The 72,089-nt window shown below is 27.6% G+C and overlaps 1 protein-coding gene across 1 annotated transcript; it reads right to left on the reverse strand.

Annotated features, from left to right (window-relative positions):
• Positions 1-6,315: 6,315 nt before the first annotated feature.
• Positions 6,316-52,503, reverse strand: LOC107453392 (RYamide receptor). The gene is made up of 3 exons (XM_016070212.4): positions 52,335-52,503; positions 14,859-16,568; positions 6,316-7,009 (listed from the first exon to the last, which is right to left on the reverse strand). The coding sequence occupies exons 2-3, from the start codon at positions 15,588-15,590 to the stop codon at positions 6,518-6,520; spliced, it is 1,224 nt and encodes a 407-aa protein (XP_015925698.1). The 5' UTR covers positions 15,591-16,568; positions 52,335-52,503; the 3' UTR covers positions 6,316-6,517.
• Positions 52,504-72,089: the final 19,586 nt, after the last annotated feature.

Below are 72,089 nucleotides of genomic sequence, written 5' to 3' on the forward strand. Positions count from 1 at the left end.
AACTTTTAGGAATAATTCCAACTAACAGTGTAAAAGCATGTTTAATCTAAAAGAGAAAAACACAACTTAAACCCATTTATAGAGAGGACCATAGTCTTATTATGTAGGAACAAAAGAACAGGTCTAGCACGAAAATCGAGGAAAAAAAACAGTCTGAAACAAGTGAATTATAACATCAATGAGATAAACAAAGATGTTTAATTTTCAAACGTCAAGTGACAAGTCATTGATCCTTTTCGTGGAATTAACAAGGAATGAAAAACCCATTTATAATATATTTGTGGGTGCTACCTGAATTTATATGTTACTTAGAAACATTAATAAAAAATTCTAGCACAAAATTTTTTTTTTTTTGGTTTAGCAATACTTTTGTATGATCAGTGAATTCTTTCTTTTCTCCTAACATTTAGGGTTAATTCTTAACTAACAGTGAAAAATTGGGTATCATCTAAAAATGAAAGATGCATTTACTCGATCACAAGTACATTTATAAAGAGGTCCATTCTCAGATTTTGGAAGAACAGTATGCGAAATAAAAAAAAAATCTGAAATAAGTGACTTATAAATTTAACTAGATTAGCGAAAATATATTATGTCTAAGCAAAAGAGTCAAGTCATTGATCTAATTTGTGGAATTCATTTTTATTTTATAATAAGTGTTTTGATGCCGATTCACAGCATGCTTTTTGGATACCAAAATTTAACAGTATTAGTTTTAAACCAAATTTAGAAGGCATTGTGGTATATACCACATTTGTAATATAATATAACCTATGGGCTATATACCTCAAAATTAATATTTGAGTTATTTCTATTCTTAACCTTTTGACAGATTCAACTTTATGTTTTAATTAATTACCAAAGATTTTCATTGATTTGATCTTGTTACTTTAATATGGTAGTTTTTAAAACTAATTAATAATTTTTCATTATTTGAGTAAATTTAGACTGATTTGAAATACTACCTCTTTAAACAATTCATGTGATTAATTATGAATAACTAAATTCAGGTGTTTTAATTAAACTTTTTTTTTAATATCTTATTTTCACAATACAATGGTACCGAATATTTTCAAAGCATTGTTATTATTTTTTATTAAAGCACTTGGTTTTATTTTGAATCATTGATATTAATTTGAATTTATTGTTAATTTAATTTTGTTATTTATTGTTAACAATATTCTTATTTTATTTAGCGATTTTATTCCTTTTATTTCCATTTGTAAACAGCTACCTTTTGATGCTACCTTCTAATGAATTTCACTCTCACCAAAAAATTTTTACAGTAGGAATGTATGTGTTGCTTCACTGATTTTTACATTTAGAATTTCTTTTCATCAACCCCTTAAGCTCACTATCATTAGGATGTCAGCACCCCTGCAAGCAATTTATCACCTGCAGATTCAGCTGTGTCTTTCAGGTAACTCATTCCTTTTGAAAATTCGAAATTTCGATATTCAATCCGAAGCTTCGAGAACAATTTTTTTTTTTTTATATTCATGTCACGTACTCAGTGAACCCTTTTTCGCATTTTTTAAAATCATTTTTCTCGACAAGTTTGGCTAGTTTAACCTTTTACTGAAACATAGATAGGCTGCACAGACGATGCCAACCGTTGCTCTATTCTCGCCAATGTTATCTTAAGTTTTAAAAGGTGATGTTCCGCCTCCAACTTCATCGCTTTTGAGTTTTTTCCATATTTGTTTGCTATAGTTTCTGGCAATTTTGTTGCCGGTACGTAGTGCTGTATTTTTAGCTGCAAATAATGAATAAAATAATTGAATATTCTACTACAACCGAATGTCAATTTTTATTAAACCATCTTTTCTGTAAAATTGGATGAGTATTGATGTTTTCGAATTTTTTTTCATTGTTTAGAGAGAGGAACAGCTGCCGGATGAGTATTGATGTTTTGATGAGTGGGTGAGTATTGATGTTTTTAATTTTTTTTATTGTTCAGAGAGAGGAACAGCTGCCGGATGAGTATAGATGTTTTGATGAGAGGGTGAGTATTGATGTTTTTGAATTTTTTTATTGCTTAGAGAGCGGAACAGCTGCCAGATGAGTATTGATGTTTTGATGAATGGGTGAGTATTGATGTTTTTGAATTTTTTTTCTATTGCTTAGAGAGAGAAACAGCTGCCGGATTTTGCGGGACTGTCGCAAAATCTTTCAGCAGCACCTCTCTCTAAACAATAACATATTTATTTACTTACTGTCCACCATGTTTACATCCAAATTCTTACGTATATTTATGAAAAACTATTATTTTAATATTTTTGGTCTATTAAAATCCATCCGTCTGAGTGAGTTTTTGAATAATTATTATTAACAATTAATATTAGCAAATCAATATTAGCAAATTAATATTAATAAATAAAACGGAATTAATATTAGCAAATGTGTTATTATGGGATATTAATAAAGTATGAAACCACAATCCAACAGTAAGACATTTATTTCTTCAGAATTAATTTTCAAACAAAAGAACATTGTTTTTTAAATACTTAATTTTTAATATTACAAATGTTAAGTATAAAAAATTCATTTAAAATATTCACAAAGCTCATATTCATATGTTACCAAAAATCTTTTGTAACATTATGATTCATTGAAAACACATGTTTCTAACTCAATCACACAGAGTTATTTTTGTCTAACCTCAATGTTCTTTCTTAAAAAATATTTTTTTGACTAAAAAGTATTAGGTTGTTCGGAAAGTATCTTTTTTTAAATGAAAATGAAAGATTTTTTTTCCTTCAGTGGAGAAAAAAAATTATTGATTCATATAACGTCCATTCTGGTCAAATATCTTCCGCAATCTTTCTGATATAAGCATTTTTCTATGTAGTATAAAATTTTTGTTCTTTGATCGAAGGGACTTCTGACCTTTTTGTTTGAAGTAACGCTTTAACCGTCTAAAAAATTGTAGAGACTGTAAAATTACTATAGACAACCCATTTCTGGTGTCCAGTGAAGATGCGCTTCAAAAATAGATAATTTTCTTGACGTTTAAAAAGCAATTCACAAACGTCAATATGAATTTTTTTCTGTTTGAGAATGAGAAACACATGAGTCGAGATTTGAGATTACACCATTAGATTTTATCAACTGACCATGAATGGTCAAATTTGATATATTTAATGTTTCAGAGATCTCTCAAATTTTTTTACAGGTTTGCATCATTAAATAGTACCTTCATTGTGTCTTCATGAGCCAACTTCATACTTATGCCACATAGTATATATATATATATATATATAAAAAAAAGAAGAGAGTGGAATGATAACTCATAGCCAATCACAGAAGACTCCTGGTTAGTTACGCACAAAACAGCCAATTAAAATTGAGAACGCATGCGTGTGTAAAGGTAATAATTTTTAATAATGCTGTCTGCAGAAATGTTACAACTAAACTTACCAGCTAAATCTTGTTGCGATTTTTATTTTGTGTTGAATGCGTGAAATATATTGAATAGAGTTTACTTTAAAATACTTATCTTTTATAAAAAATGGATCACCGTGAATATCTTAGGAGATATCAACAGCGACATAATTTAGCAGTACAAAATTACCGGGAAAATAATCGCAGTACTATCAATACGCGACAGCGAAATGCGCGGCGAAGAAACGTTGAAGAGTCAAGACGTTTAAATGAAAACGAATAATATGGAAAAGAAATTGATAAAAAATGTTGTATACAGGGTGTCTCAGTTAAGCGTTTCAGAACTTCTAAGAGGGGTAGGGGGCATCTTGACGACTTGAAATCATATAGCAATGTGGGGTCGGAAATGCTTTCCTGAAGCGGTGACGTACACAGAAGCACCATAAAGAAAAGAGACCGTAAGTGAAAAATCGCTATAATAATACATTGAAAAAATTATATGGTACATGGGCCAAAGTAAGTGCTCGAAGTTTATGCTACCGGCTACAATGTACACCTCACATCTCCGGCGCAGGGACATTCGAACATTCTGCAATACTCCAGGCATATACCTCCCAGGCAGCTACTGCGATTCTTGCAACCAGCATTATCAACAGGGGTGTCATAAACCAGTGTTTTCATATGACTCCAGAAATCAAGACAGGATAGGTCGGGTGACCGAGGAGGCCATATAATTTTTTCAATGTATTATTATAGCGATTTTTCACTTACGGTCTCTTTTCTTTATGGTGCTTTTGTGTACGTCACCGCTTCAGGAAAGCATTTCCGACCCCACATTGCTATATGATTTCGAGTCGTCAGGATGCCCCCTACCCCTCTTAGAAGTATTGAAACGCTTAACTGAGACACCCTGTATAAGGAGGTTTTGTAAATAATTTTTACTTTTATCATTGTTTTTTCTTACTTTTAATTGTTTTTTACTTACTTCCAAAAAATCGCTCAGCCAGAAATATTAATTAACAGTTCATATTTGTTTGAGATATTTCCTAAATAATGCATAAAAGTGCAAATCATTGGTACGCAAAATTATGTGGAAAAAAAATCAATGAAAAATGTACATAGCTAGGTTTTGTGAATATTCAGAGATCTATAGTAAATAATTTTTAATTTCATTGTTTTCACCTTATTTTTTTATAACAATTCAGACAAAAATGTTTATTGATCAGTGATAACATAATTATTTCATTTTACATTTGTTTTTTTATTAGTATTCAATATGACAAAAAAATTAAATTGCTTAACTTAATTTGTCGAATTTCAGTTAAAAAAGTTTTTATTATATAATTTGCTTTTAGTCTGATTGAAACTAAAATATTTTGTCAGTTGACAGTATTGCAGTTAATTGGGCAATTACTTGCAATGGGTTTTGCTTTTGAAGTATTACGCAGCATCAACTTATTAATATTACATGTTTTAATTTGTTTGCCATATTTTAAAGTTCTTTTTCATTAGGTTTTAATTGTTTTCAGTTTAAATTTTAAATTACTCGGAGGGGGGGGAGAGATGAAGCACCATATAGGGAGCGTCCGGCATCCTATAAGATCAACAATGATTTGAGTTAGTAGGGGTAAAAATATACTTGAAGTTGCCCCTTGGCGAAATTGGCGACTTACGTTTGGCGCCATTCCTGTTTGCGCGGAACACCGTGGTAACAGGAATGGCTATCAAAATATAATTATATTTCAATAAAACATTGGAAAATTTCAACAAAACATCGGCCAAAACTTTATAAAATTCAATGAACCCGATATGAGCCAAATTAATAAACCCAAGAAAATGCATTTTGAATCGAAATAAAAATTAATGGAGTAGGCACAGACAGAAAAGGAAAAAAACAACTCACTTCTTCTTTAAGCTTGAATATCCTCAGATTTAGGTGCACCGAATTCTCTAATAGCAGTTAGATACTGTCTAAATTTATCATGAATAGAATCTGTGTACCTCCATCGCCACATAAATTCGGCGAAATACGAATCGAAAATGGCGTTTGTGGTACCGGACTGGCGATGACATTTTTTTCTAAAGTCCCTTTTTATGACTGCCCACATACCTTCGATCTGATTGACCGAAAGAAAAAGTAACGTTACCAGCCGGTATCCAACTTTGAACTAGCGGACCTCTGAAATCACATTACCGTTGAACATTTAAAAATAACGCTAAAATCTAAACCAATCAGAATCATGATTCGGTTTCAACATCGCCCAGCTTGGTGATCAACCGCGAATCAAGGGGCACCCTCAAATATAGTCTTCCCGATTTAGGCTCTACCACGTCTGCTTCGAATACGGAGATTAATCTCCGGCTAATGCCCTATAGTAATGTGTTAAATAATATTGCTTTCTCGCTTTACATAAGTTTATATTATTGTTTGTATTAAAATTGCATTATATAAGTTTATAATGCTGATAACAAGGACCTCTGACATATTGCAATCCTATCATATTCTCTCTATGTGATGTTATTGCAGAAAAATTGTCAGCTAATCTCCAAGAAAACGACTTTAATTTTGTTGTAACTGCGAAGCAGTTATCGGGGGTTGGCGAGCGGTAGCGAGCAGGGGGAGGAGCCCTCTAGTATATATATATATATATATATATATATATATATATATATATATATATATATATATATATATATATATATATATATATATATATATATATATATATATATATATATATATATATATATAACGGCATAAGTATGAAGTTGGCGACGGTGAATAAAATATAATTATGCCATCTGATAAGAATTAATTAAATTGCTTTCCGAACAACTAAATAAGTAAACCAATAAATAATAACTTAAAAAAATAATGACTATTAATAATCATAATAATCTGTGAGAATAAATATTGAACTTCAAAGTCTCTGAAAATTGCTGCTTTTTAAAACAGCTGAATATACCTTGCACCATTTATTCGGTTATCGGTACAGGGCCACGTTTATCACAAATATCATAGGCCTTTACATTTCAAAACACATTGCACAAAACAGTCATGTTAAACATAAAAACACTTAGACACATAAACACAAACATATTCGAATGACTTTATGATGCATAATCATGATCTTTACACTTCAGTATCTTTGAATATTTCCTCTTCGGAAACACAAGTGTCATACCTACACACGTGTTGCACCATTAATCTTGTAGAAGGCGTAGGACTACGATCAAATTTGCACTTTCCATTACCATGACCATTTTCATGATGTAATTTTGGAGACGTTCCCCGTACACTCAAATTCCTCACACTCGTATACGTAGAGTATGTATTGCAACGGTGCAAGTTCCTCTCTTCACAGCATCGATTTCGCAAGCGCTTGCAAGCGAAATAGCGAATAATTTGCAGAAAACCTTCCCTAAACTTCGAATTCATCCAGCAATATATTATGGGGTTATAAGAAGCATGACTCATCGCTAACCAATGGCAAACAAACCAAACGTATACGATGTTCTTGTATTGCCATATTCTCTCATCTTGGTCTCCAACCACTATTAGCATGTTCAGAGGCAGCCAACATAAAGTGAATACTGTGACGACTGTAATCATCATTTTCACCATCTGAAATATAATCAAGATGTTACAAATTTATATCTAAGATATTATGGATTCTTAAAAAGAAATGATATTTTTTTTTTGTAAATTTCATCGTCGGTTGATAAGGTATGTAAACGATTGATAGCGGTATGATAAGGTATGTTAATGGTTGATAATGGCATGATAAGTTTGAACGGTTGATAACGGTATGATAAGGTATTTTTATGCATATGATAAGGTATTGCATATGATAGGTATATGTAGCTACTGTAATCATCATTTTCACCATCTGAAATATAATAGAGATGTTACAAATTTAGATCTAAGATATTATGGATTTTTAAAAAAGAAATGATAATTTTTTTTCATCGCCTGTTGATAACGATATGATAAGGTATTTTTATGCATATGATAAGGTATTGCACATGATAAGTATATGATATTTTTTTAAACATATAATTTTCGAGTATTGTACTTTTTTCTTGCAAGCAATGCTATATATTCACGGAAGAATTTTCGGAAGTGTCTAAATATCTTTAGAAATTTATTTAAATAAGCAGTTAAATAAATTATTTTTAACGCAAATTTAAACGTAAATTTCAATTATCTAGATAGTGACAATACATTTTGACATTCATTCTTTAAGATTTTGCCATTCAATCATTAAGATTTTGATATAAAGACGTTATTATTCTTCGTATATTTAATTTTTCTAATTTTACGGAGGCATTATTATCTGAGTGAGAATTATTATTTATATAAACATTTATATGCTTTAATATTTTGCTTATGTATGTAAGAAAGCGTACACTTAAAAAAATTTATTGTAAAGACTCTCATGATATGGAAAAAGAAATACTATGTTTCTGGCTCCATGGGAAGAACAAAAACCTCGGTATTTTTCACCGAAGCGCTTTGATTAAAATTTTGGTAAAATTACAATTTGGTTTTATAATATGTAATAAAATTTGGTTAATGTGGTAAAATGTAGAAATTTTACCACGATAACATAACATAAAAACCATTTATTCGGTTAGACTAATTTTTTAGTATTATATTTTTTACTAAATATGTGCTTATAAAAACTATAATTTCAAAAACCCAGAGTTTTTATGAAGGGAAAATTCCCCAATGTATCGTTTAAATACCGTATATTTTGATTTTATCTGCAAAGTTATGTTTCTTTCTTTTTTTTATTAAAAATGTCATTATAATACATTACGGTAATTTTATCGGAATTCTTTTTCTGAATACGATTGACAAAAAGAGTAAATATTACATAAAATTTAGAAAAAGACAATATAGATGTGAAATTATGAAAACAATCAAATCTCAGTTAGAAATACAGAATTTAATGAAAAATATTAAATTCAAAATACAATATTTCAGTAAACGTCACATGCAAAGGAAAAATATATAATGAATCAATATTTCATTAAATCAGTTTTATTCGAAGGTGAAAGCAATTATAAAGTATGAATCAGAAACTAGGATATCAACGAAGCACATGTTTTCGACAGTTTAAATTGCTTTTATGCGAAAACATATTCTTTGTTGACATTTGCAAAAAGAATTTTAAGTTTGATCTTTCTGACAACCAGTTTTTCTTACAATTTTATGTAACATGTAATTGCAACTTTAATTTTTTATCTTATCTTTTCCGAAAATAGAATTCCGGGATATATTTTGATATATGAATCAGTTTAAATGCCTTAATGGAACCAGAAAAATAATATTTAATAAAATACAGTACTTGTTTTCGAAGATTTGAGGACAGTCTCGATTTTTGATGATTTTATAAGCAATATATAGATGTAACTATGTATTATGAGTTAGAATGATTTACGCATGACCAACAAAATGTTTGTAAAATTATCCTACTGTAAGGACATTTCCGGTAAAAAAATCCTAATTCCTGTTTAAAAAAAATTTAAAAAAATAAATATATGATATTTAAACCATTTACATGATTACGGTTTCCATTGATAGATTAATGGTGTATCGGAAATTCATGATATCAAAAATAGTATTTTCATTACCACATATTTAGTAAAAAATACTAAGTTGAACAATAAATTTAACCGAATAAATGATTTTCATGCCATGTTTTAAGGTCTCACGATTAAAATTACCAAATTTCATCACTTATAATAAAATCATATTTTCTTGTTAACTTTACAAAAATGATTACAAGCGGTTTGGTAAGAACTACCGAACCTTTTAGTGTTTCCATGGGGCAAAAAACAAGATACATTTCGTCATATTCTGGTAGTTTTGGTCATGCTTGTTTTCTCAGTACACATTATCATATGCATGAAGTACCATATCGTTTACATATTGCTGTAAATATCTATTATATGCACCCGCATAAATACGAATATAACTGGTGTAAAAAGTTTATCAAACATTATTAATTCACTACAATACTATTGAGATAATGAAATTTGAATTAAATTATTGATAAGTTCTTGTTCATTTAATTGATAAATAAGACTTTTTGTTCATGAAATGTTAATATTTATTAAAGTAAAAATATTTGCATGCTTAAAAGTAAATTATTTGAATAATGAATTTCGAAAGTATGCTAGTACAGGATTTTATCATATTAGGTCATATATAACTAGATATACATTTATATAAGAGATAGATAGAACACTGTTTTTGCCAACTGAAATATTTGTTTATAGTATTTAATTGACACAATATTGTCAGGGTTACAATATTGTATTATACGTCAGGGGCATAAAAAACATGAAATATAAATAATTTTAAGTTTTATATATCTGTATCTTTTAATAAATTAGATAAGATGCTCATATTTAAGAAAAAATCCCAAGTAAAACAGGAATGATACAGTTTGTAAATCAATAAATTATATTTGTATTTATTTTTCTTATAAAAAATGAATATCGTGTGCTCCATCAAAAGAGCATACAACGGTAAAGAAGAAAAGATGTAAAAAAATTTTAATAAGAAAGTTAAGCGTTAAGCATATTTCACTAGTATTTTTCAACGCACACATTTGAGCAACTGATTTATGACATAAAAAAATATGTGCCTGTGCAGGAATGCATACAAAAATATGTTTAATACTAACCCTTAATTACCATTTTCTCTTTTAAGAGAATTTAAGGCGAAGATAATTTATTGAGTTACAAATTTTCAAACTTTCAAATTTTACTAGGGAATTAGCTTTCCAATACGATCCAATTAACTTAATTTACTAAAATTTACAAATACGTAGAATTTAAAATCATTCATATTTGATATTTTTAGGTCGCTGACGTTCGTCATTGTATTAATTAATTGCTTACCAGCTAATGTTCCAAAAATGGAACATGAACTTGGGATTTGAATTTAATTCGCAATTAAATTCGGAATATTGTTAATTTACCCATAATTAAAATTTGCATTATGAAGAACTTTTTGTGTTTAGTTTGATTCCGTTTCAATACTTACTTCAATAATTACTTTTTTCTGATGAATTTTAGAAATTTGACATAATTTGAAAAGTTTTCTCTCTCTTATAATAAAATTTGCCAAAAATCCAATTTTTCTAATATTACTGCAATACTTATAAGCTTTTAAAGGGATAAGATTAAAACCAAGTGTTCCATTTGTGAAACGAAGATATTTCAAGAATTCTATTCTTAAATTTCAAGGGATTCTAGGAGTTCTTAGTCTATTTCCATCAATTTACATAATAACATTTATTCAAAATTCTAAGATATTTAATGTTGTTCGAAGAATGTGTTTAAGTTTAACATCGTCAGGTCATAAATTTGCAGACGGACGATAAGAGAGTGGTAATGACAGATGTTATTGCAATACATAACGGTTGTAATGTAATTCAAGATATGCGCTTGTTCTTACTCGGTGTTATTTCTCTTCTAACAATGAAAAGGAATACTTTTCTGATAAAGTGATGGCTTTCTAGGAGAAGTCTATCTTTTTTTTTGTTATTTGGCAGGGAAAGAGTTGAACTTCAACATCAAAGGTTTTTTTTCCCACCGTGTTCTTAAAAATAGTATAGAATTGATTCTTACTGTTGAAAATAGTTCATTTCTGATTCTTGTGGTTTTCATTATTTCTGAGATAATTCTGTTTTTACTAAATGAGTTATATATCTTCATAAATTAAGTACATATCTCCGGTTAAGAAGAAGTGTAAAGTGTACAACTTTTTAACTTGCCTCATTTGCAAATTTGTTAAGTATATATATATATATATATATATATATATATATATATATATATATATATATATATATATATATATATATATATATATATATATATATATATATATATATATATATATATATATATATTGATACAATTAACCTGTATTTGCGTTACATGGAGAGGAAAACCACATAAACCTCAAAAGCTTAGTCCGACGGTTAGAGAATTCGAACTACCTCTATTTCATCTACCACTGAAGATATTTTACATCAGCACTATGGTCAGTTAGAGCTGGGAATAGAATTTGTTTCAGCCAGCTAACGTTTGTATTCGAACCTGTGCCACCTTATTGAGATACAAATGCTCAATTTCTCTGGGTCACCGCATCTCCCCCATTTCTTAGAAATGTATAACGCTAGAATAAACAGTGCCCTTGTTAGAAGCAGTTTCTCATTCAGATTTGAAAGATTGTCTTTCAGAGCCTGATTGTGTATTAATTTATATTAAAAACATTAATGACAATATTGTAGAACCTGTTATTCCATTCTATGTCAGTAAAATATTATTTCTTATAAGTAATATTAGAGCAGATGAAGTAGAAAATGAAATCTCAGATTCAAGTGCAAATATGAAACTATAAAACGAAAATGGGAAAACACGAATCAAAAATGTGAATATGAAACTGAACACGAAAGGCAAATTTGTTGGGCCAAAATTTGAAAAAGCCAGAAACAATTTCACAAACAAGTCGTAAACACATGAATTGTGCTAATGATACAGTACATAAACTATTTCTCGAGATTATCAAGAATATCTTGTCCGTATAAAACGATTTTATACTAAAATTTTTACACTATTAATATGTTTCGAAAAGTTATATTTTACATTTTCAGGGACTTCTAAGCGAATAAGAATTTGTTCCGACTAAAGATATGTACTGCAACACAACTGAAAGGATCGTGACGAGTGTCTGTAAAAAAAGGCCCCTGTCAAACTTCAATGTTCTATGGACGACACATCATTAGCAACGTACTTAACTTTTTTTTTACTCCTTTTTTTCATTTTATAGTTTTTGTATACTCTTTAGTAGTGTAGTTTTTAAATTTAAAATTATTTGGTTTTTACTTTTCGAATTTCTAGTTTAAACTGTTAAATTCTAGAAACCAATCTCTTCGTAACTAATTCACTTTAATAATTTTGTCTTTATCACAATACATTGAAAAAAATTACATGATGCAATTATTAATCTATTTCTTACCCTTTTCGCACTATTTTACCAAAAGCATTTTAAGAAACAAAACTTCTAACAATTTTCAATTTTCGGTGAAACTTATAAAACTTTACTTAAAAATAATCTAATGAACTTCCGCAAAGTTTTATTCCCAAGAAAAATACAAGGTTTGTAGAGTCAATTTTGACTTGAGTTTCCTATGTGGTGTAAAAAGGATTATCAGGTAATAGAAGATGGCTTAAAATCGCGAGAGTATTTCAGCTTTCGAGTGAATGAGGCGTGAAAGACTAATTGAAAACGATTAACTTCCTTATAATTTAGAAACTTTCCGTCTTGGTCACACCTTCAGCCTGTAATTACTTGGTTGACACGTGAGAATTATCTGCTTTAAAGCTTTAATAAATTTGAAGTACACCGGAATAAAAGTATAGATACAAATTAATGCACTAAACTTAAGTCGCAGACTTATATAGTCTAAATATAATATTAAACTGGAGTATTTATTTATCCTGTGATGTTTTCTGTAGTAAAAATGAAAAAATAATTTAAATATAATAATTGATTGTATTAATATTATTATTTTTTAGAAAAATGCACTTTTTTATTTTGTTTTTCTTACATTTTTTTCATAAACTAATATACATTTCAGCTATTCGATGGAAATTAAAGCTATGATTAATTTAAAAGAATTATTTAGATTAATTTAGATTAATTATAATTAATGCAGAATGTGGCTTGCAAAAGGTTTAATCAAATTGTGATCTATGAGTACAGAAATTTCGCGATAACAACAGATGTGTTAACAAAACTAAAATAAAAGTGTAGTTACAAATTAATTGAGTGAAGGATAACCATAGACGTACCGTCTGGATATAATATTGGAATCAAGAATTTTTTGCCTTTTGCTAGTTTTCCTATAGTATAAATAATAAAAAAATCTAGAAAAATGCAATTTTTTTTTTCATGTTTGTTTTGCTATCCTTTCTCTTTCAGAGGTGCACAGACAATTTTGGTATTTTATGGAAATGAAAAGAGCAGCTAATTTGGATAATTATATAACATGTCTTGTAAAAAAATTCATCAAATAATTATGTATAATTACAGAAGCCTTATTACGGCCACAAAAATGTTAGCAAAATTGAAAAAAAAGTAGTTAGCATTTGTAGAGTTCTCATTCATAAACACTATTTTTTTTTAAAGAAAACAACTTATTTTTTTCTTTAAAAAATGTGAATTTAGTTTATGCAAAATTTAAATACTAAATTAAAGAAGAATATTTAAGTATTAATAATATTTACCTAACAAATAGCAGAATCAAATCAAATCAGAGCTGTGAAAGAGTGTTAATAATTCAACGATTTTAAAATTCTTTTCAATCTAAGAGCTTCATTACATTAAAATTAAAGCGTATACTCTGAGGAATTATGGATGAGTAGTAAATATTTGTTATATTTGTCTCTTATATAAATTCATTTAAATAAAAACGACTCAAAGGACTCTAATTTATTAAAAAGAAATGATTTACGCAAAAACTAAAAAATATCAACAAAAAAAAAATTTCTAATTTTAATTTTGAGTAATAGTCAAAACCTATTGAAATATTTAGGTAAGAAAGTCCCATAAGGCACAATTTATTCTTTTTTCTGTTTAATGGAAAATCTGATGACAAAAAGGGCGTATAATCTTTCAATCCACATATAAAATGCAAGTTTTGTTCTAATAGGGATAATTAATTAACGTTGAAATGTTTAACCTTCTTATGGAATGATCTTGCAGCCTTTTTTTAAAAAAATTAATTGTTTGCAATTACTTTTTTAAAAAAAATAATTTTTTGTACTGTGTACCAGAAATTATTAATGTTTCACTTAATATACTCTTTAAATGAGTAGTATTACTAACAACTAGCTAACGTTCAGAAAAACTAATTAAACCCTTCATTTAGTCATAAGAATATTTTAATTTTGCCGCATCTAAAATTGTATTGTAAAAAAATTCTTTAGCTTTAGTTGTGTTAAAAGTCCTTGTTTTAAATGTTATTCGCTATTTTCAGATTTAAATAACATTACAATTTTGATTAACGAAGCTATAAATTACTCGTATATATCGAACATACTACTAATATGCAGATATCGCTCATCGGCTGCAATAGTGGCACAACTCAAAAAATAAAGTTTTGAGATAAGTGGGTTTAAAGTTTTCATTGCTAAGCAAAATGCATAGGAAATGCTTTAGTTTGCTTAAACGAAGATTATCTTTAAGTTGAATTATGAGTTGTACTAGTATTGCTGCAGAAAGAATGTGTATTTTTATATTTACACCAGTTCTCAGTCCAAAACGCGTGTTTTTTTTAGTTGTGCCACTATTGAAGCCCATGAGCGATATATTCTTCTGAAAACTAAACGAGCTTGTGTTTTAATAATAAGCGTAAATAACTCCAACAAAATATGCAATAGCTTACTTTTCTTTTTGACGCAGCCAATCTCTGATCCCTCATGTCTTCTGCTTCTCCTGGTGGCTTGTTACCCCAAACAACTATAGCTATTCTTGTATATGTATAAAGTAGCACTGAAAGAGGGAAAAAGTACTGCAGTACCATGAGAGTCATACTATAATAGTATCTTTGCTCTTTAGACTTCCAAGACTCCATGCAGACATACCGAATCGTACCATTTTCTTCACCACTCCATGCTGGATGTACTTCTAGTCTGGACAGAACAGCTGTTGGTAATGGAGTAAGTAGAGCAACCAACCATACAATCACTATGATGACTTTGGCCTGCAATTTTGTAAGTCTTGGTCTTAAAGGATACAAAATCGCTATGTACCTGTCTATACTGATTGCAATCATGGTATAAGCACTAATGAAGACTGACACCACTTGTGCGTATGACACCAGCACACACATAACAGCACCAAAAGGCCAATACTGTAAAAGTAAGTTGGACACAAATCCAAATGGAATACACAGACAAGCCATCATGATGTCGCCTACAGCTAAGTTGAGAATGAAAAAGTTGGTGACTGTTCTCATTCTTTGGTATGCCAATACTATGTAGCATATCATTCCATTCCCACCGATTGCGGCCACAGATACAGTTATATACATGATATACATGATGGCCTCCAGCACACTTGGTATTCTCATATCGCCTTCTAATATGAATACATCTGATATGTTTGTATCATTCATGGTTAAAATAAATTTTGTGGATGGGATAAGTGTTAAAAGTTTAAGTTTTTTAGTTACTGTTACAGTTAAAAGTTATAGTTTTTAAGATTATCTAAGGTTGTGTTATATATTAACAGGTATCAAATTTAAGACATATCTAATATTTTGATCAATATTATGGGTTAATAGACATTGTTCTCGAAGAAATTACAAGATACGTTAGTTTTGCGCATTATCTAAGTTTGACTAAGTACTATTGAAAGAGAAAATAGTTTAACCATTTTCAAAGAATGTGGTAGCAATTTGAAATAATTTCGTTAAAAAAATTATTGATTAGCTTGATACATAATAAAATAGTTATATTTCAAATGATTCTAACAGAAAATAATATATGGATTTTGAGAGAACTTATAAAGACTAAGTTTAAAAGTGAAAAACATTTTTTCTCTTAACATGGAAGTATCATTGAAGTATTATTTTGAATTTGTGTTGACAAAAAATAGCATTCAGATATCAATATTAAAAGTTTTATTAATAAAAAATGTTTATCTCTATTTTCAGAACTTTTGAAAACTGAAACAAAATTTCATTAAAAATTTAATACTCTTTATATTTCAAAGTATTACCAGACTACACAGATTTTTTTTCAATGATTTTTGCTTAAAATATATTTTAAGCAATATATTTATTATTTAAACTCTATTTCTTATTCAGAACATGTTGACGTTTTTTAATGCATTTCTTGGGAGAATCCTTTACCAAAGTTACATGCATTATCATTTAAAATTTAAATAAGGACATATTCATGAAATTCTTCCATACATTCTTCATAAACGCGTTCAATGTCTTGCTGAGTTTTTTTCTTCTTTTTAATGCATTTGTTTAAACTTTGTAAAACTTAAGAAGTCGATTGCAATCTGTTGGAAAAAAATCCTTGAAAGACTTGAATAGAGAGTTTTTTGAAGAACGAAGAGTTCTCTTCATTATTTCCTTAGAATCCTGAAAAAAAGAAGAAATTAAATAAAGACATTAACTTGACCTCATAAATTTTTCATTTATTGATTTTCAACCATAATGCTGACTTTATTTTTATAATTCACTGTCAATATATATTATATTATTTAATAAATAAATATGTTATTTTCTTGAAAATCTATATAAATTAATACATAATATTATTGAAAAAAAGTTTATTTAAAGTATAAAAATTTTGTAAAGATATTGATTTATTTTTTCTTACGTTTAATACGTTACGCTAATAATTTATTTCAATAAAACTTATTGAATATAATAAAAAAATATTACATTTTATTGCATATATTTATTGTTCAAGCTTAAAAAAAGTTGAACAATAAATATATGCAATAAAATGTAATATTTTTTTATTATATTTAAGTTTTATTGAATTAATTACTTCTTAGCACCGTACTGAGATAATCTCACGAAGAATTTGCTACGTAATTCTTATTATTCTTAATTGAGTTTTATCTAACTCTTATTCTACTGATATTATTTCTGAATCTTATATAAATCTCACAACCTAGATTCGAATTCAGTTTTACATTTTAATAACTAACTCAAATATACATTTCTCGTTGTTTGATAATTTTCATAAGTTATTAATTTGAACGTAAATATTTTTATAATTAATCAATAACAAATTTTATTTCTTTTACTTATAAAAAATTAGAAAATATCTGTAATTATTGTAATTTGTTAAATATTTGTAATTATTGAAATGTAAGTAAACAAATTGTCGTAATTTTACTTAGCAATCACCATTAGATATCATGCTCACAAATTGCTACCGATATGATCGCTGGTAATAAAAGCAGCGGATTGTATTGACATTCTATCTAGAAGCACTTAAATTTGTTTCACAGAGAGTTGCAATTCAAATATTTGCTGCATAAATATGTTTCTGTTACTTTAATAATTTGGATATGTTCACTCTTTCACAACGCAAGAAAATGGAGATAATGGAAATTTCCTTATCTAAAATAAAATTCCTTTCTACAAGTAATTGAGTTTGTTTTCTTTGTTTTTATATTCCTTGTATTTTTTGTGTTTCCGTCTTCATAGCTCCAAAATCGAAATGAAAAAAAAATACATTAAAACTGTTCAAATAGTTTCATTTTTAAACAATTTAGATTGCTTTTTTGTTACATTAGTGAAATGCATAATGAAATGCTCGTTATTGTTTCACATGGGAATTTATATACTTAAAACTACATGCAACTGAGGTTATTGATGAATATATTTATCCATCATCATTGATACAAAGTTACATAAAATTGACAGTCCGTAGCGAGAAATGATTTTAGCCGTTAGATACAAAACTTTTATTAAACATATTTTCAATATTTTTTTCTTCATTATTTTGTATTTAAAGTAAAAATAAGTACATAATTTTATATTTATCATTTTAATAATTGTTGGCTATGAAATTCAGCATAAACCTACGGCCATTTTTTCGATGACAAAGTTAAAATCTTCTAATCATGGCTCACTTTCCAACAATAATATCTCAAATGCGTAGTTATTTAGATTTTAGACAAACGGTTAGTCATCATTGAAATTCTTTTACTTTTCCAAATCTATTATTGATAAACTTTTTGAACGTGAATAAAAAGAAAATGGAACTACTTTGCTTGAATTTCTTATTTTAACGCAAATATAATTCAGAAAACCTAACATTTTTTTAGTGACTATAAAATGGATTTTTGAACCTAAAAAATACCAAAATATATTTTTGCTTGTAGTTAGAGATATATAAAATGATATTTATAAAATAGATATCGAAGTCTCATCTGCGTCAAAGGGTTAAAATTGAATTTTCACAGCAAGATGGCGAGGAGATGATGCAAATTCCTACTTCAGCTTAGCACCGAACTATTAAAAATCAGAAAACAAGAAACAACATGTTTTAAGAGTAGTATCTATACAGGGTGTCCAAGGATTATTGGGACAAATTTTAAAGTAGATAAGATTTAGAATTGCGTTGAACCCAAGGTCGAAAATGTCATGCGAAAGTGATATGGCAGGTAGAAGAACCAAACAGACACAAGACTATGATCAGCTGAATATATATTTGTTAATTTCATTACATGTGTTGCGGAAGATGATATGTGAAAATGGCACAAAACATGTTCAAAGTTTCCGCCTTTGTTTGCCATGCATGCGTTGCACCGTCGGGAAGTAGAATATTTAAAAATATTTTACTTTTAAAATTATTTTACTTTTTATTTAAAATTATTATATTTTGAATCCATGTTTTTGGATTTCATTTCTTAAGTTCTGTACTGTTATTTAGCTTATTGTGTTGTAAAATGTTCTTAAAATATATTTTGCTTGCATCGAAAATCAAATTTTTCTTACATTAGTGGAAGTGATTCATTTTACACTGGTATGTTTTTCCTTGTGCCCAAGATACAATGATTTTACAATTGCTACGATGATCTTAGAATTTATTAAATCAATGTACAGTTGATACAATTGTTATACGGTTGATACGAAGATTGCAAGGGATGCAATGAAATTCGGAGTTCATAATACAGTGTTCTCCATATTTGGAGTTAACAATCATTGCTTTATTGTACTCCGGTTGTAGGGTAACCGGTGCGGTGTTCATGGTAAAAAATGTTTTTGAATGTGGCACTCAAGGCAACAGAAAAATAGGATGTCCTAAAGCAACTTGGGGAGGAAAAGTTAGAATTGAATTCAAAGCAATTGGGAAGGCGTGGAAGAAGACAGGATATCTGACAACATGCAGATTTTGAAATGAATTAAAAATATTTAAAGGAGGAAAACAATGAATAAAAAATATTTAGAAGAAGGAAAAAACAGAATTAAAATTGCACTTTTCTGTATTCACAATTACGGTAAAGGAAAAAAAATCAGTGTACTTTCTCCCAAAGTCTCCTACTTTCTTCTTATTTAAAAATTAAATTCTTTTGAAAAACACATTTTAAAATCTCTCCTAAAAATATAAAATTCAATTCAAAGAACACACTTTGCAATTTACAATCGTATTATGTAACGAGTTAGTACTCTTATATTACTAAAACGTAAAATTATGCATTATTATGCAAAGTAGTAAATGAGACGAAAGCCAGTCAGATAGATTCCTCTTATGCTAATCCCAAATCTACACGTGACGGAGATTAGGGGACGCAATTAATTTCCGGGCTAAAGTTTCACAGTTTGTAGTAATTTCAAATTAATTGTTTGGAATGTTAATTGATTTCCAATTGCTTTGAAAGATACAGAAAGAGTAAATTTATCTATTATCTATTTTCATGTAGTAAATAAAGTTAAATAAAATGTATAACTTACATGTAGTTATATGATTAGTATAAACAGGATATGAAAGATGGAAGTTAAATAAAGAAATTTAATTATGATTTATTTTCCACGTTATGTGTAATGCAGACATTGTATAGAGTAGAAGTTATATACAGACTAATATATAGAATAATAGTTACGTACAATTGACTACATGGCATATTGTGTTAGTTGTAAACAGCTTATATGTAAAGAAAGTTAATATAATAATGTATTAATTATAATAAATATCATTATTTTAACAGCATTATTTCCGTATTTCATACTTTTATTGTACTTTCGAAATTAAATTGTGAATGTTTAAAAAACTATTCAATTTTCGAAATTCCATTCTGTATGCAAAAAGTGAAGTGTTTATTTAGAATTTATGATCTTATACTTGAATAAAAAGTTTTTTATTTATCTTCAAGCTTAGCTTTTCCTACAAAAGTATAGAGTGGATTATACACAGATTATATAGAGTGGAGTTTTATTTTAAAACTCTGTATATAACTTTAGAAAACTTTCTGAATCTTTTAAATAATGAAGAATATTTTTAGATAGAAATTATTTTGCTCAAAATTTACTCTAATAAAGTAGGAGGCAAATAAGAATATTCAATTTCATTTTAGGAAATAAAATAATTTTTTTCTTTAAACATGCATCATATTTATCTCATTCAGTGATATTGAAAACCTTTTTTAAGTAATTTGATGATTCGATTCTTTTTTAAGTATTTCCTTCATTTTTATTTGTATTTCATTCAAGTAAAAGTGTCATTTTCAAAGAATCTAGAGAAAAGTTCTTAAAAATATAAATACTCTATAAAAACAATAATTCTTTAAAAAGATATGTAATAAAACTTTTAGCTGAAATTAGAATGTTTCTTCTCGATAAAACTTAAAACAGAGGAGCATTTTGGCTAAAAATATAAAAAGAAGCAACAACAATAAGTTGAATATGCAATTATTTTTGTCCCTATGATACCAATATTCGAAAGTGTTTAGATAAAAAAATAAGTTATCAGAACCAGTAAACAGTTTACATTTGAGTGAAATTTACTTACAATATATATATATATATATATATATATATATATATATATATATATATATATATATATATATATATATATATATATATATATATATATATATATATATATATATATATATATATATATATATATATATATATATATATATATATATATATATATATATATATATATATATATATATATATATATATGTATATATACATCTCTGTTATTCTTTTCAGCTCCAACCGAATGACAGTGTTATAAATTAGCAATAGAATGAATAAAAAAAACTGAGAAACAAGGATGAGGTTAAATTATTATCATTATATCAAGAAAATGTAAATTTAAACAATAAAGCTTCCATATATTTTAGTGAGAGTAAAATCTTCTTTTTTTCAAAAAAAAATGCCTGTTTTTCTTCTTTATTAAATTAAAAAAAGAAGCATGAATGGAATACACAAATGGTATTATTCACGATAAAAATATTTAATTGAGGAAACGAAATTAAATGCTAATCAGGAAATTAAAAAGTATTTTTTCTTAAATATTCGATTCCATTTTATTTGCAGCTATTTTAAATTGCTAGAAGAAAACTATTGATGTCGTAAAAATGTGATACACATATTCGAATATATTTTTATGTTCCTAAGAAATTATCTTAAATTATTTTTACACAACTTAGAGAAAAAATATAGGTAAAGATACTAAGACCTGAAGATACTAAGACCTATGCTCAAAGAAATATGTTCAAGTTTTAAGTTTCGTAGCTCATAACGATGTATTATTAATTATTACCATGCTACCTCATTAATATGCACATTATTATACAATTATTGTACTTTTATTGTACCATTAATTATTACAATAATTATTACTAAAAAACTAAATATAGATCAGTTTGTGTTTCTCATACTAAACATTCAAATAAATGCACCCCTTTTCATCGAAGATAGGGATAATTGCCCTTTCTCATACAAGTAAATATAGATTAATTTGTAGATTTTCTTGAGTAATTGTAGATCGATAGATTAATAGAATACAATAGAAAGGACTTAAATCATTGTATCATTGATTATTATCATTTTGTCATTAAAGTAAATATTTTTCAATTTGTGCTTAGGATACCAAAGAAAAAAATAAGTGCATCATTAATTAGTGCCCTTTTTTATTGAACTAAAAATAGATCTACTTCTCTTTCCCACAAAAAAAATTAAAATACAGAAAGAACAAAAGATAAAGATCATTAATTATTGTCACTTGAAGTAAATATAAATTAATTTATGTTTCTCATATAAATCTTTATAACATATATGTCTTATAAGACAAGCTTATCTTATAAAATCTGAAAATAGTTGTAACCATTAAATACTATTGTTAATAACCATTTAAAATTACTTAGAATAATATATTTATTCAAATAGTAATGCTGGTAATATTGTAATGTAAAATAGAGAAAGGGATAACTTTCACGAAATAACGAAAAAAAAAAGTTTTTTTTCAATCATTTAAGTTCAATTAAACTTCTAGAAAAGTCAAGTGTCATTTGTTTTCTGTAGTCTTTTGTTTTTAACTCACAACATGTAAGCATGATATAAGTGGCTTTCACAAAAAGCAATTTTAAGTAATCGAATTATTATCTAGACTAAAGCCCTTAAATTGAATTTTATGCTTCTTAGGTTACTTTATAAATGCACAAACTTAAATGCAATTATGAACTTTAGATTTAGTTTTTAATGTTCTTTCGTTGGGATAAATCATTGAGATTTCAAAGTAATGTTTGACAATAAATATAGGCTATTTAAATCATTATTAATTTGAATTTGAGTACAATAAAATAAATATTACTGAAAAAAAATCGAAAAATAAGTTTAACAACTCAAATTGTAAAATGAGGAGATTTTTTTTACCCAATATACTTTACGTTCGTATTTTATGGCTTCGTAACTGTAAATTGACTTTGGTCTCAAAATTTAAGATTTTAGAAAGTTCCAAGTAGTACATAAAATAAAAATCTTTTTTATTCTAATATTTATAGTAATATATATTTATTTGCATCAAGCTTTTTTGTCTTATTATTATCAATATTCATTAGGAATTTTAAAAAAAGCGTAAAATTGCTCTACATAATTTGCTTAATCATGTTTTACACCAGTCAATGTGCTATCACAATGTTATTATACACTGGTTAATGTAAGACAATCGTAATTTTAGCAACGGAATTATCTTACAATTATAAAGATGCAATCATGAAATAGTAATTTTTTAGAAGAAAAAGCTCAACCAATTTTGACTGAGCAATTATGTCTGAAATGAGAAAAAATATACTAGTTGTCAAAGAGTTACTTCCTGAAAATTAATAATTTCAAAAAAACTCAACATAGTTAGCCTCATATTTATTAAATATTATATTATCCATGAAAATGTTTGAAATGAGCAAAAATATTTTAGCTATCAATGCGATATCTTCTAAAATTTAATTTTTCTTAAAAAATTCAATAAAGACTTATTCAAATAATAAAATGAACAAAAGGTTATCAGTTATCAGTGAGATATTTTCTGCATTTTCATACTTTCTAAAGTCCTCGGCAGAGTCGGATGCAGTTAATGGGTGATATAGTATAAATAATAAAAATATCCGAACAAAACAAAAATATCCCAGTTAATGAGGAAATGGCTTTGGCCAGAAAGTTTCTGAAAGGACAGCCAAATACCTGAAATTTTTAGTTTTAAGTAAAATGATTCAGTTTACTAAAGTTTAACTGTTTCAATAAAAAAGCTCTTCTGACACTGATGGGTAAAAAAACCATGAAAAGGAAAGCTTGAAAGGGTTGTTTTGCAATCGATAACATCTCGATGATTTTTGGCAACATCATAACTTTTCGAGCGTATCCCATTTAATGCTTCGGAAAAATATGTGACCTCTCCTTGGGATATTTCTTTTCTTTTTTATTCTAGAGAACTTTTATTCTGGAACAATTTTTTTCAAAGTACAAAAGAAACTGAACGGTATGCTATCAATTTATTCTAGAAAAAGCAAATGGTTAAATACTTTCAAACATGCTCTTATCAATGCGAAAATAATGATCTGTGTCCTAGTATAACTAGAGCAAATTTAATTACATATAGCACCGTTATTTTAAAAATGTTTGCTGAAAAATTTAAATGACTAAAACAATGCAACGTATTCTTTTATTGATTCATACATGTAGTTACGTTTCCTTTTCTTCATTAAATGAAATAGTCTATTAAAAAAATAAATAATGAACAGCATATTACAATGACAATCAGCTAACTTTGGAAACACAGAAATAAATTAATCATAATAGAAATGCATTGATCACAGTAAAAATATTATCATAATATGTTGTATGCAATGATTGCACATACCTTTTCATCACACGTGTACGATATTGGTAAGTACAATAAATTATTTTTTAAAAAACGTTTTAGAGCATAGTTTCAAAATAATTTAAAACTTTTGAAAACATAAATTAATTGTCAAAAGTCATTTATTTTATTTTTTAATTATCATTTTAAGCTCACACATCTTTTTCTTTATTTCCTACAAACACACAATAGACATATTATGTTGAAAATTTAAACCGATAAATTAAATTGAAGTCTTGAAATTGAAATTGTGTCCACTATTTTTATTGTTTACACGTTATTTCATTATAATGCTAAAGTCATTCTTATCCGTAATTAGAAATTCAAATAGTTTTAGAAATGAATGCAAAAAAGTCAAATTTTATTTTAAACATTGATTATGGAAATTAGATTCTGGAAATTAGATCATGTAAATTTGATAATAAATATTGACTCGAGAAATTAGATTTTGAGTTTACAAATTACATTTTTGTTCATTCAAAGGAATGGAAGCCTTATTTTCAACACCATGTGATACCACACATTTAAATAGCAAGTGCTAAAATTTATTACCATTATTCGTTTTAAAAAATATTGTCCTCAGAAATATAAAATATAATAATTATGCATTGTCACTTAATTATGAATATATGCATTAAATTGCAATATTGAAAGCAGTTCTGAAAGATGAAAAAAAAACTTTCTCGCAAAGAATCAATGAGAGATTTTAGAAAATATAATGAATTCAGTTATTTAAAAAAGAATTATTGCTATTAAAACTTTTTTAGTACATAATTAAAAGAAAATTGCGTATACATAAGGTAAAAATCTGAGAAATTTTAAAAATGCTAAAAGTCAAAAAGGTATAAATATGAAACTATCGATTTCCTAAGTATGATTATGGTAAATTAACAATAAAATACGGTTTTATAATATGTGATAAAAATGGTAAATCTGGTAAAATTTAGAAATTTTATCATGATAGCTTAGTATAAAAACCATTTATTCGGTTAATAACATTTTTCAGTAATGCATTTTTTACAAAATGTTTTATAATAAGAATTAAAATTTTGAAAAACAGAATTTTTACTAAACTTTTACTGTATGAACGAAATAATCGCCAAATGAATACTTTAAATTCCGCACATTTCAGCTTTCCAGATTTATGATTTTATCATCTGAAACATGATCGCCATGCATTACGGTAATTTCATAAAGAATTTTTTCTTCAGAATGAACAAATGAAGGTAGAATACAATATTGACAACAATTATAAAATAGCAATATCTAAAAATGAATCTAATAGTTACGTTTCAATTTAATAGAAAAATCAGCTGGCATTAAAAAGTAAAACTAACTTTTCATTTGCATAATAATGTAAGGTAGACCGTTATAGACTTTTCAAAATTTCACCTAAGTATTAAATAAGAAATTAATAACTGACATATGTTCATTAGTCATTATTAGCCACTTCTATTTAATTTCGAAAAGAAATGTTCAAGTAATTAAATATTTATCCTGAATTCCATTTAAAAAGGCGTGCTTTTAAAATAGTTAACCCAAAAAGGTTAAAATTTCATTATGAAATAGCTCTTATATGAGAAGTGATAAACTAAGTTACAAAATATTTTATTGCTTTTAGTCAAGTAAGTTTGTTAGGAAAAATGCTGTTCTTAATTGTATCAAAATTTTTATAGTAAAATATCCCTCCCAAAAAAAAGCGAGTGAGTATATTACAAAATAAAAATAAAATTGAAGTTTAGGATTTAAATGAAACGTTTCTGATAAATCATTAAATTTAGAATTTCTAGAAACTGAAATTCATATTCTACATCTCCTAAACATTATCTGTAAATAATATGGATCTTATTTTCGAATCTGTTCTAAAAATGTTTTATTTGCATTCAAAATCTATCAAGAAAGAAGTATGCGTGATTCAAGCTCAATCTTATAACTTGAGGCAACTTTAGAGACATTGCACTATATTTTGTTATCATTTTGTGTAGGATATGGGAAAAATAAACACAATTTTTAAAAATGTTATTCTAAATGGAATCTTTTTTTGCAATAGTGAATATATCTTCAAAGAAAGTTTATGTAAATTCAGCACATAGCATGCATGTAATGTCAAGTTTTATTTTCCAGATTTATTTTATAAGTAATTTTAAATTTGTAAACATCTAGAGATCTAAATATTTTTTGAAAAATGTTTTATAAATTTTTCGTAGTCTCTATTCATTTTACTGTCCTTTTCACTGTTCCAATTTATTAGGAACAGGTGATTTCTATGATGAGAAACAATCCAAGCTTTAAAGAGAGATGTAGCTAAATATGCGGGTTTTGTAAATAAGCCATTTTTTTTAAATTTAAAATTTTAACATGTCACGTGACATTAAATTTTTTTGCCATAAAGATTCAAATTTTTGAGTACAGGATATTTTGTTTCACCAGAATCTATATTTTCTTTTTTTTATTTCAAGTTAATTCAAGTAGAAAAAAGAGCATTTTTTAAACCTTCTATTTTCAGCTTTTAATTAAGACCTTAAGCTGAACAAAGCTGCTCGTGACATTTATTCTGGGTAAGGAGAGAATGCTATAACTGAGAGAACCACTCATTATTATAATAAATAAATTGCCAAAACGTATAACTTATTTATTGTCTAATCATTTCTACAGTGTTAGTTCCGAGATTAAATTCGAATGAACAAAGCAATTATCTATTATAAATACACCTATTCTAATTTTAATTTTAGTTAAGCATGATTTTAAATTTTTTTAAACTTTATCCCAGAAAATGTTGCTTTAAAAAGCAATGCATTAGGGGAAAATGAAAACATGATTTAAAGAAAGTCAAAATTAAAGTAGATTTCTAAGAAGTTAAATATTTAATATTTCCCTCAAAGTTTTTTATAATGTAACTCTGGCAGCTTAAAACTAACGTTATAAAACTCAAAAGTGATAAAAGTCTGCATATCGAAACTTTTTTCCTTTTCTTTTTAATCTCGCTTTCCTCTATGATAATTTCTATCATTTTGATTTTTTTCTAATATATGTTAATCTGTAACTCCAAATCGTAAGATCTTTATGAATTTTTTGTTTATTATTCTTAAATTATTATTTAAAATGGATGATTGCTGTCTATACTCTTTTATGTGCATGTTACAAATTAGCATTTTGAGAAAAGTGATAAAATTTACTGCTTTAAATACGGAAGACAATCGATTTTTTCCATGTTTTTTTGACAAAACTATTGTAATTCAATGTCGATTCAAAATTTCAAAATAACTCTACTACAGAACCAATCGATGAACTTGGTTTGTTTTACGAGCTGTTAAGAGAAATTCATTGACAAGCAGAATTTATCCTTAAGCCTCTAGTGGCTCTGTTAAGGAGAATCTCAAATCTAAATTCCATGTAAGGTCTGAACGAGGTAAATCGAATCCGTAATCTTATCTGTTGAATCTAAACTGTTATCGGAACTGAATTTAATTATTTAAAAATATATTATAAACTTTCAATTGTTTGCTTTCTCTTTTCTTGTTTATTGTTAGCTCTCATCTAGAATTCTAACGTAATTAGAGATTTCTTACGTGTATGGTGTTAACGATACGAACGTATTTATTTAGATTTATCAAAGTTAAGGTTTTAATTGTTATCTTCGATAAAAGATTTATCTAAAATAACTAATTTAAAATTCCATTTAACTATAGAAGTTTTGAGAAAACAGTTTTTCAATTTAAGAGAAAAAAAATTAAATCCAAAATTAAAAGTGATTCAAAATAATAGCGTGGATGTTTATATTAACATTAACTTGCTCCTTGAACATTGTTAAAACCCGCTAATATTATCAATACCAAACTCAGAAAGCAGTAATTTTTAAAAAATATTGAAATGAAATTTTCTCCTGTTCAATTTCATTGTTGAATTACATTTGTCATTGCAAATTTAAAAACCGATGATTGAATTTATTATTTGTGTTAAAATAAATAGCGTAATAACCTATAAAAAATAACAGCATAGGCATTTCAAACGATGATACATTGCGTCCTGGTGTTTGCTAGTACCTGAAATCATCGATATTGAAATAAATAAAATAAAAATCGTAAATATGAAATAAAATTTTCACTTATTCATTCTTTAAGTTGCATTGTAATTGACAATAAAAAAGGTTACCATTTTTGTTAAAAAAAATCAACTAATATCAAAACCGATCAAAAGTAATTGCGTCGACGTTTATAGCGACGTCAGATTGCACCCTAGCGATTGTTAGTACCAGAATTTGATTACTTGTCTGCGGCTACGTCATTATTTTGAACTGACTTTAAGAGAGCAAAAGTCGTCTGACGTTAAATGTCGTTAAATGTCTCAAGGGACTTTATTCGTGCTTAAATGGTTGTCACTTTCGAATAAATTGACTTTATGTTTGTTTAATAACGCAATTGTCTAAAATTATCATTTGATGTTCACAAGCTGTAATGTTAATTTGAACTGTGCTTGTAACGTACAAAATTATTCGATGATTTAGAAGCATTATTTCTTCTTATTTGAAAGGCATTTAAGTAAGAAAAAAGGTTTTATTTCGTAAATATGTTTTTTTCCAAATGTATTTCTTAAATCATTATATTGGTATAGGGATTGAAAAACTTATTTTTTATGTAATTATTATTTGAAGCTTATTTTAAAAGGAATGCTGTTACATTAAATGGATAACAATAAAATATAGAAAAGCACAAAAGTATTGAAATTTCTAGAAGATCCTATGCAAAGAAGTTTCCATACCTAAGCAAATATCTTGATGATCCCATCAAAGCATTTTGATGGTTTATGATTGTTTCAATGCTATTCATGATGGTCCAACTACATTTGAAGGTTACCATCATCCAACTTTTTCCTATAGGCGTTCATGGTTTTTGATATGCCCGCAAACTTCCATCAACCCATGATGGAAAATGCTGCTTTAACACTATGATGGTCAACCATCAAGAGAAGTTTGATTGTCATGGACCAACAGTCCATTGTGATCCATGATGGTTCATGCTTGTTTCAACTAAACATTTCCATGATGGTTAGAAGAAAATTTTTGTTAGTTCTCAGGAATATACCATTACAACAATTAGGTTTCCTTTTTATGTTGGCCCATTACAAATCAGTCCGAATTCATACATTAGGATGATGGTTATTCATGATCGTTCCGATATTTGAATTCTAAGAAACCACGATTGATTGATTTCTAAGAAATGTCTGATGGTTTAACATAAACCGTCCAAACAAGTTACTATTCTTATGTTGAACCATCATAAATCAGACAGAAATCCTACATTGAGATGATGGTTACACATGTTGGTTAACATCAAAAATATAATGGTTCATGATGGAATTATTGATGGTTACCATCATGATTATGTTGGTTCCTCAATGGAAAACAATCAAAAATTTTGACTTGGAAAGTTTTAGCTTTAAAAACATCCAAGGGTTAGTTGTTAGTATAATATTTAAGTTTTACGGTGCTGTTATTATATTACGTCTTTTTGAATGAGAAAAAGTGATTTAAAAAAACTTCATGTCTAATCAACAAAATGTTACTTCAAAGTTTTCCCACTCAGACTTAAGTTAAATATATCGCACTTAGCACTTTTTCTCTAAGGATGTAAACTTTGCAATTTTATCATTGGTTTCAATAAACAATTGAAAAGAATTGATAAGAATTACAAACATAAATGACTTTTTTTAACATTGATAATCATAAACTGCTGTTTGTAGAAAATGCAACACCATGAAGGAATCATCAGAATCAAATGAAATTCGCAGCAAATGTCAATTATAGGATATTATGCAAATTAATAAAGTTTCAGAGCCATCGCTCGTGCGTGGCGCGCGCAGCGCTTTCTGAATTGATGCTGAAAGCGTATAAATAAAGTGCTGTAGCGGGACGTTGAAAATAGTCTATGATTATTTGTTAGTGGCAAACGTTTAGTGAGACCTGAGTATGCCTCCACGACGGAAGAATAAGAAATTCAAGCAACTTACGGAGTTTGAACGAGGGAGGATAATCGGCCTTCGAGAAGGAGGATTTTCCTATCGCGCAATAACAGCTCGTATGCAGCGGAACAGTTCCACAGTGATGCGAGTTTGGAAGCAGTGGACCGACGAGCACCGAACAACTCGAAAAACAGGCACTGGACGACAGAAGGTGACGTCAGAGCGCGATGATCGACACCTGCTCCGCATGGCGGTGAATGATCGCACAGCTTCCTCCAGACAGCTGGCAGCACATTGGTCTACTGCTACAGGTGTACAATTGTCGGCTTCGTCAATTCGTCGTCGTCTGCTGCGCCGTGGATTGCGTGCAAGGGTGCCATTATACAGGATTCCCCTCACGGCGGATCATCGACGGCTGCGTCGGCAGTGGGCTCTTGAGCACAGAGACTGGCGAGCTGATTGGCACCAAGTTGTCGTTTCAGATGAATCACGCTTCAATTTGTGGACCCATGATGGCCGTGTTCGTGTTAGACGTTATGCCGGTCAACGCTGCCTTCCTGAGTGTATTATTGAACGACATAGTGGTCGAACACCCGGAGTTATGGTCTGGGGTGCGATTTCGTATCATGGACGATCCAATTTGATACGAATTGAGGGTAATCTCAATAGCAACAGATACGTCCGTGAAGTGCTACAGCCCGAAGTCGTTCCTTTCCTTCAAGGCATCCCTGGAGCTATCTTTCAGCAGGATAATGCACGCCCACATGTTGCGCGGACTGTTAGAGACTTCTGTTCAGCACAACGCATGCAACTTCTTCCTTGGCCTGCTTATTCGCCGGATATGTCGCCTATTGAGCACGTGTGGGATATGGTTGGTCGGCGTCTCACTCGTGATCCGCTTCCTGCAGTTTCCAAAGACGAACTTTGGTTGCGCATACAAGCGATATGGAATTCTCTTCCTCAAGCAGATATTCAACATCTGTTTGACTCCATGCCACGTCGTATAGCAGCACTTATTGCAGCGCGTGGTGGCTGCACCAAATACTGATTTCGGACGCTTAATTTGTTTCTTTTGTTTTGAAAATTTCATCATTTATTTGTATCAGTACAAGTCGTTTCTGCATTAAATTTCATTTGATTCTGATGATTCTTTCATGGTGTTGCATTTTCTACAAACAGCAGTTTAGGTTGACACGAATCGATGACGTTTCAAACGTTTTGAAAATATAAGAGATCGAAAACGGATGATTTTTTTAATTTTATTTCATAACTGTCGTTGAACTACCGACCCAATTTTTGAGTTTACGACTACTAATGTTCCACTCCGTAGCCTTGTAATTTTGAACCCAATCGAGAAGACAAGGGAACTCCTGGATCAAGTATTGGGAGAAATTTGCCTTCTTGAAGGACTTTTTGATGGAACTAACCCGTATTTCCGTTATATGGAGAAGAAGACCACGAGAACCAAAACGGCTAACAATGACGAAGGAGATAGCAGCATTTTAATTCACTAGAAAATTTGAGTGTGTGAATCGCGGGTCTTAAACCTGCCTTGAAAAAGTGTTAAAAAAGCGTGCGTCATATCATATTCCAGATTACTTTAAACTAAAAAAAGATTACTTCAGTGTTTTTTTGAACTAACAAAGAATCAATAAAATAATACATTCTTAACACCGGAAGTTAATACATTGTTATGCATTGTTCTTTTCTTGTGTGACAAAATATATCGTTTATTTATCATATTATTTATTTATTTATATTTTTAGGAAAAAGACATTGCAGAAAGACTTAAAAATATCCTAAAATTTGATATCACACACAATATTTAAAATACATTTCAAAATGTTGACCAAACAAACGCTCTTTTTTTTCTACTTGCTTGCACTTTTCTGGTGTCACAAAAAGATACCAAAGAGTCATGATATTAAGTATTTCACTTCAAAAAACTCCATTAAAATTTAATATTCACCATTTTTTTTACTAAGTATAACTTTTTTTTTTAAATTGTAGTGCTTTTCCAAGATGGAAGCCAAAAGACGCATTTTGTATGCATAATTTCTTACACACTTTTAGTGCTTTAAAAAGATTATAACAACGAGCTCAAGAACGAAATCCCCGTTTTTTGGGAATTAGTTCAAATTAATAACTGTTTTTTGAATATTCCTCCTGAACTAATAGGGATTAGACTAGTCAAAAAAGATGTTACTGGAGACTAATTAAATATCAACAATACTTTTCAGAAAAATTTCCTTTTCTTATTCTTTATTTTTCTATATTTAGTTTCATGGAGGCGGTGATCATTATTCCAAATTTTTAGTTGTAGTTCAGGTATCATCATTGACTTTTGGGAGTTACAGATACATCTTAATTTGAATGTTATATATTTATAATTATCCCAGAGAAATGAATGAAATCGTTTCAGAAAAACTTATTTATTAAGTATTGAAAATGGTCATAATTTAAAACAGGGGTTTCCAACTTACATGAGGCCGGGAGCCGCAATTAAAAACACCAGTCAAATGGCGGGCCGCAACTTCGTCAAAATTTTATATAGGACTCTTTTATGTTTGAAGGAACATTAAATATTACTGTCAGATTTTTATCAAGTTGTACAAAACAATAGTATTGAATTACAATTTAAAATAAGAAGTAGATTTTTAAAAGTATTTAATTGCATATTAAAAAATTCTGGCTACAATAACTTTAATGTGTGCACCTATGTAGTAAACAATTAATGTGCAACAGATATAAAATTGTTAAGATATAAAACTTAAAAGTATTTAAAACCCATATAGATTTTTTGCGAAAATTGCCCTCCAAAAATTGACAACTAATATATTTTGGTTCGTGGGCCACAAAAAAAGGCTTCGAGGGCCGGATGCGGTCCGCGGGCTGCCAGTTGGAAACCACTGATTTAAAATATAGAAATAAAGAATAAAAAACTTAAAGGGATCAAAGAAAATCATTCTCTTCATATCGAGAATTTCTGTTAAGATTTTATATTCAATGGTTGGATTGTTGTTCTTGTTGTTGTTAATTTACATCGCACTAGAGCTGCACAATGGGCTATTGGCGACGGTCTGGGAAACATCCGGAGGATGATCCGAAGACATGCCATCACAATTTTTGATCCTCTGCGGAGAGGATGGCACCCCCACTTCGGTAGCCCGACGACCTGCGCGCGAAGTCGAGCACTTTACGGTAGCACAGTTTAACGAGGACCAATGCCGCACACCCTCGGTCCCTACGCAGACTGATCCAAGTGGTCACCCACCCGCACACTGACCGCAGCCAGTGATGCTTGACTTCGGTGATCTGCTGGGAACCGTGTCTTAACGATCAGTCCACTCAATGGTTGGAATTTGAAAGTGAATGAATTGTTCCCTACGAGCAGTTAGGAGCATGGGTAGAGATCCATGGGTGGCGATTTACTAAAAATAAACCCAACCCTCCTTGATCAATATTAGATTTGAAAATACTTCGGCGATCGTGAATCGCCAAAAAGGCTGTAAGAGTCAGTACAACCATGTAGCTGAAACATATTTGGGATAAGAAATAAAAAATGAAGAGTTCTGTATAGATTTTTGTTTTCTATTAGGCGTGACAGTGAATTAATGAGTCTTACATTAGTATTGAAATAAAAAGTTAGCCGTTACATTGATCAATAAAAAAAGAATAAAATATTTTATATTTGCTTTTTATAAATTTCAATAAAAATAAACTAATTGATTTAATGTAAGTTAAATTCGGTTAAGGGTGATTAAAAAAATAAGATTAATAAATTAAAGAAATTTTTAAAGTTATGCAATATGTAATGCCTATTGTGGCATATATTTTAATTTTATTTAATTTTAAATATTATAAATTTATATTTTAATTTTTCAAAATTTTTAATCATTAGGTATAAATATTGAATACTAATGCTGTAACATATACTTACAAAAACCTTAACAAAAATTAAATTTAATGTAATTATTGCTGTTAAAGATTTGTTTTGTTGGTAACAACTCATGTGCACAATCGCAACAAACTTGTATGGACAGATAGCGTGCAAAATGTTTTGCAGTTATTGTATTAAATTGAAGCTTAACAACAAAATAACAATAGAAAGGTCTTATATGTATGTCTTTTATATGCCTTTTTTAATTATTTTGTTGCTGAATTGAGCGCAACTTCTCTTAGCTTCACCGTACTTTTGAAATTGTTGAAACCAGTAATGGTAAAAAAATGGAGCTCTAAAAAATATAAAATAAAATATTTCTATACGGTATTAATCATGCAACACATGTTTAAGTTCCATTTTTTAAATATAAAATATATTGAAAAATATATCTTAAAATTTCAATACATCATCAATTTATATATATTTCTGAAGGTGTATTGGATTTCTCCTCGGGGTCCACTGCATCATTCCATTAAGGAAAGATGTATTGATTACATCGCCAATTTATTTGCGAGTAACTTTGATATTTTTCCCCTCAGAATTTGGATATTTTCTAGTTTTCCTAACTAATGATGAAAAATAAATATTTTTTTAAAAAAGACTCTAATAAAAAGTACATTATGCTTTTATTTACTTCTTATTCTATTCAATATATATAAAATGAGTAAAACTTTGTAACAATTTAAATAAATATAATACTTTGCAACAATTCTTATACTTTTAAATAAGTTTTGTTTTTTCATGATAGAAAACAATAAGATGTATCTAAATAATATGGGTAATAATATTCGCAAAATGAGGGTAAACTTAACAAGTTCTTAAACTTTTAAAATTTAAAAAAAAGAAGATATTTTTGGTTTTTGCGCCATACTTTGAGGTACAGAAATCTTTTTTTTTTGTAGTAAATTAGTAAAATGCAAAGTAAAATAGTCTGCACTCTTAACAACATTTAATTAATCAAAATACTATACATAAAATAATAAAAAATCCTTTATAAATGTCGCACTTAAATTTCGAGAATTTGAATAGACATGAGCTGAGCAATACATCTAAACAAATTTAGTTTAAAGTACTTACTCATAAAAGCTATTGAAAATACTTTGTGAATAACAATAGTAAATACATTCTTTTTTTAAAAAAAGCTATCATGTCTTGAATTATTACAAAAAAATCATTTTTTAATATTTATTACAACTGTGCGCAATACAATACACTTATTTGAAAAAAATAGTATTGAAAAAGTGCATAATGATTTTTTTTCGAAATTTAATCATTCGTAACGTGCAAGATGATGTATGTTTTGAACTGATTGAGATGGACGTTGATTTAAAGAAACAATTATTGACTATAAAGAAGAAATAAACTTTTATTCATTGATTACTATTCCACGTTATGGAAACAAAAATATTGTATCAGAATTTGTTTTTGAAAGGAAAAAAAAACATTTATATGAAAAATCATAAGCAACTTGTACATTTCCTTAGCTTGTACATTTTCGACATTTTTCCTTAGATTGTACATTTGACATTTAAATAAAAACCACTGCTATCAATTCTATAAAACATATATTTTAGTATCCTTAGATAGCTTAAAGATCAAAAATAAAATCCAATAACACATTTGAAATAAATGCTTGAAATTTTGTGGTTGCGGAATTTAAAAGATTTTTTTTCAAATCGCTGAAGATAGTAAAAAAGATAAAATTTCAAGGAAGGAAAAGTATTTGGTATTTCCCAGAAAAAGAACAAAATTTATTGATTTTCGATTGGTATTCTAAAATGATCTCATAGCACTTTTAAACATATATTTCTTCTTAATATTTTTCATTTTAAAACTACGTTTTGTACAAAAATGATGATGCTTTGTCAGGAATAATAACACAAATTAATCAATGTTATATAAATAAATAATATGCTAAAAATATTAAAACTCATGAATATATCAGTTTATATATATGACAAAATAATCACCAGTTTATATGTCCTTGAATATATCAGACAAAATTTGTAAAAAAAAATTTTTATTAATTAATAAAAGTTTAACATATATTCGAAATATATGTTTCTTCAGATTCTTTTATAGATTAACACATTTTACTAATATCATAAAATGAATATAAAAGTAAACTTTGCATTAAGAAAAGCCTGTTCTAGAAATATTATTCAATGATATCTGAAATGTCGTTGAATATATCAGACACAATTAAAATAAATTCATTAATTAATGAAAGTTGAGCATGTATTTGAAATGCATGTTTCTTTAGATTTTTTTATAGATTAAAACACTTTACTACTAGTATAGAATAAATATAAAAGTACTAAATTATTTATTTAATCTTTGTTTTAAGGAATAGCTTGTACTAGAAATAATTAAAAACGTAATTACACAAACTTAGAAGGAAACTTAAGCAAAATATTTTAATTTAAAAAAAGGAAATTATACATATCTAATTTTCTAATAATTAATAACAATAATATATATATATATATATATATATATATATATATATATATATATATATATATATATATATATATATATATATATATATATATATATATATATATATATATATATATATATATATATATATATATATATATATATATATATATATATATATATATATATATATATATATATATATATATATATATATATATATATATATATATATATGTAATATAGAATTTCTCATACGAGTCATTCTATATTAACTGGTAAGCTTAAAACATATGTTTCTTATCAAATTTAAGATGTAGAAGTCGGTCTCTCACAAAGAGCCATAAAAAGTCAAGATGAACCAGATAAGGCCAGATAAAAGATTATTTTCTGAAGTTAATGGGCAATAATTCGTCGATGAAGATAGTCCCAGAAAGTTCCCACCGTCAGAGTGGCGAGATACTTTTAGCGAATCAAAACCTTTAAAATTTTATAAATTGAATGACGTTTCATTGAGATAAGAAGATACTTGCAACCACGCCCTCTCAGAATCTCACTTTAAAAGCTCAGGACTGGCAAAATTGCGTGTCTTTTTCACATTTTCAATGGCTAGATAAAGCTGGGCCAAATCCAAACAATCCCTGCAAAGGGGGAAACCTGATGTGAATATCCCACGCATAATGTTTGCAATACTCCATCTAACGAAATAAAATGCCTTTTTAACAGAAGCCGCCTAAGTCTCTTCAATTATCTAGCCTTTAAAGACATAACATTACATATATATATATATATATATATATGTATATATATATCATCAATCTGGATCAACCACACAACCACAGTGAACAGTTTGATAGAATTAACCCGTATTTGCCTTACATGAAGAGGGAAATCACGGAAACCCAGAGCACTTAGCCTGACGACGAGGGGATTTTAACTCATAATCCGTCTACGACTGAGGATATTTTAAGTCAGGACTATTATCGATGCGAGCCGGAAGCAGAAATCGAATCGACCAGCCAACGTCGGTATTCGAACCTTCACCTCATTGGGAGACGAATACTCTATTTCTCAGAGTCACCGAGAATCCCCCATTTCCTAAAAATGCATAACGTTACAATAAACAATGTCCTTAGAGTCTGATGAACCTGGAGTTTTAATATATATATATATATATATATATATATATATATATATATATATATATATATATATATATATATATATATATATATATATATATATATATATATATATATATATATATATATATATATATATATATATATATATATATTATATATATATAACAGATATCCTTTTATGATAACTAAATATATAATAACTTGATATACTGCTTAAATACTCTAACTTGGATTATAAATTGTCATATATTCTTGTAGTTAATTGTCCTTAAAGTCTATTAACATATTCAAAATAACTTATCGTGTTCACTCTGCATCTAATATGCGATGTAAACTGTACAGGCGTGTTATGAGAAACTAGTCAGTAGCTAACTAGAATTGATGGGCTAAATCTCAGATAAGTATATGACACCTTTATCTTCTCTTGCATATGCTTCCAAATGCCTGAACTTCTCATTTCACAAATTCCTTCGTCTTGAGTTTCTATCATAATATATCCACCCTTATCTCGCTTTAATCACTTTCAGTGTCTTCAGCTTCGAATAATTATTTTGAATAAGATAGTTACAAAAAAAAGGAAATAAAGCCATGCATTGGAAAGATATTTTTGTAAGTATCGTAAGTAAGTAGTAAGTTTGTTTGTATGTAAGTGTCTTGGAATAAGCACAATAATTGTGATTGATTTCTACCATTCAAAGGCTATTCAGCATATTAACAATGTTAGATTTTACATCAAAGCACTTTTTTAATAAAAAATTAAGCAAAATGCAGTATAACATCAACAAAGTGTAGCATCACATTAGCAAGACTCAACCATAGTAAATTGAAAGTTTTAATCCATCTTAAATAAAACTGTGACACTTTCTTAACGCACATTGTAAATTGTTTCTTATAGTAGTTTAAGAAAACCATAATTTTCAGAATCTCTCCATTTCTTTATTTTTAATTTTTATCTTAAAATAAAGGGTAATAATTAGCTTCCATGCAGTAAGTTACTTTATGGTTTACATATGGTATCATAGGTAAGAATCTACCAGCCGTCGGACTAACCATGCGAGATTTTTCTCTCCATGTACTACGAATATGGTTTAGGTTCTCCGAAAAGCCTCAAAGAAAGCTAGTTCACTTCAAGGCTCTATCCAGGAGTTACATTGCCTTCTGGGTTGGGTTCCTCAAAACTACTAGTCTGCGAAAATTAACATTGAGAGTTGTAAACCCGAAAGTGCATCTGCTGCTCAACTCCGGTTATAAAATATGAAACAAGTTAGTTTAAAATATATGCAACGTATAAGGACTGACCTTATAAAATTTATCAATAGTGACAAACAAAGTAGTGTCTCAGCATTTATGAACACTCCGATATTTTTAATAACATCTTTTATCGTTAGTTACGCCAAAAACTGATAGTAAAAGTTAATTTTTTTCTTTTTATTCGTAAGGAACATTTAGCACATTAAGGAAAAATATGAGTTGATTCGAAATAAGATCATTGGATAAAAATTTAAAAGAATGCCTATATTTCAAATTTCAAATAAGTATTTTTAAACAAGTTTATGTCATAAACACATTTATAATTTTCTCATTTTAAAACAAGTATCAAACTATTCACTGAAGAAGAATAACAAATTGCCTACTTAATATACAAAATAAAACTTCCGTAGTTTTCTAGCTAAAGTTGCTCTTATAAAGAATATTTCGGATTAAAATGGATTGTAATTTCCTAGCGCAAGCGAACACGTTATTTTCATTCTGTCTTTCTACGAATTTTACGTTTTATGCTTCGGTTTCAGATATTTTTTCACTAAAAATTTTTCTAACATAATACTTCTTTACTCAAACAGATGCGCAACTTTTGCAATTTTTTATTTCGGTTCATGTAAAAATATTTCCTGGAAAAATCCCCTATTTTAAATGCGTCAATGAAATATATTTATATATATATTCCCGCGAATGCATATTAAACATATAATTTTTTTCCATTATTTTGAAGAAAAATGTTAGAATAATAATGAGTATAATTCAATGCGCTTTTAAGCCTTTTTGAACGTTTACGTCTAAAGTTATTGATACACATTCTTAAGCTTGAAAATTAAAAATATGGTTACAAATATTCTTGAAAAGCATTATAGTCTTGAAAACATTAGAAAAATAGTGTAAAAAATCATTTTTAAATAAAACTTTGAATTTAATTTAAAGAAAGAAATTATCTGTATTAAATGTATAATATTCTCATAAAAAGAGTTTCAATAAAAAGACTAAAATTTACTAAATTCTATGAAAATTTAATATTTACTAAATTCTTAAAATATTTACTAAATTCTATCTTAAATACATGCTTATATTTATATAAAGTAAGAAATACAAAAATCCAGTTCTTACAGTTTTTAGAGAATTATTTTATGCGGTACCATAAATAACTAAAAGATGTCTTTTGTATGCAAAACTCAAATCTTAAAAATTTATATATTTTTTTTTTAAATATTCTTTAATAAATTTTATTGCAACTCTAGAATAAAAATATACGTATCTTTATTGAAATCCATTAATAAAAATACAATTTAGCTTTCTATAAACACAATGAAACTACAACTTTTAAAAAATGATCTTTTTATTTTTAATGCTTTTAAAATATTTGATTTCCTGTAGAATATGACAATTATGTGCCATTTATTTATTTTTTTCTGCAAATAAAGTGCAGGTTGCAAAAAAGCTTTAGGCTTACATCAGAGAATCATAAATTTTGGGTGCCTAAAATTTGATCATAATGTTTTGGGATTATATGTATTAAGGGAAATTCTTTTTGAAAAAAAAATGCAAAATTCTTTGTATAACTGCTTTATGTTTGTTGTCACAGTTAGTTTATCTGTAACTTATAAAAAGATAAAAAAAATTGCTAAATGCTGAAATAGTAGGGGGCAAGTTTATCAATCGCAATATTTTATGCAATATTATGTTTATCCAAATTTTTAATTTCTTAATTGATTTATTTCAAATGTAACAAACATACATTCAGGGGTACAAAGAACAGGACTGGAATTTTAGGAGATTGCATAAAAACACATTTGATTACAAATCGCAGAAAAATGTTTGTTTCCAAACATATTTTGTTTTTACATTTTTAAATCGAAAAAAGAAACTTTTATTTTAAAATTCTTAAAAAATAAAAACTCAATACAAATAAAAGTTTTAAGCAGAAACTGGATTATAGCTCAGAAGAATCAAACGAGAAACTTTAAAAACTAAATAATCTGAATAAATAGCTAAGTTGATTTAACGTTAATTTTTTTTTATTCCCTTTAATACGTTTCAATCTGACGACATTTCCAAAATTAGGCAAGCAAATATATGAAAATAAACTAATCATGTCATAAAATGTATTTTTTTGTTGTTGTAAAGAATTAAAAAAGAAAATTATTGTAAAGACAATAAAACAATGTCATAATGAACACTATTAGTTTTCTCTGGTTGCCTACTACTTCAACCATCTCCAGTCATCTCCAACCATCTTCAATCTACTTCAACCATGCTGTTTAATGAAATTGTCAATTTATTCGAGGACTGGAATAGATAGATTGTTGTAACTTCATCAATAGACATAGATAGATTGTTGAATAGTTATGCTAGACAAATAAACATCCCTCTACCTGTGTTCCCCATTTCTCATAGTTTGTGTTTATCGAGCATTGAATAATAACGTATTTTAATCTAGCTTTTCATAAAGAAGGGCAATCGTTTCAAAACTAAGTTCGTATAATACTATGAATCCATTTGCAACCTAAAAATTATATACGAAGGGGTATAGAATATTATACAACTTTGATTTATATAAGTTTCAGTATTATTATTTTGGCGGTGGGCCGTAAAATGCCTGTTACTATAATACATATATTGGTATATCAGGTACCTATAACCACAATACCAGTAGTACCTATTAGCGTAGTAGTACTACAAACGCCCTATCCCCTAGCCAAGAAGGCTCAGGAGATAGAGCGTTCGAAATTCAATGACGTGAACCGAGTTCGAATTCTAGTGAAGACTGGTCGATATGAATTCCGGCTCGCACCGACCACAGTGCTGACGTAAAATATTCTCACTGGTGGAAGGATCATGGGTATGGGTCCTCTTGCCGTCAAACTAATCATGGGAGGTTTTCGTGGTTTTCCTCTCCGCGTAACCCAAAATAAAATGCCCGTTACTTCCATCAAATAAGCAAATCCGAAGGCAAATTTCCCCCAATTTTTGATCTAGGAGTCCCCTTGTACTCTAGACTGAGTTCAAAATTACAAAGCTACTGGGTTGAACATTAGTAGTCGTAAACACAAATTTGGGTCGATTGTTCGACCACGGTTACAAAATAAAATTAATTATCACCGGTGTTAATATCATTTTGGTGATATTTTTACACCCCCTTGAAAAAGAATTGCACCAGCATGTCTCTTGTACAGTATACAGAAGCTGAGAAAGAAAACATGCTTATTTGCTTGTCAGCACCAATCTTAAAAATTTATGTGAAGTTTTAATATTTTATGTTAAATATGTGCATGGAAGTATTGTAAGAATAAAAGTACATTATCCCCACTATTTTCACTTAACAATATTTAGAGGTCATCGTGAGCAATAAAAGCATTCCCAGTTGTTAAAAAAATATGGCAGAATCAGCACCAGGAATTTTTCGCAAGATTGAACTGGGATGAAATTGATGACCACCATTATTCTACATCTACAGTTTTTGTTTTCACTGAAGTGATGTGTTACTCCCGCGATGCCCTCGAAATCTAAAATAAAGTATCAATGATATAAATGTGAGAAAAGACGATGCAAATAATCGAAAAAGATAGGTTTATATGAAGAATTAAAGGTAATACAGCTAATCGGAATTAAATACAAGCAAATCAGGAAGGATCTGTTTGTGTACTAAAAATATATCTAAAATATGTAGCATTTAAACGCACACCAGATATCGGTATGAAAGTATGAAGCGTTTGATAAAATATAAGAGCAATCTCCCTTTTTCAAAGAGTCCATATCCGAATCAAACTGTTCCTTAGCATGGTTTCTAAACAAATGCTTAACGAGTTATCAAATTCACACACGTGATATAAACTTTTTCACCAAATGTGCTCATAAAAAACGGTTTCGTGAAAGGTCTGAAAGTTTGATTCATCATTACATTCTATGGAGATTTAATTCAGCTAAATTTTATTTTTATTTTTTAACCAGCGTTGAACAGCTGATTTAATTCTGAGTTTACGATGTGGCGTAAATACCACTAGAAATATTAAATACCAATTCACTAGTATATAAGACATGTTAACCTGATTCCATCATGAGGTACCTTTTGATAGATGAAGGATGACGTAGTCGATTTATAGTTCCCCTCAACGACTATCAATATTCAACTCCATGGCCTTGTAATTTTGAACTCAACCCAGAAGAAAAGGGAACATCTGGATCAAACGATAGGAGAAACACTCCTTCTTAGAGGAATTTTTGATGGAACTAACCAGAATTTGTGTTACACAGAGAGAAAAATCACGAATACTTCCATTGGTTAGCCCAACAGAAAAGAAACTCTAACCTATGATTCCTCTTTCACATGGCACATTTTTCGGTTGCACTGTTGTTGGTGCGAGCCGAGTTCAGAACTCATATCAACCAGTCATTGATGGGGTTTGAACCTGGGCACCTCGTTGGGAGGCCTCCCTTATCGCTTGAGAACCACGGTTCTTTTCAAATTCAAACAAATAAATAAAAACAAATAAAATTAAATAAATGTTATATGTAAGATTATTTTTTAATCACGTCCATGGCTATTTATCATAGATTTGGCTATAAAGAATGATTACCTTGAAAAACATTATTTCTAAATCGATGTTTATCTATTATTCATTTTACATCCTTCGTTAAATGCGTTTTGCTATATATTCATTCAAATGATATTTATCTTCCTTATGTTATGAATGAAAGCGGGAACACATTTTGTGTCAAACTTGAACTTAAAATCGGCAAGCATATATTTGCGTAAACAATTTTTTTAATATTTAATTGCTCAAGTAACGGCGTGATGTATAATTTTGCTGCCAAAAGCCATTTAAAGAAAATTAATAGTTTATGTATCGAGACAAGAATTTTTCTTAGAGCATGCATCTTTAATATTAATCGACTTTGTTCGTGATGAACTTACGTAAATATCAACTTTGTATCTCAAGCAAAAGATATTATTTTCTCAAATTTTACTTGATTAATCACCAAATGTCAAAAATAAATATTATGAAGTATTATAAGATATTAAGTAAAAATTAAGTACCATTGTTAAAAATTAGAGTAAATTAGGTCTTTCTTTTATGTGTAATGTATAAAATTAATCTCATATTCACTGAATTTAGGTGAAACTAGATAATTGTATGTGTTTGTTATTGAAAAATAGCTTCTTTGGATTTTAAATAGGCATTTTCCTGAAGTTCTCCAAAAATTGACTTTCTTTGCAATTATTGATTACTGAATTTCTTTGGAATTAAGTGTAGATTAAATATGGTGTTCGAATTAATTGTTTAAATGTCGATTTTTTTTTAAAGATATTCTGTAACCGTAACTTAACCCCGTTTTTCCGCGAATGTGTGTTCACAATTTTTTATAATCTATGATTTATAATCTATGCTTTTTAAACTATGCAACCAATTTCCCTTTTATATATTTTCCAATATTTTAATTAAATTATTTGCTATTTGTAATTACTTTTAGCTTCAGTGTTTTATTTTTTTGGGAAGAAAAGAAATTTTTGAAGACTTGAAAGAACGATCAAATGCGGAGAAATCAAATACTGCTCTTAAAACCGGCTATACTTAACCCGATACAAATAAAAGTCAAATTAAAAGAATTATTTCTAAACAATGAGGGAGTAGAATTAAAGAAATTTTTTTCTTGAAAATCGTGATTAAAAAATGAAAACTCGTAAATGGTGTCCGCTTTGAAATCTCATTTCCTCTATCTTAAACTCTTTTATTTTAAGGACAAAAAGGAAAATGATTCTTAGAAAATCTTATGGTTGTATCAAAATTTAAAATCCAAAGTGACATTGCTGAATTCTGCTGAGTAACCAGTGTTTTGGGGCAGATTTCAGAATAAAATTTAAAGTTCGTACTAAGATGGCTCTGATTGAGAAAACTGTACGAAATAATGTTTTCCGGTGCATTTCAGACCATTGCAAATTGAATATTTGCAAGGCCATTTGTTACCTTTGACCGCAGACTGCACCTAACTTTTACTCTAAAAATGATTACTATATAAACACCATTTTAAAGTTTTTTTATTGCTACTGATATATGTTAATGAATTGTGTAACTTATTTAGAAATATGCTTAGAAAAATATTGCTTCCTGAACAGAAAGAAGCAAACTGTTCAGTTCCATCTTGTTCAGTTTTTTATTAATTAGTTTTTCAAATGTTAAATACTTTTTAGGATATTTGTTACCAAATTTTGTTAGGATAAGTGTTAGAAAGAAACTGCCTTAATATGATTTTTAATAATGATTAAAGGAAATACTGGTTTTTTGAAATATTAACCAAAACCACCATTTAATTTTTTTATAAGTATTTCTTTGTAAATTTAATTGCAATTAGCTAAAACGATTTTCATTAGCATAATTATGCAGCAGTGTAAAAGTACTAAAGTTGAGTTTAAAATTAATATTTGAGAAAAAAAAGGTTAATGGTCCATTTTCTTCGTTGTTCAATGTTGTAATACTATGGGCTTACTGATATACTATGAAGTTAGTGATTTTCTGTGAAGTTATCATTGCCCTCTGTTGAAGAACTGCGCAACTTATTTAAAAACATAATCAAATAAAAAAGTTTCGCAAACAGAAAGCAGCAAATCTTACATTTTTACCGCTTTTTGTGTTTCTTAAATTTGTTTATCAAATTTTTGATTTCTGTTTTTCTTTAGTTTTTTTATCAAATGATTAAATGAGCTCTTATTTTATCATTCACTTACAAACTATAAATATTAAACGTTAAAAGGAAAACGCCCTTATATATAAATAATGCTTAAAAATAAACGGTAAAGCATATATGTTATTTAATGTTTTCTTTATTTCTTCATAGATATTCATTTTAAATTTTATTTTAGTAAAGCATTATATGTTATGGAAGTATTTTTCAAAGCTTGAAGGTTAGAACTCTATAAGGTGTTTAATGGTATACTTATTTGAAAACTCATTCCTATTCCCTTGTTCTTAATTATAATCTTCACGATTCTCGGTTATATATTTCAACTAAATGTAAAAGCGACTTTTTGACAACAAACAGTTACGGCATTAAATTACGAAGTATTCTAGTTGACATTGTAAGCGATTATGGTTAATGGTCAATTTCCTCCGTGTTCAATGTTGTAATACTATGGGTTTACTGATATACTATGAAGTTAGTGATTTTCTGTGAAGTTATCATTGCCCTCTGTTGAAGAACTGTGTAACTTATTTAAAAACATAATCAAATAAAAAAGTTTCGCAAGCAGAAAGCAGTAAATCTTACATTTTTACCGCTTTTAGTTTTTCTTAAATTTGCTTATCAAATTTTTGATTTCTGTTTTTCTTTAGTTTTTTTATCAAATGATTAAATGAGCTCTTATTTTATCATTCACTTACAAACTATAAATATTAAACGTTGTAAGGAAAATGCCCTTATATATAAATAATGCTTTAAAATAAACGGTAAAGCATATATGTTACTTTATGTTTTCTTTATTTCTACATAGATATTCATTTTAAATTTTATTTTAGTAAAGCATTATATATTATGGCAGTATTTTTCAAAGCTTGAAGGTTAGAACTCTATAAGGTGTTTAATGGTATACTTATTTGAAAACTCATTCCTATTCCCTTGTTCTTAATTATAATCTTCGCGATTCTCGGTTATATATTTCAACTAAATGTAAAAGCGACTTTTTGACAACAAACAGTTGCGGCATTAAATTACGAAGTAGACAAGTTGACATTGTAAGCGATAATACTTGTCTCATTCCGGTGTAAAGCAATCTGGTTGCGTAATGTTTTGACCTAATTCTATCTTTTAGTGTCTACTATTGTTTTGAGAATAAATTCGTGAGTCAATAGCCTGGGCAGAATATAAATTTAAGCTTGCAATTAAATAAATATATTGGATTGAACAATGTTCCCATTTTATAGATATTGAATAACTGATAAATATTATATAATATTGATAGATATTGGTAATGATAAATAATTGAGAGATATTGATACTTAGAGATATTTGATAGATGTTGATACTGACAGATAATTGATAAATATTGGTTGTGATAGATAATTGATACATATTGATACTGATAGATATTGAATAATCTGTTGTGTACGTAAATGTTTTGCATGGTGAGCGTTGTATGTGCTGTGTGTTGCAACATTTATATCAAATCAATTTTTATCGATATCATAATTCATTATTGTCACTATTGTTCTTTTTTCATTTCATATTTAAGTATCAAAACATTTACTCTAACAATTAATTTAATAAATGTGTTATAATCAACTTTTTTACAGTTCAACCTTAGTTAATCGGCAAAATTTGATAACCGAAAAAAGTTGCTATTGATGATGCTTTTAACTTAATTAAAAAAAATCATTAACTTAAATGAATGATATCTTAGGAAGTATATTTTCATAACTGTTTTCTTATTACAATTTTAAATGTCTGTTATAGAACATATTCTGTTCTGACAATAATCATTATTACAATGCAAAACTTCTGAAACGAATTACAGTATAAAGTACCAGCACTTTGGGTGCATTATCCGTAAAATATTATACAGTAATTTTTACAGAAGAATTTATTTAGTTACAGCGATTCAGTGATTTGACGGTAATTATTACAGTAAAAAATTACTGTATATAAGATTATAGTATACAGAATTAGAATATATATCGTAACGTGCTTGGTTAAAAATGGATTTTACGGCATCCTGAGTGTCGCTAACCTTTACCGTAATTTGATCCAGAACCTCTCACAGTGTAAAAAATAATTTATGAGTTGCACAGTAATTATAATTAGTTTGATAAATATTTTCAGCATAGTATATCTCCCTAAAATAAAATTTTTAAATTAATCATTTCACAAATTTAATAATGTTCGACATTCGTGGCCATTTCTTGTTTCAAATGCATTACTAGCAACTGATTTTCAGTATTCAAAATTTTCAACGTCTCAAAAAAGAGTTATTTTGAATTTACTCAATCATCCTAGCCAAAGATGAAAGTAATTTTTTCGTGAATTTCTTCGTATAGTTCAGTCCTGATAACGTATAATTAAGCGATTTTAAATTAGAGATATAATCAGCTTTTATCATTTGAAATTGTCGAAGGAAATTGTTTAAATATTTTATAACAAAATTGATAATTACTTGTTCTTGAGACACATTGAATTTATAATTATTTTTATTTGCAATTATTGTTTAAAATGTACTATTGTTTAAAATGTATACTATTACTTAAATACTATTGTTTAAAATGTATTCCTAAATTGAAAATGCAAATTGAAGCTTACTTTTAAATACATTTGCTAAAGAATTAACCATAATTTAAAATGAAATATTGCAATTATTTATTAATTAATATTACAATTATAGTTTATGGTGCTATACCATAAAATATTCCTTATCAAAATATGGTATAAAGTATTTTGGATTTATAAAAATAAAAATCCTTATTTTACCGTAAAATATTTTACCGTAATTTTTGAAGTAATATTTATTTAATTCGAGTCATTCAATGATGGAATGGAATGGGAATTATTACTATAAAAGTACGATAAATCAGATTTTTTGTTCCGTAACATGTTCCGATAAAAATGAATTTGAAGGTAAACAGTACTAGCATTCTGAATGCCGGTACTTTTTACCGTAATTTGATAAATAATAATGCCCTTTTCAATACAGCATTGCCCTTCACACTAGCGTTTGTTTCTGCATTTAACATGTAAGAATAAGTTGAAAATGTATTTAAAAAAATTTTTTTAATTCCATTATTGTGAATACACAAGAATAAGACTAAAATATCCTTCACAATAGCTCTTGCACCTCAATAGGTAAGAGTAAAATAGAAATGTCCCTTACAATACAAAAATGATATTTATATTACAATACGAAAATGACATTTAATACAAAAGTGCAATTGTCCAGCCAGTATCATCAAAAATAGCTATTTTGTTTTGTTAGCTATGGATATCACCTGGTTACTACCTACGTTTGATGTGAAAAGGAAGTTTCAAGAGAACATTATCTCAATTTTGAATGTATTTATTTATTTAACAGTACAATTTAAACATTAAAAATTAAACAATTAAAATTCTATAAGCAGCTGAAATTGGATATTGCGCTGTTTTTACTTTAAATCTGATGAAGTTAATTCTAACTATAATGTGGTTTAAAATTAGTTTGTATTCAATCTTAAATATAACTCCCAAAGTTAGTATTTTTATGTGCAAATTTTAAGAAAAGGTTGACTGTTTCTTTCAAAACCTTATCACAATCTCCGAAACACCATCTCCATTGAAGAAACTATTTTCTTGAAAATCAGATAAGAGGTAATAGAAGTAATAGAGATAGAGATAATATACCAACAACATATTTTTTTTTTCATAATACAAAAAATCCATTAAGTTTCAATTTCATAACACATAATAACACGTAATAAGTTAACACTAGGTAGTGAATTAATGTGAAAATCTCTAAAATATATTAGACTTTTTTAACTAATGAATATTTAGTATAAAATTGATAATGAATATTTAGTATATAATTACTAAATACATATATTAGCAGGCTATAACTTTAATATTCAAGATTTATTTTTACATATTTCATATTTCATTAAATAACTTTAATTTTTCATGTGTCTATATTTTTGTTTTAATTGAGTATTATATCAAGCAAATTAAAACTTAAGTTTAAAAAAATAATTTTAGAAAAACATCAAATTAATTTTCAATTTTTACAAGTAAATCCGCTATATAAACTGTTATAGAACAAAAACAGTTGGAGCTTTTAAAACAGCTGAAATATCGGAATTAAAAAAAATAATCGTTACTATTTTTATTTCGTTTTAATATTCTAAAGGTTATTAATGCTTACTTCATTGAAAACGTATTCTAAATTTTCCAGTTTCATTTACTCCTCAAAAGTATTTAAACTGTTGAAGAGTAAGCAGTAGCACATCATTTGAGTTTTCTGAATACAAACTATATAAATATCTAATTTCTATAAAATCAATTTCTAGAATTTCAATAATTATATTTAAAAACTTCTACTAAATATTTAATCCAAAAATCAATTCATTGTGATGATTCATTAAATTCGGTTGCAAATGAACTAGCTAATTAAATTTTACTTCGAGTTTCAACTTTTAAGTGAAAGGATGAAATTGAAAAAGGATACAAATGTTGATTATGAAAAGAAAAGTAATTATCCAACTCAAGTTTAGTTTTCAATTCTTCTCTGCGGACAATGAAAAAAAATTTTAATATTTGAATCAAGAAGATTATTTTATAATTGATGAAGATTTAAATAATGAGTTCTTAAAAAAATATGTGTAAGAAATATTTTGAGAAAAAAAAACTGTAAAGTTTGTACCAATAACAAATATTCATGAGAAAAATCTTATGAAGCATTTTAAGACATATTTGTTGTTTCATTTACAATTTTAGAATAGAATTAGTATATTGATATAATTTATAACCTATTAAAGCTATTACAAGCAATTTTGAAAATTCTTGAATTATTAATCGAAAAATAGAAAAATGTAATTACAATAGTAGTGATCTTATAAAGATATGCTATAGCATTCATGATTTGTTTAAAAACAAGGTCTTTTCATATTAATATAAGATTTAAATGTATCAATATTGCAAGTATTGTAATACTGAATTGAGTTCAATGATATTATATGAAAACTGCTTTGTGATATTTTCAAACACATTTTAAAATGATTATCTTAATATATAGGGGGGAAAAGCCGAAAAAGCTATGCAAATAATAGTGATAGAAAATAAAACCAATTTTTCGATAAATTATATATAATTAATCACTAGTTAACTTCTTAAAATGCATATAATTAAACGCATAATTTGCTGATAAACAAAAAGGCTTATACAGGCATAAAGAGCTCATGCTGTAATCACAAAAATAATTAAAAATAAACAATTTAAAAAGTGGACTAAAAAATATATATATTTCATTGAAATCTATGTTGTACTATCTTATTTAACTCATCTAATTAAATTAAGAAATGTACTCTTATTTTCAGAAAAGAATGCTATAAATATTTTATAAATAAACGTCATTATAGTTCTTTGTAACTCATTATATTTCTTGCTTATCTATTTTTTCCCCTTTTAACAATATATTATTAACAATCTCACGAATGTATGTGCAGTCATTTACATAATTTGGAAAAATTTTCGTCTTATATCGAGAGGAAAGCATTTACCAGGAATAATTTGAAATAAAAAAACACAATACACTAGTTTAAAATTTTAAAGCAAAATTTTTATTACTATGAGCTTCGCTATATATTTTAGTACTATTTAACTTCACAAAATTTATTAAATTTCATAATAACCAACTTCAAATTTATTAATTCATAGTTCTTTTGTAATTTAATTATTTATTACGAAGTTTTTACCGTATACTGGCATTATTTTTCTCATTAATCTAAATTTTTAATAATTTCCTTTCTTTTAATTTTGACAATACCATTAATAATTCTTATTAATACTATATTATCAGTGTTACGAGCTTTTCTGAAGCAATATTTATTTTTAATATTAAGAGAAAATTATTTACTAGAAATAATTTAAAATAAAGAAATTAAATGGGGCAGTTTAAAATTTTCAAGCAAACTTTATAAAAGAAATTTTGGAATTATTTGTTTCAACATTAAAACTAATAAATATTTTTAAATTAATAAATCCTAAATTAACCAATTTCAAATTTATTATTTCTTGGTTATTTTGTTATTTAATCATTTATTAAATGGCTTTTAGTTTATTTTAGCATTCTTTTTCACTTGAATCTAGCTTTTTTATAATTCTCTTTTCTTTTAATTTGGAACTAACTTTTGGAACTAACTATTTCCATGAACTAACTTTTAAATGAAAATCACACATTTAATAAAATAATATCAGTTTTATATTATAAAATATTACTTAATCCGCTCAGGAAAGAAATGCTTTACCATTTTTTCTCTTTATTCCATTTTAAATTAGTCAAACTGGAGCTCAAGGAAGAAACAAACTTAAGCCAGCACTCTAAATTATTGCTTCTCTGATGCAAATGCTATTTTAGCATTAATTTTCACCAACAATCTGAATTTTTAATGCTTTCTTTTCCTTAAATTTTGACAATACCAAAGTAATACCAAAACTTTTTAATGAAAACCGCAATTTTTTATGTTATAATATTATTTATTTATTATATTATATAAAATAAAACTTTAATCTTTCAGGGTAAAATGGCTTACCAATTTTTTTCCTTTATTTCATTTTCATTTGGCGAGTCTAAATGGAGCTGAACGATGAAATAAACGTGCACCACCACTTTAAATTGTTGCTTCTCTGCCAGGTTCTTCGACCAAGTTTTAGGAAAATCTGGAGAACCCCCTTTCACTCCTTCTCATCTTTCCTGATAGTGGAATTGGATTGGTGCATTTTCGTGCTCCGTCACTCTCTTTATACGACAGCACATGCGCTTACGTGGGCAGAATTAATTTTCGAAAGAACGTCTCAAACTCTTCGAATTCATTTGAGTTTGTTTTTTGCTACAACGAAAAAATGTTTTCTTTCATTGAGAACAAAAGATGAGTCATGATACAAAAATAATAATTAATTTGACGGTGAAATTTTCTATAAAAAAACGAATTCCGTTGCATTTTTAATTAAAAGTTTTGTTTCAGTATAAATTAAAATTTCCAAGTTATATTCATGTAATTAGAATATTGTAAATGTTGCCAACATTTCATTTGAACTTATTATAAACTTCTAAAACTATTTTTTTATTCTTGTTTATACAAAGAAGATTGAGTAATTAAAATTTATGGGCACAATGTTTTGAGGCAATTTGTTGAATTGAAAATATGTAAAATGTGCCAATTTATGTTGTTTTTTTCTTTTATCTTGCAAATGATTACGGAAATTGTTGAACAACGCTGAGTTTTAAACAAATATTTATCAATATCTTGCTATTTTTTAAAGAAAGGAATTCAATGCTTTTCGTAATAAATATTCTTTTTCAAATTTATAAGTCTGTTTTTCAAAGGCTTACTCATCAGATGAAATAAAGTTTTTAATCAAATAATTTTTATTCTATTTCTTGTAACAGTTATTCATGGATATTAAACTTTGTTTCTATTCAGTCAGCGCCCTCATTGATGATTCTAAAAATAGTGCAAAAAATCAGCATGACAAAGAACTAAAGCTTTGTTAAAAGAAAAATTTCTGTGACATATGTTTTTTAATATTCAAAATGTTTCTCTTTAGGAAAAACATTTAAGGAGCAATTGAATTACCAAAATTTTTGTATGCTATTTTTTACAAAACTTTTGAGCGTGTCGGTGGAACGTAAATTTTGATTATTTAATTTATTTAGTTTTGGCTCTAAATTTTTGGTTAGTCGAATCTTTTAACTTTTAATAAAAAAAATTATGAGCCAAAAAAATGGACCACACTGAATAATTTTTGATCTAATGATCGGATCTTCGCGTTCTAAGACTCATTCTTAATGGTTCGAAGAGGTAAACTCAACTATAAAGCAGATATGCGGGTTAGTTTGGGATACAACGCGGGTTAGTTCCATCAAAAAGTCCTCCACGAAGGCAAATTTCTCCTAATACTTAATCCAGGAGTTCCCTTGTCTTCTCGATTGGGTTCAAAATTACAAGGCTACGGAGTTGAACAATAGTAGTCGTAAACTCAAAAATTGGGACGTCTGTTCAACGACGTTTATAAAAACAAAATCATAGGGGATAGCCGCCATCTGAGAAATAGGATCCCCATATTTTTGTCGGGATAGCGATTCAAACTTTGAATCCCTAACGTTAATGTTTGCTTTTACTTTTATTAATATCAGTTTCCTACTCTTATTTATATAATTTTAATATCAGCCGATATAACTTTGAATTGTAAGGTATATAATCCTTCACACCATATTAAAATATGTAATTTTACATAGCAAAATTCAAAATTTGAGCAAAATTGGTTGAACAGCTCCAGAGAAATCAAATTTTAAATATACAACTTTTTTAAAATTCGATTTCGCTCGATTCGATCAATTTCGCTCAAATTTTGTATTTTTCCAAGTAAAACTACATACTTTAATATGATGTAGAAAATTTTCTACCTAACAAATCAAAATTATTTCGACCATTCTTAAATAATATAATAAAAAATACTAAATATTTTCTAAAAGTTAATTTTTGCATTGTAACTAAACTATTTTTATAATTATGCCTAAAAAATTTTCAATTAGCATTTTTAATTAGCATATTTAAGGTCACCCCCCTAGAAGCATTAAAATTGAGTCCTAAGCGTAAAGAGCCAATCATTAAATCAAGCATTTTTCAATGTGGTCAGTTTTTTGCAGCACTCTACACGAATTTCAATATTTTACATGCATTTAGATTTTTGACAAAACTATAGTTTACTAAACATCACATTTCCTATGTTTTTTTTCTGAAAGAGCATGTAAGAAGAAAAGGGCGCCTGAAACGTTACTCTCTCACTCCCAAATATCTTTCAATAATTCCAATATGAACCTTCTTAGAACAAAACTACAGACTTGTTTGTGATCACACTAATTTTACAAAACACTTACATTAGTCACAAAGAAATAAAGTTTTAGTAGCTTTTATTCGTTAACTCTGTTCTAAAATTGGTCAGCATTTCTGTAAAACTGTCAGTATTTTGATTTCTTCTTTTTTTTCTCAAATTTTGGTAGTAGGTCAGTTTTATTAACCCCTGACTAGCCTTGATCTCTGAAACGCTTGTTTTCCATAAAATTGTTAGATTTAGTCATTATTCGTTTTTTAAATATTTTTCTTGTTCATTTTACTATCACAGATGATAAAACACTGTTAATTACTCATAATTCACTGTTTCCTTAATTTTTTTGAAGTAAAACAATTTTCTCTCATATTTTCGTTTAAAAAAATGTTTTTGCATGCGTATAATGGTGGGGAAATTAATATTATTTTATCCATTCTGAGTCGCTATTTAAATTACAAAATCTTGTGTCAAAATCTTTATTTTATAGATCCATTGGATTGTATAGTTGAATGAACGAACTTCAAAAAGGAAGTTAATTTATACAAATTTCTTATAATAAAGAACTAAACTTTTTCAGAAACTTTCAACACATATTTCATGTATAACTCTTAAAAACATATTGAGTGCATTTTTCTTAAGATAATAAATAATACCCGGAAGTCAGAATATCATTTAGGGTTAATAATCCTTACGTAATAATCCTAATCCTAACTTCAGGTTAGTAATTCATTATCAATCCAGGATTCATTATCCAGATTACAAAAAAGCAAATCACTTCAGAGAGATGTGAGGTTGTGGTTTGCATTCACTACAAACCTCGTCAAAACATATGAAATAAATAATAAACAACTTTTCTTCTTTTCGTGGGTATTCTATGTGGTGTTTAATTTCGTACTTGACAGAAAAACTTCTTAAAATAGTACTTCTTCAAGTTCTGTACTTCACAGAACCACCTTATAAAAGCACCTCAATTTTACCTCTAAAACACATAATCTTTTTGCAAGGGCCAAGCAGCTTCTATATAATTCTTGTGGGCTATTTTAAAATATAGCAAAAATTTAAACAAACAGGGTTGTTGCTATCTCTAATACAAAATAAATTTTGGTAAGAATTTTTTTTTTCTACTCTTAACAAATAAAGCATTTTTTCGCATGTGCTAATATTTTTCATTGACTGATTAACTTTAATTAACTGAATAGGAGAATCACGATTTTAGGCTTTTAAAATATGCCAACATTTCTTCCGTTTCAATTAAAAAACGGGTGAAAACTTGGCAAGCTTTTTTTTCTATTTTCAAGTAATTTTTTTGACGGATAATTTTGTAAGAAAACCTATTTTAAAAAGAAAGGGTAATGCTTTTCAAATGCTCAACTATTTTTTGCTGATACTCTTTTGATAAAAATGTCCGAAGTTATGCAACTTAGAAATATAACTAGATTTTGGCTAAAAGAGTACACAGAGTTTTCTGTAATCACAGTTCTGAATACACATTTTTTTCTACTATTGTCAAAATAGAAATACAAAAAATATGCTCATCACAGTTCACAAATTAGGGAAGAAGTTAGTTATAATCATTAAATGAAAAAGAAATCACTACATCTTTCTAATCACCACTAAAATAGTAACCTTTTGGTTGATTGAGAAAACAAAGAGGAGTTATAAAGGTAATTATTAGAAACATTTCTAAATTTTCAAGGAATCAGTAAAGTTTTGATTCCTATTTTATCTCGCCTTCCTCACTGAGAATTTCAAAGATTTCGATAATATTTTTCTTGTATTTTAATTGGTTAAGTATTAATGCAAAACCCTTGAAGAGTTTACATTGTTATATTAATTTTTAAAAAGATTCTAAATGGATTGATTAAGGGTAGTCATTAGGCAACTCCCTATATATTGATTCGCATATATTATGAATATTATATTTAAATTTTTAGTCTGACTTTTACAGTAAAGTTTTAACACTATATATGCTTCACTTAATTTTTAATTAACTGTTTTCTAACAATGAGTTGCATCTTTCTTAATTTTAACAATAGAACACGTAATCAAGATTTCATTACATAAAAAATTTAATTATTGCTTAACAATTAAAATTCGATTGTTAGTCTATGAACAATAAATTATATTCATTATTAATAACTAAATTACATACTTGTCAAAGTCATTTTTGATCATTCTAATTTGTGCTTTCAACACTGATTGTGCGTTTTAGAGTTCTTGCTTAATAGCAAATTGATTTTGGGATATTTTTCCTGCGTTTTGGTAGAGTAGATTGAGAAATGGATGATCATTTTGATCAAAGTGATCATGATTGGGATGAACAGGAACCCATCCCCCCTGATTTATCAGGAGAACATTACCAACAGAAAAGGGATGCCATGAGAATTTTAGAAGGCCACAACTTCATGTGCATCGAAAAGCTGGGGTCTGGCGCCTTCGGTGATGTATATAAAATGACGGACTTCTCTGGCCAAGAAGTTGCAGTTAAGATTGTTTCCCTGGAAGTCATTAAACAAAATGAGATTGAAATTTGGCCAAAAATGTCTCACCCAAATATCATTCCACTCCTGCAATACTTTAGCTTCAATAATCCCGATGTAGGAGTTTTTGTAATGCCTATTTACAGGGACAATTTGCAAAATGCAGCCCTAGACAGGCAATTTTTGAGACAACCAGGCGCCCTAGACTACCTCAAACTGTGGCTTAATGATAGTCTTTGTGGTCTAACCTATTTGCACTCTAACGAGGCCTGCCACTTGGATATAAAGGCAGACAACATCTTGATCTCGCAAGATTATAGAGCTGTCATATGCGACTTTTCTTGTCTTGCGTGTGCGACAAAGACAATACCAAGGTGAGCCATTTAGCATTTGTTTAATATTAGTCAAAATACATTGCTTAGTGTATTTTCATTTTAAGATTCAATTCTTTATCCTGTTGATATTTTTTACTTACAATGCTTTCAAGTATAACTAAGATTATTTTTAGTTTTTAATATCCTTGTCTTGTTAAAAGTTCACAGCAAGGATTGGAAGGAGAAAGACGGTTTGGGTAATAGTTTGCAATCGGAGTCCCCTCTTATATTCAATAATTTGAAAAGAAACCAATACATATGGAAATACACCAAGAACCAATCACATAAAAACAAAAGTTGTGGTAACCCACAGGTGACGTCATAGAGAGCAAACGCAGAAAAGAATATAGTGGTAACCAGAAACGGGTTGCAGAAACACTGAACAAAAATTAGCGCCAAATCAAAGAGCCCTCAACACTGCATTCCTAACCACGAGGGTAGTACTAAACAAGAGGAGGAGGTAATTAAAAAAGAAATTTAAAATGGAAATTAAAACAGAGTTAAGTACTACAAAAAATTAAAAACTGAAATGCAGAATCTTCTTGGTAATTAGGGCGATTAGAATTAATAAGATGAACAAGGAAAAAGTGAACTGATATAAAAACCTAAAAGGTTTTGTTAAGAATAAAATTGCTAAAATTTTCGACATTAAAATAAACGTATTCTGTCATTTTTGTATAAAGCTCAACTGCAGCACAGAATGATGCTACTACAATGAAATACAAAATGCACATTTCAAACTGGCAATTCTAAATTATGTTTAATCGTTACAGCTCTTTAAAATCACATTGGCTAGTTTGTCAATTTGAAAATTACGATCCTTAATTTTCCAATATTTTCAAAATGGGCACTGTTCTGGTTTATTTTTGGTGGTTTATAAGGTTTTAAATTAAAATTAATTTCTTTACAGGGATGATCTTGGATTGTCGCTCATGTATAGACCTCCAGAAGCTTTCCCATCTTTTGGAAGTGGGACAGAAGTTGATGGCAAGGCTTTTGATATGTGGGCGTTTGGAATTATGGTTTTAGAGCTATTTACCAGTAAATCTCTAAGCAGAGCAATAAGCTGCGCCGGAAACTGGAACAGAGATATTTATCCTATCCTGTTCAACATTCTTCAGGTATAATATATATATATATATATATATATATATATATATATATATATTATACCTGAAGAATGTTGACAATGAAATTCAAAATATATATATATATATATATATATATATATATATATATATATATATATATATATATATATATATATATATATATATATATATATATATATATATATATATATATATATATATATATATATATATATATATATATATATATATATATTATTTTTGTATAAAAACAAATTTTAGAAATGAAATTTCGTTGTTTAAAATTTAAGATATATGTAAATCTATGATGAGTAGTGCACTAGTTTGATTTGACATTTGATACGAATTATCTATAGTTATAAATATCAAATATTTTACTGCGAATTAGTTTTCGAGTTGACACATCCACAAAAGTTTAACTTTTTAAGTCATAACTTGGAATTCTTCAATAAATTTCAAATTAATATATATTATTCCCCAATTTTTTACTGTATATTTCCTAAGCAGATATGAGGAGATTCAAAGTAAAAAAAGGTATTAAGTAAATCAGAAAAAAAAAGATTTTTCTTATTGAAATGTTACTTATTCCAAATATTTAGGCGCAGGACTAAATAAATTGAGATTTTAACGAAATAATAGCACCCAGTTATAAAGTTTTATCATTCATAGCTTTAATTATGTTTCTTGGAGTTACTTTAAAATTTTATTCATGATTCCTAAGTCAATGTAGATCACGCTTGTAGAAATTTATGGAACTTGGAGGTTAACATCTGAAAAAAAGTCTTTTTTTGTTAAAAAATTCTTTTTTTGTAAAAAAAGAAGTATAATGTATTAAATAATTCATAAGCATTGCGTGTTAAAAATTATTATAAGCATAATGTGTTAAAAATTTTAATGGCATTTTTTCTCGAGGAGGTTTTTAAGAGCCTCGTGCTTGGAATATTTTCCGCGACGGGCATTGCAGACGAGCAAATTAAGATTGTCTTAAATTTTATTCACACTTTTCTGATACCCGACCGGAGGAATAGGTGGAATGCCGGAAAAGCAATTGGGCACTGCTTCTTTAGCAATGGTGGTCAGATAGGAACAGGACCCGATTCAAAATGGATAAACATTTTTGTGCAGAGGAAAACCAAATGATTAGTATGCGTAGAAACCAGGGAGTAAAACGTGTTGCAGATGTCAGTGTAAAACCACTGCAAGCAAAAAAGGCCAACACTGAATATCAGCTAACAACTGAAAAGAATGAATCCAAAGAATGTGAGAATTGCAAGCATACTAATGCATTGGTGAAAAGAGTGGAAGACTTAAACGAGGAGTGTCAAATGTTAAAGCGCAAAAATGCATCATTAGAAAACAAAGTTCGGGAATTTATGAATGAAGTTAAAATGATGTATGAAGTTAAAATGATTGATTTGAACAGAAAATGGAATACGTAAAATTTCCTAATAGTTTGATTGGGATCAGATTATGTGAACCTGTTCAAAAGAGGTGATTAGAGATTACGACATGTTCTCTTCACAAAGCAAAAATTGACAGTAAAAACTATAAATTTTGCAAAAAAAAAACAAAAAAAAAAGAGGGAGAGATTAAACAAGAAAGAAGTAAAGAAACGAAAAGATTAAGCAGAGAAAAGAAAGACTAAGCAAAACAAAAAACAAAAAAGACTAAGCAAAAAAAGAAAGATTAAGAAAAAGAAAAGACAGCAAAATAAAAAGAAAAAAAAAGAAAGACTAAGCAAAAAAAAAAAAAAAAAAAAAAAACAGATTACGCAAAAGAAGGAGGGAGAGATTAAACAAAAAAGAAGTAAAGAAAAGAAAAGATTAAGCAGAGAAAAAAAAGGTTAAGCCAAAAAAACAGAAAAGACTAAGCAAAAAAAGAAAAATTGAGCAAAAAAAAAAAAAATGGACAGAAAAAAAAGGAAAAAAAAAGGAAAGACTAAGTAAAAAGAAAGACTAAGTAAAAAAAAAAAAAAAAACACTGAACAAAAAAAAATAAATAAATAAATAAATAAATAAATAAATGAATAAATAAATGCAGCAAAAAAAAATACGCAAAAAAAATATATATTAAAAAAAAAAAAAAAACAATGACAGTATGGTGTATGGGACTTTAAGAAAAGCAATCATTGGTCTTCAGTAGACGTTTTCTATATCCTATGGACTATACATTGTGTTGATTTCCTAAGGAAGAAAATCCTATATCTGACAGCTTTTACTTAAGACTCTTCAGTGGAAACGATTGACGATTAAGCTTATTATTAACATGCCAGGATCCTCCTCATAAGGCAAAAATGACCAAGCAGAGGTTGAAAGAGAATGTGTTGGACTTAGTACAAAACAGAGATTTGCCTTCAGTAGAAAAGTGCTATATCCAGCAGACTGTAAAACGTGTGTACATTGTTAGTATTGAAGGAAGAAAATCTAATGTGCGAAAGACGGACATCCTTATCGAAAAAGTTGACGTGTCTCGATAGATAATTCGCCTAACAGACATTCCTACATAGAGACATTACAATTAGCTCTTTAACTCTATTGGAAGAAAAAAGCACAGAATTGAACACTTAGTTTCGTGTAATTTTTCTTAATTGTTTCGTTAACAACGTATGACAGTACAAAATATTTGTTTTGCAATTGATGTCCCAAAAAAATTCTAAGGAAAATAAAAATGAAAAAAAAAACTCAATTTATGTGTCTGGAATATTTTTATTTTTTATTTTTTAAATGAAATCCTTTTTATAACTGTGTTCGGATTTAAAAAATAATTTCCCTTTTTCATAAAAATGTCATAAAAAAGGTGGTTAATCAACATTTCTTGGGTGAATTTACTACAGCGAAAAATGCGACATTTCAGTAATTAATTTGCTTAAATAAACACTGTAATGATTGCTAGTAATAAAATACCTTCAAACTAGCCTTTCTAATATTAAATTTTTTACAGGCTACAGCTATTTTAAAAGTAAAAAAGTCTGTTTATTTTTTTTAACTTCATATTATAAGGAATTAGTGCAAAAAAGAGAGGCAAAAGAAAACAACCTTTAAAATGCTACAGCTAACGTTCCAGTTGAAAAAACCTAAAAAAAAAAATTTAACAATTATAATTACTGGAATACTTCATAAAAGCTGATACCTTTTTAAAGCAAATTACAAGCAACATATCTGCAACTTTTTTAGAGTTTATTAAAGTTAGGTTATTAAACCTTTTAGAAAGCTGCAGTTTTTATGAAGGTTTCCGTTGCATATACCTAAACTTAAGCTGCAGCTTTAATAAGGGTTTTTTTGCACTAAGGAAAGTTTGTGCCAATTCATTTAAACCTTCGTGGGGCTTTTCAAGAGTCTTGCGCATAATTTTTTTTTTACCTTGAATGCCTACACAGGGGATCAGAATAGAATTATTAATGGCATAATTTTCAGCTATTTTCTTTATGCAAAACAAGATTAGTACTTTATTTTGCTTTGATCAAAATTTAAATTCTTAAAACTCTCAAATATATTCATCGAATTTTGAAAAATTTTCCAGCTACTTAAATTAAAAGAGAACTAATGCCTTCCAGGAATACACTGGTCATCCAGACCCTGGGACGTGTACAGGTGCGCTCTTTAACCTGGCGGCCTCTGGCTTCATCACCTTCTTTTAAAAAAAAATATATAAAAGTAATTTTGTTCTAAATCTTCGCTATTTTAGGAAAAAAATTATAAATACTAAATGATTTTGAGCCGCGGTGGCTCAGAGAATAAAACACTTGCCCCCCAATTAAGTAACCCAAGTTCGAATCCCAGTGGCTGTTAGTCGAAACGAATTCTACTAGGAGAATTTAATTTTTTTGGAAAATATAGAAATGTAAGATTGTGCTATTGTTAGTAAAGTAACTCGAATTAAAACAGTTGATATCAGATATAGATAGTAAATAGTTATAATCCCAGTAATAAATAAAAGCGAAATTAACTTCGTCAATACTTACTAAAACCATACAACATATCAGATCGAAATTTAATACACAAAGAAAAAGCAATATTAGAGTACACGTTTCAATGCCGCGTACCTTTACTTGTCATAATATAAACATTTTCTAACCCACCTGATGTTTGCAACAATATGAATGCAATGGCAAAGTTTCAATTCAATAACGTAAAAAAAATTAAATGTAGGACAAAAAATTAAATGTTGGACAACATGAACAAAACAGTAAGTACAGTACAAAAAATTAAGTACATGAACAAAAAATTAAATGTAGGACAATAAGCAATTATAAGTAGGAGAGATACCAGATTTTTCCTCGCTCATCACCCCTAAATCGAATTATTTATCAACAAAAATATTTTTTTTAATATTGAAATTTTTCCAAGTTAATCTTTACTTAAACGTTAAGTTAGTTTCCATGAAAGCATATTCCATAAATCAAAAATTAAATGCAAATTTAGATTGAATCATATTTCATTTCAAACTTAGAGCATCTCTACAGTGCTAATACCTAATAATTGCTTCCCCCCAGGACTCAGAAATAACTAAAATTTTGAGTAAGTTTTTAATAACATTTATAATCAATCCAATACCAAATCACTTTAAACGTCAAATACTTTCAAAAAGTTTTTCAGAGTAAAAAAAAAAAAGTTACAATTAATAAATAAATAAAAAGTTTATCTGAAAATATAGATCAAAATTCAATTGATCGTGTCAACGAAATGAGCGTGTCTGTGAAATGATCATGTCGGCGAAATGATAGGATCAGTAAAGATAGTTAGTGCGATACGAGCGTAACGCACTGACTCGCATCGACCCCAATGCTTACTTAAAATATCCTCAGTGGTAGACGGATCATTTGATAAGAATCCTTTTGCCAAAAGGATAGTAAGAGATCTTTTTCTCTTCCGTGTAATGCAAATGCGGGTTGACTCCATCAAAAAGTCCCCAATGAAGGCCATTTTATCCCAATACTTGATCTAGATTCTAGATCAAGTACACTGTAGACTTTACTGTTATGAAAGAATGTATGAATTAAGGAGTATGTTTATAAACGGCTTTCTATTCATGTATGCAGGCCTTGACTTATAAACAGTCACACTATGAGAGAAGGGAAACCAATAAAAGAGTTTATTTCTGATTTACGTTTGTCAGTTAAGCTCTACAAATATAACCTATTTGAATACTTTTTTAAATGATTTCACTACTTAAATATATTTCTATAGTTTTTATTAACTTCTTTTCCCGTTATGAATGTTGTTGTTTAAATTTAAAGTGTTGTTTCATGTTGATTAAAGTGTTGTTTCTCATTCTTCCGCTCATTTTCAATTTTTTACATATTTTTTTGTGACATAGAAGCAGTATAAAGAATGATTTAAATCTTAGGTTAATTATTCTTAGCTTTAAAACGTCGCAATATATGTCGCTTTGAAATAATATATATATATATATATATATATATATATATATATATATATATATATATATATATATATATATATATATATATATCGTAACTCTTTCTTTTCGGAACTGGGGAAAAATCCGAAAAAAAGGATAGAATTCTTTTAAAAAATCCGGAAAATAAAGGACATAATCTTTTCATCAGCCCACACGATTATTTCCGCAAAAATCTTTTTTGCGAATATAATATAATTTTGCGGATCAACATGATCCTTTTTGCTGATATAATCGTGTGGGCTGATGAAAAGATTATATCTTTTATTTTCCGGATTTTTTAAAAGAATTCTGTCCTTTTTTTCGGATTATTATTTTTTCTCCCCAGTTTTTGTTATTCCCCCCCTTTTTTCCCCCTTTTTTCATTAATCTGTAATTTTCCTTTGTTTTATCTTCATTTTGCATTTTGGGTTTATTTTATGAGTTCTATTTACTTATTATATATATATATATATATATATATATATATATATATATATATATATATATATATATATATATATATATATATATATATATATATATATATATATATATATATATATATATATATATATATATATATATATATATATATATATATATATATATGGGCGATTTTCACGAAATAAGACAATTGCCTTGGCAGTTCTTTGCTCCAAGATCTAATACTACACTACTAAGAGAACTTTTTTAAAGCAAATTTTAGTCGATAGCATTGCTGCTAGCATTTCAGAATGACTATGCGGTAGCATCGACTGTTTTGTATATTTAAAAAATTTAATTGAATTTCAAAATGTCATTTTCCTGGTATGTCGCAAACATAATTACCAATAATAAATAGCTTCAAAACTTTCCATACATTTTTCAATATCTATTTTTTTTTTCATCTACTTCTCAAATATATGCAGAGGGTATTATTTCCAGAAACTTTCTTAATTAAAGTTAACTTAAATTTTTTTGTTAATATATATATATATATATATATATATATATATATATATATATATATATATATATATATATATATATATATATATATATATATATATATATATATATATATATATATATATATATATATATATATATATATATATTACTGATTATATATACGGATATATATATACGGATTATTATAAGTAAGTTGTTATGATTTTGCTACTCGCTTTATAGTCCCCCCTTTTTAATGTTTTCACTTTTTATTTTATTTTATGATCTGTTTCTACATGTTATTTTTACTTTTTATGATCTATTTTTATGTAGTTATTTTATAAAAAAATTTTTGAGTGCTCCTCACACTATTGTATTAATATATTTTGCTTTGGCTTTATTGATACAATATCAGAAAGCACTCTGTTTTGCGGATATAATCGTGTGGGCTGAAGAAAAGATTATATCTTTTTTTTTCCGGCTTTTTTTCCGGTTTTTTAATTAACATTTCATTTTTTTTTCTTCTTTTTAATAAAATGTTGTTTGTTATTTTTTTTTACTTATTATTTCCCACCCCCTTTTTTTCTTATGTCTATAATTTTTCTTTGTTTTATTCTTCATTTTGAACTTATATATATATATATATATATATATATATATATATATATATATATATATATATATATAAATATATATATATATATATATATATATATATATATATATATATATATATATATATATATATATATATATATATATATATATATATATATATATATATATATATATATATATATATATATAAATATATATATATATATATATATATATATACATATATATATATATATATATATATATATATATATATATAAACCTTATTCATTATTTAGCTTAAAGAAATTTCGTACAGATACACTATTGCAAACTCCGATTTCAATGATCTTGGATTATACAGGATTTATTAATTCGGAAAGAAGTTTGCAATAATTACTATGTATTTCAATAATCGAAAGAATAAGAAACAATTATCGATGTTTAATGTTGAAAATATTAATGCATTTCCTCTATTTCTTCGGTTTTTAACAAGAACATTTTATCTCTTTTTCTTAGGATCATTCATTCGCAGATCAAGTCCACTTTAAATAGAATCTTGCATTTGACAGAATTTACTACTAATAAGAGAATGCTGAGATAATTACTTTATTTTCCTATAATTGAAAGAATAAGAAGCAAATATTAATAATAAAATTTGAAGATTATTTAAAGTAACTATTAATGTTTTCATATTATATCAATTCCTAACTACTACGCTTAATCTAATTCGTTTTATGAGTTTTAATTACGGACAAAGATTTTAATAACATTTTGTTTTTAACAAAATTTAACTATAAACATGATCTTGTATTTGATACAATTTTCTGATCATGCAGGAAAACTGAGATATATTAATTAGAGCTACTACAATAAAACTACTTTGTTAGAACTGCTATATTTCTATGTAACTGAAAAAATAAGAAAAAAATATCCCTGATAGATATTGAGTAATATTTAAAATTTCAAATAATGTTCTGTATTTAATCAATTCGTACGAAGTATATATAATCTGATTCATTTAATAATTTTAAACATAGTCAGTATCCTGTCAATATAGATCAGCATCTCCTTTAAACAGAATTTCCATTAAAAATTAGAAATTACTGATTATTTAAAAATTACTGAACATTAGAAATTACTGATTCTGTGATAAAGTTGAAGAAGTTGAAATTACTGTATTTTTAATATATAATTGAACGAATCAGAAACAAACACTGAATAATTGTTGTACCGTATTTAAAATATGATATTTATATTCCTTCAATATGTTGAAAAAATTAAAATATAAAGCTTTCTCTAACAAACATTGAGTAGATATTGTCCATTATTTAAAATATGACATTTTACATTCTTTGAACATGTTTCAAAAATTAAAATACGAAGTTTTTGTCTAAAAAACACTGAATAGATATTGTACAGTATTTAAAATATGATGTCTTATTATTTTTAAGAATGTTTAAAAAAGCGTAATATACAGGTTTTTTTTCTTTTTATAATGAACAAAAAATTAGTTCTGAATTTTTTTTTTTTAACATATTGTGCTTAACCAATGAGATTCAGTTTAATTTATTCTGCTATAGCAATGTTTTTGTTCTCCGTTTGGCTATAACTAAAGTTAAGTTTCAGACAATATGTATATATTTTTTTAAAACTTTGCTAAACTTTTCAATAAGAACTCTAAACTTTATTTAAATTAAAGCAACTAAGCAAGGAAAAAAGTAATTAAACTTAAATAAAATATGAGTATAATATAATATCAGGCAACTAAAAGGAATTCAATAGGTCCCGAAAAAACTACCTGAAGTTAATTAAAATCAACTTACATAAAAGAGTTGCGTGGGTGTAATTTAACCAAAGAACAATAGATATTAATTAAAATAAAAGCTATTCTACGTGGAAAAAGTCTTTCTCAAAAGATAAAGAATGAAAAACTAATCAAATTGTAAATAAATTGGAAGGTGAGAAATAATCTTTGCTTTCCTTTAATACTGAATCTTTACAATAATAATAAACTTATTATCATAAATAAAGAACAGTTAAATTTAGAGCACCTTTATTGAAAATGAATTAACGTATGTTCATGACTTACATAATTATTGCAGGTAAACTTTTTAAAACAGTTCATTTAAATGCATTGAAAATTAAAGACTATTTTATGATAATAGTTTCTGATATAAATCAAGAAAATTTAAGCAGCAAGAAAATACTTCTTTTTTTTCCTCACCACAAATTATCGGTTTTTTTAAGCTTTTCTGATAAAATTATCACTTTAAAATGATAATATTTCTTGTTTTCAATATATGGTAAATCATAACGGTGTGAAATAAAATGTCTGGTTGGTTGGGTCTAATGCTACTTGACACATGTGCAAGCCTGCTTGGTGAAACCGAACAAGTTTAAGGCAGAGTGTACGATTCTCGTTTTTCAGTGGCGCCACCTATGAGCAAGAATTCGACTTCTGCCACATCATACGTCACACCTGTTTATAAGACGGACCCATTCATATATCCATTCACTCATCCACAGATCGTAATTTTGACCTGAATCAGAGTACGATCGATCTCCAATCCAATACCCCCAGAGGTATTGATTTGTTATGGTAACATGGAGGACTTTGCGACTCGACAGAAGTTTAACATGCATCTGTCACCAACTACACGGGGAGTCTTCGGCCGGCGGGGTTTGAACCTACGAGCTCTCGGACATGGGCCTAGCGCCCTACCGACCAGGCTTATTATTACTAGATTAAAAACTTTATTGGCTTTAAAAGTATATAAATAGGAAATAACAATCGTCATATTTCAAGCACTCAGAAACAGGCACCCAATTTCAAGACTTGTCAAACGTAAATTAGAAGAAGCAAAAGTAATTTGAATTATAAAGCGTAACTCTGCCAACGAAATATGGAAAAACGAAGTGAAAGGCAAAAATTAGAAAAACAATAGAGACGGAGAAGTAAATCAAGGCTAAATGCATTTTCAAAACTTCTGAGCACTTTGAACATCGGAACAAAATAAGCACTGCTATTTCTTATTTTTATATTTTTGAAGAGAATGAACTTTTTATCTAGTAATATCCTAGAGTTTCAGTTTCTTGGGATTATATATTTAATATTTAGTTTATGGCATGTTATATTTGCTTCAAGCAATCAATGTAAATTTTTAATATGTATGAAAATTTATCTATATTTTATTACAAAATTATTTTGTAATAAAATATAGATTGGTAAATATAATACTAAAATATAATACTTCGTATTTTATTTTTAAAATTTCAAGATAAATATGCAAACACTTAAATTTAAAGCAGGAAATAAACCATTTTATTAATTCATTTTTAACTGAGATTTCGTTAAAATATTTTTTTTGATCTAAAGCAAACATAAATTATAAAAAAAATTAAAACTTTTTCTTTGAAAATTAATTTAATATTATATACATAATAACATGAAGTGGTAATCCGCTCGAGACACAAATTACCATTTTATCGATGAGATTTTAAAAGTTAAAAAAAATTTGCATAATAATATTAATAAGGATAGGCCGTGGGAGATAAATCCCCCATGACCTGCCTAAATAAAAAAGTGATAGAATTGATCCCAACGGACAGTTAGGAGCATGGAAGAGATCCAAGATTGGTGATTTATCGAAAGATAACATAGTCAAAAATAAAGCCAGACCCCCATAATTAATATTAGGTTTAAGAATACTTTGGCGGTTGTGAATCACCAACAAGACAGTGAGAATTAGTATGACCATGTAGATGCAGCATATTTTGGTAAGAAAAGAGTTATAAACAGATTTTTGTTTTCGATTAGGCGTGACAAGGAATTAATGAGTATTGAGAAAAAAAGTTAGCCGTTACATTGATCAATAAGAAAAAAATAAAATATTTTATGTTTGCTTTAAACAAAAATTAACTAATTGATTTAAGTATAATTCGATTAATAATGATTTAAAGAATAAGTTTAAGTAATTAAAGAAATTTTAAAAGCTAGGAAATATATAATGCCTATTATAACTATCGTATCAAATCAAAGTGAATGAAACTTGTATAAAAATAAAATTATACCCATGTAAAAATAGCACCATAACTTATATAAGACCATCTATTCAACTTGAAGTCAATTAAGTTTAGAAAACATATGATATTACTTTGGTAATTAACATAAGAATTCAATTAAACAACACTCTAATGAAATAAAAACAGACATAAAATTTTTGCATTCAGCAGTTTTGCACTAACATACTTATTTGCTTCATGTTTATGAATAAAATTTTAAAAAATCTGATTACAAAGAATTTAAATGAACAGCAATTTTTCTTATGGTTAAGGTATGATGATCACTTCTAAGTTTGTTTAAAGGGGATGGAGATAATTCTAAAATAAGGTCTCCTTGCACGAGTAAATTGTGTCGAATTCTGTTTCACAATATTCTGATCCCGTTATCTGTGTAGTGGGTTTTCATTCTCATTTGCTACTTCACTAGAGTTTTATGTCTTATGAAGACTTTCTTGAGCTCATCTTTCATTTCAAGAAAATTGATCGCAGAGTAGCGTGATCTGTTGTCGGTGAAAGTTACAAGATATTTCAAACCAGCGAGTGGTGGTATTCTCATTGGACCACAAGAGTCAGAATATAATGAGATCCAGCAGTTGTTTACTCTGTAATATTTATTCATTGGGAAACTCTATTGCAGTTTGTTTTCATGGGAAGTAAAAGTCTCCAAAATTGAATATTGAAGACTTTCTTTTTCCAATAATGGAATAAAATTTAATTTTGATTTTAAAAGTGGATTTTTACAGTCATAATTTAATCTTCATATCATTCTGTTTCAGTCTTTAATTTCTTTAGGTACAGGTATTCGAGCAATTTCCAAACTCAATCTATTATATCTTATCTTTTTGTCTTAACCCTTTTGAAGGCCGTGGTAAGTATACTTACCACCACGTTTCACCACTTTTAATTTAGGTTTTCATTTTTCAATAACTTCAGCTTTCTTGAAGTGAGTTTGAATAAAATTGGTAACAATTTGTCACTTTTAAAAAGCGTGTAAAAGTTATGAAATACATAATTCCTTTCGAAGTTTGTAGCATTTAAGGAATTTATTTTATAAATAAAGAAAAATAAAAGTCAGTAAGCTCGATAGGTCATGTTAAAATATTTACCACCAAAAAATGGCATTTTTATAAACTAAATGAGTTTTTTTTATAGCAATTACTGTTCTTAAAACAATTTCAATTCCAAAAATACTTTAATATACCTTTACTAGAAATAAAGGGCCCATTAAAGGGTTAAGTTAAGATAACATGCATTTAACTCACATTTTTTTTTAAATCTTTGCGCAGCTTTTGGATCAAAAGATTTTCTATAATGAGAACTTTTATAAAAAAATATTCAGTATTTACCGATTTAATTTATTTATTTTTTTGAATTATTAGAGGTTATATATTTTTTTTAAAAGTTGCTGTTAAAGGAATCTATTTCGAAAGAAAACATTTAGACCTTTGAATGAAATAAGAATAATTTAACTTTTAAAGAAACACAAACACACTTGAGTGTAATTCAAAGCTAAAATGAAGTTGTTCCAATAAAAATACAGATTTTAATTTCATGCATTTTTTAAGCAAACCTAATGCTTAAGACAAATATGAAATGAAACATTCAATGCAAATTATTATAGAATGGAATTAACTAAGCAACACTTTGTGATAGTTATAAGACTAAATAATTGGTTAGATAATTTATTACATTTGACTGACGGAGTTTGCTATCGAGTGTTAAAGGATTCTTTTTATTGTTTAAGTACGTTTACAATTTTATTCAAAATTTTCAAAAAACAACTTAGACAGCTTTCTTGAATTAGGAAAATTGCCCTTTAAATTTTTTAACAATCACAGTGGCAATAATTTAATTTTTAAAGGAAGATATATCTTGCATTAAAACTTCATCTTTCAAATAAAAACCTTAAGTGTGGAATGATATTTTTAATATAAAGAAACTGCAGCGCCAAGCAGAAATACAGAAAAAAAATCATAATAAATATATAAACGAACATTCCAAATGAACGATAACAGGTGAAAAGAAGTAATAACCATGTCCATGTACTTTGTCTTGCTCTCCTTTTTTCCTCTCGTAGTCGCTACAATGGAGAGAAGAAGAAAATCTAGTAAACTCACAGAACCGTATGATAATGATATTTTTGGTAAAAAGAACCTTAATTCTGGTTATAAAACTGGTTATAAAAATATATTTGGTATTTAAACTATTAATCTCGTAGTTTCTTCTTTCATATGGTAACAGTTTACCGGAAATTCTAGTTTTTAAAATTATAGTCATGCATGATAGTCTTACGACATATTTAGTAAAACATATAAACACTTAAAAATTAATTCAACCAAACCAATGGTTTTTATGACGTACTCTAATGTATCACGATAAAATTACTAAATTCCACCCTATTTCCAAAGTTTCATTACATATTTTATTAAAAGCTTGGTAAAAATTACCAAGCTTTCTTGTGCTCCCGTAGATTCAGAAACACAGTGAAAGTAACGAAA

This window comes from Parasteatoda tepidariorum, chromosome 6, assembly GCF_982258835.1.
Source record: "Parasteatoda tepidariorum strain Cologne lab strain chromosome 6, Ptep-v5.0, whole genome shotgun sequence".
Classification (NCBI taxonomy): domain Eukaryota; kingdom Metazoa; phylum Arthropoda; class Arachnida; order Araneae; family Theridiidae; genus Parasteatoda; species Parasteatoda tepidariorum.

Excerpts from the sequence above, each read along its gene's own strand:
- LOC107453392 (XM_016070212.4), bottom strand. The coding sequence starts at position 15,590 with ATGAATGATACAAACATATCAGATGTATTCATATTAGAAGGCGATATG. Across the intron at positions 7,010-14,858 it reads TGGCTGCGTCAAAAAGAAAA|ATGGTGAAAATGATGATTAC; the intron begins GTAAGCTATTGC and ends ATTATATTTCAG.